Here is a 72,089-nt window from a genome sequence, read left to right as displayed (position 1 = left end):
GCAGAATGTGTCGATGATATGGATGGAAAGAAAAAAAATAACGAAAATTCCATCTACCAGAAGCAAAGAAATTAAATTGGAAAATATTATCAGTAATAAAGGTTAACCAAATATTCAAAACTACTCATAGTCAAATGCTCTTCGTTTTCAACTACTTGAAAAAAAAACTTGAAGCACTTAGATTGAATAATTCCATGAATATCTAATTGCAAATTGTAAAATTCAAATGAAATATAAGAGTGGTACATCAATGTCACATCACGATTTTTTTTATTTCTTCAATAAACAAGCAAGAAGTGATGGCATTTTATATTTTACAACTCAAGGACGAATATCCACTGACAAGACATAAAAATACGATACCATAAAGATTGCGATAAAATACTTCTCCTTCTGAATGCTCTTAACGTTGTAGTTTAAATCATATTGCATATGTATCTGAAAATGACAAAAAGATATTTTGAATGTTCTTAAAAGCAAAGCAATCGTAACAACACAAGGAATACATATTAAAGTAATTTTAACCATAGAAGACTATAAAAAAGAGTTACTTCTAGAAAAAACTTCAATAATGTTCACGGCTGAAAATTTAATACTTAGTATTTTCTCCCCCAAACAGCAATTTATTCAACATTGACACTCTGAATACATAAAATTATAAAAATACTAGAATGCCATGTATTCTCAATAATGAAGTCCTTTTGTTGAGTTATGAGAAGATTAATTGATTGATTGTATATTGTTTAACGTCCCTCCCGAGAATTTTTCACTCATGGAAACGCCACCACTTGCCGATGGAGAGCTGCAAAATTTGTCCTATACTCGGCACTAAGGGCCATTGAGCAGTGAGGGATCTTTTTCGTGCCAGCACCTACTGCGACACGAGACCTTGGTTTATACGGTCTCATCCGAAGGACCGGTCTCCATCTCCCACAGTGGGATTCATACCAGCGACGTAAGGATTGACTCTCTTACTCCGCGACTCTAGAGCAGACGACTTAACCACTGCGCCACGTGGGCGACAGTTATGAGTAGAAGATCATCCTTCATACACCGTACCTCTAACCGAGAGATTCTATGTGGTGTAGTTTTCCATATGATACCCATTACAATACTGGACATACAGATGTTTCATTCAGATATTTTCTGACCATTATATGTCTTGAAGATGCCTTTAAATATGAAACTTCAGAAGTTTTAATTGATCAAATTCTGCTCAATGGTTTATATAACAGTTGATAAGAGTTTCCATGTTATTTTAATTGAACCGATTATTTTGGCTCCCCGACACCTTGTACCTTGTATTTATAAAGAAATCGACCAATATAAAAATATAAACAAATCCATGTATACTATTAGAACATATATACAAAGTCATGTATATTTTTAATTAAAAATATTTCGGCTTTTCAGTTTGTATTTACGAAGATTTTTTCCCCCTAAGAAGTATAATATTTACAAAGCCCGAGATAAATATTGTACTTCGAAGTTGGGGTCGCCCTCGTGGCGCAGTGGTTAGAGCGTCTACAGTCGCGGAGGAGTTGATCCTTACGTCGTGGGTTCGAATCCCACTGTGGGACGTGGAGACCTGTCCTCCGGATGGGACCATGTAAACCGATGTCCCGTGTCGCAGTAGGTGCTGGCACGAATAAGATCTCTCAGTGCTCAATGGCCCTAAGTGCCAATTATAGGACAACATTTGTAGCTCTCCATCGGCAAGTTGTGGTGTTTCCATACGAGTAAAAAATTATTGTGAGGGACTTTAAACACCATACAATCAATCAATCGATGACAAAGTACTATCGTTTTGTGAAAACAGCAATGATCGTATTAGTATAGGATTTTTTAAAGATGTAATGACACAATGTGTTCCATAGGCACCTAATTACGTTTTACTTCTGCTGAGGTCCAATCCAAATGCAATGAGAGAAACTATATTATGTTTTATTCATCGTCGAAACCATAATCAAAATGTACGTTACTTTCCCAGGAGAAAGCTATCAGTGGGTTCCGAACCGTAGCTTGAGACCAAAGTGACTTGTTTCGTGTACGGGCAAATAAGTAGGGCTACCCCGTAATTGAAATATCCCTGTGCCTGAGACGATGAATTAAAAAAATCAAGCATACCAGTTTTATTATATGATTGAAACATTCTTATAGCCGCCCGTCTGGCGCAGTGGTTAGAGCGTCTGCTTTATAGTCCCCAAATAGGGAGTTGATCTTTACGCCGCGGGTTCGAATATCACTGTGCGACATGAAGACCGGTGCTTAGGATGAGACTGTGTAAAATGAGATCCTCAGTCGCAGAAGGTACTGGCACAAATAAGATCCCTTATTGCTCAGTGGCCCCAAATGTCGAGCATTTGGACAAACTTTGCAGCTCTCCATCGGCAAAAAGTGGCGTGTCCATATGAGTGAAAAAATTCTCGAGAGGAACGTTAACAACACACAAACTTTTAAAAAAAACCCCGAAACATTCTTATTTTTAAGAGATCAACCAATGTAAGAAACATAATGTTATCTCATTTTTTTCAACTTCCTGAAAATTAATATTTCCTACATTGGACTAAAAATAGATAGCCTGGTCCTGATTTTTAAAAAGAAGGCTAGAAATAAGTTCTAACGGCAAATAGTTATTATTTGGTCCAGCATAGTTTTTTAACCTATTTCGAGTATGCTGAATCCGAAAAAAATATGCTGGCCTTCATGAAAATGGCGTTAAGAAGGTCAAAATGGCGATTCAAAATGGCGAACACCAAATTTTTCCAAATTCTCCGTTAAAGCTGTTCAATCGAGAAAATGATGCCGGAATAGCCATGTATATACTAATTTTATATAACAACATTACTAACATCTAGAAATGAAGCACTTAAGTTAAAAAAAAATCAGCCGTTTCCTCCAAAAATTCGAATTTTCTCTGTTTTTTTCATCTTTCATTTTTCTGCTATACTTTGTTAAGGATGTTTGCATGCATGCATGTTCATACACTTAGATTTGTTCTTTTGCGTGAATTCGTACTTCAAAGAACAAAATATATATTTGAATTCAATTTTTAGGCGGAAGCCGCCTATTGCATTTACTTTGATGACCTTTTTACCTCTCAAGATGTCAAAGGTCAATTTTGCCCTCTGACATGGTACTCCAAACGGATGTATCTTAAACTAAGGGCATACAACCGCTACTCATATTCAACACCCTTCCCAATCTTTATCGTTATTATCATATCAAAAGCGTGTGTTATGGCTGAATTTATTTGAACAATTTATTTTGATTAATATAAAACAAAGTCCAATAAAATAATAGCCTAATAATAAAACTAATAGTTACTTTAGTACTCCTGATACGTTTCACGTTTGAGAGAGCTCTGTATGTTTAAAACAAAAACAAATGGGGTTCAACATCAAGGGGTCCTGAAGCGATGTTTAGAAACATTACGAGAGACAAAATAGTTCAAGTAGGTATTATTGTATCTAAGAATTAATGACAGGTACATGTATACAGCTACTAATGAACTAATCTTTTAAATAATCTATTGGAAAATAGAAGAAAAGAGGTATGTAGTTCATTTTATCAATTGTTTATTTATACTTAAGTACTACTTCCGCGTAATAATCTAACATGAGACGATTCAGCGTGAAATTATTGTAAACAAACCCACATGGAGTACAAATGATTTACAATGGAAGTGACAGGCTTCTCTTCAACATAGCAAGGTAACGCACGTTGTCTGATTAGCTTATCTTTCATTGTAACCTTTATCTTTATTGTTTTAACTTGAAAATGTCGCCTCCCTATGCAGACATGCTTTAATTAGATATCGTAACATGATACCTGTTTTGGTCGGTCTTGATCGAACGAACTGATACTGTATCTGCATATGATTTCATGCATGCCTGGGAGAAATTATTTGAGGAATTATCATGCCGAGTCTATGTATACATTTATATATCCTGCATTTAATGTAAATATGTTGAAGGATGGACCAAAGCTATGAAAATTGGACAGTTTCAAAAACACAATTTTAGTCAGTATAGATGTGTCCCTACGGAGGCAGCTAACAAAGAGCGGGATAATTAACATTGCATGGTGAATATGTAGAAATTTTGCTCTGTGTCATCTCTATAAATAAGAAAAACTCAACTCAGCACAACCGCAGTCAGATACACTATTCTAATGATTCTGAAGCTGAGTACATGTATATTTAAATCAATTTAATATATTTCAAGTGGGATAAGTGTCATAAGTTATGATACATATATGTTTGATAGCATAACGAATGTTCTTGTTATAATGACAAAAATGAACCGAATATTTTTTGAAAGTATGATTTGACAGTTTGTATTTTTGTTAAATTGACTTATTTTCTTTTCAATTTTTCAAATACACTAAAGTAATTTTTATCAGTCCATATATATCATATATATCTTATATACATTTAATCTGTTTTCTTGCAAATGCATGATTACGAACAATAGTAGGCTTTTGAGAGAGAGAGAGAGAGAGGAGATAGAGAGAAATACAGGAAAATTTTAGGGAAGTCAAATCGGTAAAATCATTTGATAATTAATAATCGCTTAATCGGACTTTTCCCCGATTGAATACTCGGTTTCTAACGGTAAAATATAGATAAAAGTTTGTTCTTGAGCCTAGTTAATCTCTATTAACCCACAAAAATATACAAATAAACAATAATTAATAATAATAAATAAAAAGCAAAAAAAATTATGCACAATTAATACACCCAAAATTACAAAAGGTTGTTTTCTACTGTAAACCAAGTATTATACGCGTGCGATAAATATCCGCGAGTTCCGCGAGTAACCTCTCTCGCAAATTTAGGCGAACCAGTTGACAAATTCCCATATCATGTTTATTCAGAGTTATTTGCCCGTTTTTCAGATCCCGTTTGTTTACTGTTAGTGTAAAAAGCAGTTGAAATTTAATTACACACATTCAGAAAAAATAAAAACGAATGGCAAATCTAAAACTATTTGTCTAAAAGTGATTAAAATGTCATGTTGTGTTATTATTGTTCATTTATTGTTAGAGACGAGTCAGAGATAGCCTGGTTAATTACGGCTAATTATGGCCCAGTCCTGCTCTGTCCCAACCATTTATAATAATTGCCCCTTGGCCGTGTATAGAAAGCGTCGATAATTACTTTATTTATTGAGAGTTTTAAATCAATTTTAATCTCCTAGTTTTTCCATTTTCGTTTGAGTTTATACACATGGTAAACATTTTAACCGGATATAAGATTTTAAATGGACGCAATGCACAGAATGTTTTGAATAATGCATAAGCAGACCTCACGCTACCATTTTACCTAGTTTTGAATCTTTATTTGATTTCTAAATATATGTGACCACTTTTCTAAATCGTGTTGAAGTGGGTAAAAAATGCTATAATAATTGGTTTACATTTCTAGGTTTGTTTATTAAAAAAGCTCGTCATGGATGTTCATGCTCATAGTCTTATAATACTTTATTTATTGGTGTTTCCAGTTTATACACTAAACCTAATTAGCAAATTGACTCTCATCAATCATTATTTCTAAATATATTTTTCCTTACTGAAGTGTATACTGAAAACAATTATTAAAGTCACTCATGCAAAAATTAAGGACCACGTACAATAGTTGTGCCTGCTAATTGTCAGTAATTACTGTATATTCACAGCTACATGTAGGGGCGATAACGGGTGTTTTACAGCTAGGTGTAGATGAAAACATGCTAATTACCGTTTGCATATTTAAGTAAATATTGATAAAAATATTTACTTTGAAAAAAGAAATTATTTAATATACATCCGAGTAACCGAGTATCTATTTTTAGTATTCAGTACTTGGCCGTTGGATCGAGTACTCAGTTAAGTTGACGTCCCTAGAAAATATATTAAATATATCATAAAGGGCTATTTGAAGTCCTTGATTTCATTTATTGAAAGTCGGATAAATTGTAAAATATAATTATGAGATATTCTTAATTTTTTTCACTTATTCACTTTGTAGAAAATTCTAACAAGAGACAGTTGTCAGGAGAATCAGGCGCGGATCCAGGATTTGGAGTTAGGGGGGGGCGCCAAAATTAGGCAAGGGGTCTGGGGGCCGCCGTGAGGCCCCCAGTGGGTCCAGGGCAAAGCCCTGGTGGGGGCCCAGGGGGCGAAGCCCCCGGAAGCTCCTGGGTTCTAGAGATTTTGAAGGGTTAAAATGAGGTCTACCAAAGCCATGGTGGGGGCCCAGGGGGCGAAGCCCCCGGAAGCTCCTGGATTCTAGAGATTTTGAAGGGTAAAAATGGACCCGGACCACAATTAGCTTACATATAGACTTATATAGTAAAAACATGTGTTTTATTTTCTTTGTAACTTTTTTAAAAATCTTTACTTCCAAAATATCTTTGACCATATGATAGAACAATGTGTCAGATAAATATTCACATCCAGAAATAGGGGTGTTGAATGTGGAATTCCCTGGTTATTAATAAATTTCTGACGTCATGACCTCAGGATAGCTCTCGCTTGGCAAAAAAAGTGTAAACAAAGCAAACGAATGCTCTTTTTAATTCTAGGCATAATTTTTGCTTGAAATGCACCTTGCTGCATATCATTGTAAACTTTAGACAATATACTTTTATTCTATACCCAAAAAGTATCTAAAACATGTGAGCTATTTTTATTTTTATCATTGAAAGGGAGGCATATGAATTTCTTACATGTGCTACATTTTAGGCATTTGACCTTCACCCTTTAATTGTGGCCCGGATCCTATATGGAGGCATAAAATTCATTAAAAAATTTTAAGGCCATATTTGAAATCCTTAGATACTACTTAACTAATATACCAAGTTTGATTGAAATTGGTTGATATCTACATGTAAAATTACATATTATGTATACTAAGGCAATACAGGAAAGAAAATGGCAAAAAATGGCAAGTATGAAATTTTAAAATTGAAATATGTAAAAACTGTTAGACAATAAAAGGAACTAATTATTACAAGTAAGTTGTTGATACCTCTTAAACACACACACTCTTAAATATGTAAAATACAAGATTTTTAGATTTCTAGGTAATTTGATGATCTGTACCCTGTATTTTCATAAAATTTTCTTAAATTAAGAAATATAAAATCTATCATGAAAATCTGAGAGTGACAATAGGGGTAAACATTTAAAGTACATTTATTCATAAATCAAATGATGTATCACATTACTGATAAAAGTGTACATAACATTCAAAATAAACAGATTTCTAAGCCCACCCCCCACATCCTTTTTCCTGACTGTCAAGAGGGGCCATGTGCAGCTGATTGGCTAAGAGTCTTTGTATAGGTAATCTTAATACCCTATGGGAGTCTGTTTTGACTGGTGATTGTCAAAGTAATATATTGCAGTAAATACCACTAAAAAAGTGTCCAAATAAACATTGTCATAATTCAATCTTGCTTTCAAATCCACTCTTCACTACACATGAAAACAATGAAAGGTGACCGTAAAAGAAGAAAAAATCTTAATTTTGGATTTAAAAAAGGGAACACTCATTATATTAAGGCTCATCAGGCTACGTCAAATGCCGCAGGTTCTTCAAGTTCAGCGTCAAACATCCAGGGTTCCTCAGAGACCGAGACAGCACATCCCCTTGCTGAAGGCCAGGAAAACATCTCAAGGACACCTATCCTTCGTCCCAGACCTGAGCCATGCCAGGAGCTAAAAAATGAAGAGACGTCTTATGAGTTTGAGGGAAACCGCATTGTTGACATAACATTGGTCTTGGAAATGTTTAATGATGCAGCCAAATGCCACTTTGACCAGGCCAAGCACTGTAATTTTCCAGTGTGGGAATACTCAGGACAGAGGAAATGGGGGTTTGGATGGCAGAAGAGACTACTGTGTACGGTATGTAATTTTCAGACAAATTACTATAAATTATACACTGAAATTCCTACCTTTAACAAACCAGGCCCTAATCCTGCCAGTATCAACTGGAACTTTCAATTAGCCCTGCAGAACACCTCCATGGGGAATCGACGCAGTCGGGAAATGGTAGCTGCCTTGGACATTCCACCTCCTAACCGCAGTTCCATGCAAAGGGCCAGCAACCAGGTCAACACAGCCACTCTAGCCCTGAATAAAAAAGACATGGGTGAGAAGAGACAACTGGTTAAGGCCATCAACCAGGTCAAAGGTCAAGAACATCCAGAGGAATTGGACATTGCCATAGATGGACGCTACAACTCCATAACCTTCGGTAGCAGCAAAAAGCCAGGCTACAATGCATCACAAGCTTACGCCATTGCATGCGAGACCAACACCGACAAACAGTATATTATTGGCTCAGCAATGCAGAACAAACTTTGCTGGACTGGAACCTGGCTTCGAGGTAATGGTTATGATGTTCATTGTCCAGGGGGTCATGAAGACTGCACAGCTAACATTGAAATGTTCTCACCTCTTTCAGAGTACGAGATGGCTAAATCCATAGGCGAAGATCTGGCAGCGGACGGGTTCAAGGTGAAGCACGCCACAACAGACGGTGATGCCCGGTCAGCCCAGGGATTCCAAGATGCCATGCGAATTTTTCATCCAAACTGGCAAGTCACTCGACTCGCCGACCCAACCCATGTCAGCAGAGCCCAGTTCCGGCAGTGTCGCAGTGCCCACTTCAGCCCCGAGATGTTTCCCTGCAAAACAAGAAGGAGGTTAGACGACATGAGAAAAGTTTTTGCACAAGATGTAAAGGCCCGGTGCAGCTTAGTCTATAAGAAACTCATGGATACTTACACTGGAGACATCAACACCATCTGTAGTAAACTTCCTCTTGTCGTAGAAAGTACCATCCTCTGCTACTCAGGAGACTGTTCAAAATGTCGAAGGAATTCAGTGGTGTGTGAAGGTGGAGACAGACACAACTGGTGGAATCAGTCTTATATCCTCGCCCCGAACAAACTGACATCCCTGCACCTGAATGAAAATGACAAGCACTTGTTAAAAGTCATTCTTGAGATGCGACTTAGCCAAAGTGCCATTGAGGAAATGAAACTCAACACGTCAACTCAGAAATGTGAGGGTCTTAACAGAGCAGTCAGCGAAGTTTTACCTAAGCACACCAACTATTCAAGAAATGCTGAAGGAATCCTCTCAGCTGAGATTTTAAGACAAAACAACAGTCCGGGACTAGCAACATCAATGAAAGCAGCAGAGATTACATTACCACTGTCTGACCACACACATCAGTACCTAAAAAGCATTGACCAGGAATATGCCTATCGCAGAGAATACAGAAAGAGAAAAGCAGTTAAAAGGCGAGAAATGCAGAGAAAAGCTACGCTAATAAAACAACATGCGGCGGCTAGAAAAGGAAAGACCAAACCCGGATGCACCTACAACAAAGGGCAACTTGATCCCAAACCCACCTACCTACAGTCCAAGGGAGACAATCCAGAGGATCACACCTACTACCAGACATGAGTTGGCAAGACGAAGACAAAACGGCCCTTCTCAGGGCCAAACAAATTATTCGAAAAGATACCTACTATACAAAGTCGTATAAGAAACGTGCAAAAATTAACACCAGGCCACAACCCTAAAACTTCCACATAAATACATAAGACACATCATACACATACGCACACATGTACATACATACATCCATACATACTTACTTACTGATCAATATTTTTGTCAAAAACTACAAACTATACCACCCCCCCCCCCCCCATCTTCCTTGAAATGACAAACCCATCAACCCCCATTTCTATTTTAGTGAAAAGTACATATTTTTACACAACATAATTTCCACTTACCTGAAATTATAAACTCCAATACACAACCTCTGCCTGCATGTGCAATTATGAGTCGGGCAAAGCCTGAATCCCATTTCCATGTGCTTTCCTGCAAAATAAATCCATGCACATGTTATTGTAAATATTGGCCCAATCACCACCTTCTTATTGCGCCTTATTTTGCGTGGGGGGAAATCAATGGATAGCTTGTCTGTCATTTCCAATAAACACCTCGTCTTTCATCTATGACTTCAAAGGGACCCCTTATTAAGAATACACATGCAAATACACATTACAAAACAGTTTTTCTATTTTTAAAAAGGAACTATCTTCGTGGTCAATGGATGCACTAATGTGACCTCTTTCACCGACATATCAATTCCCCTGAAATATTGCATTCTGGGATGCATAATTTAATTTTTTTTTCAATCACTCAAAAAATTTTAATTTTTATGAAAATTAATTTTAAAATGTTTAAATATTTTTAAAAATTTTTTATGAAACTATTTCAAAATGCATAACCCACCTCTTGTCAAAATTTCATTGTCATATCTTTAAAAATAAATTCAGGGGAAACCCTCAAACACCCCATCATAAGGACCCGGACCACAATTAGCTTACATATAGACTTATATAGTAAAAACATGTGTTTTATTTTCTTTGTAACTTTTTTAAAAATCTTTACTTCCAAAATATCTTTGACCATATGATAGAACAATGTGTCAGATAAATATTCACATCCAGAAATAGGGGTGTTGAATGTGGAATTCCCTGGTTATTAATAAATTTCTGACGTCATGACCTCAGGATAGCTCTCGCTTGGCAAAAAAAGTGTAAACAAAGCAAACGAATGCTCTTTTCAATTCATATTTCTAGGCATAATTTTTGCTTGAAATGCACCTTGCTGCATATCATTGTAAACTTTAGACAATATACTTTTATTCTATACCCAAAAAGTATCTAAAACATGTGAGCTATTTTTATTTTTATCATTGAAAGGGAGGCATATGAATTTCCTACATGTGCTACATTTTAGGCATTTGACCTTCACCCTTTAATTGTGGCCCGGATCCTATATGAGTTCTACCAAGTAGACATATTTGATTTACGCTAACTTTGACAATTTTAGGGGGGGGGCGCGCGCCGGGTGCGCCCCCCCCCTTAAATCCGCCACTGAGAATGGTGGAGACAATCTCCAGAAAAGAAAACACTACTGATATTAGGATGCATGTACCAATATTTTATGATCCCGAAAAACAAGTTTACCACAGAAATAAAAAAAAATATTGTCTGGCGTTCAAGGGTCTGCCATGGTAGGAGCTCTCCTGAAAAATATCCATTTATTGTGGACATCATGACACAGGGCTCACCTGTCATCAGCATTAAAGACTTGTGATTTGTTCTACCTGGGCCATACGTGTATTGAATCAAGACATTTTATAGAATCACAAGCACATTGTAAATCTATTTAAGGTCTTCTATGTATGTTGCATCCTTATTTGATTTGCAACTTAACAAAACTTTGTTTCATTGGTACTATGTCAACTTAATATACAGACAAAATCAAAAGCAGTTGTGATGTTTATTGTTTTCTATTACTCATTAGTACTCATTTTTGTGTGAAATTTAATAATTATTTATTTCTTGCTCCCAAAACCCATATCTTACAAATTTCATGTATAATTGCAACTTGCATTTCAATTTTATCTTGTTATACTTTACAAAAATAAATGTTAAAATGATCATATTGCTATTGACTTCACCTATTCTCATCTGTCCACTTCAAAAGGGAGACATATTGTTAATTCTTGTTCTTTAGATTCAATCCTTCAAAATATTTATTAACACCCCCCCCCCCCCCTTAAGATAGATATTATACTTCAAATATGTGTCTTTAAAGTTTTGCACATGAGGACTTGTAATCATGCTTCCGCCTATCAGTACTTTCAGTACTTTGATTGAAATAGAAATTAGCATAATAAAAACCAAAGTAATATGCATTTAACACTAACAGTCCGAACACTGAATGCATGTTCGAATTAACAAATTTTATTAGACGCAATACATTACGTCATGAATAAAAGTTAAACGTAATACATTACGTCATGAATAAAAGTTACACGTAGCTTACAGGTAAATGATACTGTTTAACCAGTGTTTAAAACAATTCATGGATGGGGCTTCAATATGACTGAATCATTAGGATGTAAACAAAAACATCAATACAATACCGATTTGTGTGTGATATGTCAGGACAGAAAACCAGATGTTTTAGAGTTAAAATGCAGAAAATCGATAGAAGCATTAATGGAGAGAGCATCTCGTCGTAAAAAAGTTAAAGATGCTAAAACTGATGATGCTATTGATAGAATTGAGCAGCTGGGTTCAACTGAAAGAGTACTATGTCACAGGAAATGTCACATTGAATTTATACATCCAAAATCTATAAAAGAAATAGAAACAAAAACTAGTGTCCTTGAAGATATTCCAAGGTCGAATACAGAGTCAAAGAAATTACCGTCTACTTCTACGTCCTCCAATCTCTCTTCTTGAACGGGTCGTTCATCGAGAAAGTCATTTTCTCCTGTAGATTGGGAGTTATGTATGTTTTGTCAAGAACAGAATAGAGAAAAATTCAACATTACAACCTTTTCTGTTAGTGACATGGTCTTACAGAATGCCAAATATGACGAGGCATTGTGAGTTAAATTAGGGAATGTAAGCGATTTGATTGCTGCAGAGGGTAAATACCATTTAAAATGTATGAATGCATTCAAGTATGAAACGTAGAAAACGGAGAAAGAGACCCAAGGTGAGGATCTAGCCATGTTTTTTCTTGTTCGTGAGCTTGAATACGCAGGGAATAAGCACCAAATTTTGCAGCTTTCTGATATCTGGAATAGAAACTGTAGACTGATCGAAGAGATTGGGTTTGAGATCCCTCAGTCTTACATTACTCGGAGATCGACATTCAAAGATAACCTACAAATAAAGGTGAAAAGTATCTTTCAGTTTATCCGTCCTATGGATAGAACAATCTCTGAACGCGAAACGCTTCTAATGCCACATACTTGGTCTGCATCTAGAAATATTCAATGAGGTACAAGATATCACAGATGACAAATTTCTCACCATGCCATGTTATAAGCCTACACATAACTCTTTTCACGAACTTGTACATGTTGTATTGAAATTAAGATCAGATCTGCAAGATAGAAGTGGGCATAAAGGTTTAAACGTGAGTGAGGACGATGCCATTGACTGTGTTCCAGAAAGTGTTTTCATGTTTTTAAATCTTCTTTATGGCGGGCAAGAACTTTTTGAAATTGCTTCCAGCGAAGAGCGTCCGGTATGCACTAGACAAAAGAAAGTATAAAGTGTCGCTCAAGATATTGTCTATGGGGTAAGTGATGGAAAAAAGTGGACTCCAAAGCATATTGGCCTTGCTTGTACATTACACCAAATGACAAGATCAAAACAGCTCTTGAATTTATTCAATGGTGCCGGTCATACGCTTAGTAATAAGGATGTCCTGAGAATAGACACAGGTCTAGCAGAATGAAGCCTCCATTCTATGGACGAGAGAAGTGTCCTTTTTTACCATTAAATTTAAAACCTAATGTTTTCACTCACTTCACGGCCAATAATATAGACATTAGTGACTCGACACTAGATGGCAAGGACACATTTCATGCAACGCAGATTGCTTGTTGGCAACGTGGATCAGGAAATGACCTTGACCTAAAACATATATTTCCATCTACAAATGAGACTTTACAGGTACCTTCTCAGATTGATTGATTGTATACTGTTTAACGTCCCTCTCCAGAATATTTCACTGATATGGAGACGTCAACATTGCCGGTGAAGGGCTGCAAATTTAGGCTTATGCTCGGCATTTACATGCACGGCCTTTGAGCAGGGAGGGATCTTTATCGTGCCACTCCTGCTGTGACACGGGGCCTCGGTTTATACGGTCTCATCCGAAGAACCGCCCCATTTAGTCGCCTTTTACGATAAGGAAGGGGGTACTGAGGACCTATTCTTATCCGGATCCCCACGGGAAGTACCTTCTCAGATAGACAGGATTGCAGAAACCACGGTAATAGAAGGAAAATCACAGCCGTTCTATCCAAAAGAAGTTACTCTAGATGTTTATAAAGCCCCTGATATAGCAGATCAATCATCCTGTGATGCGTTTGCAAAAGTATAGCAGCAGCATAAACCCCGATCTCTCTATCGTTGGTTACACGCCTATAGTACAAGCACCTGCTCATGAAATAGATACGCTTAACACAGTTGTCCAGAAATGCATGTACATATCTGACCGTCTTGGCCAACTGTATTAACAGTTGATCAAGCTCTATACTTTAAGTAGATGGATTTAAAATGGTCAGTTCCAGAATACAGAGAGAGAGACTTATGCCACGAATGAGTGGCTAACATATTGCCATGAACTTCATGAAATGTATTGGAAATCATATGAGTGGTTCATGTTTGTATGAACTCTGGATGGAATGTGAATTGCTCGGGCCTGTTGCTGCTCAAAATGTTCTAGCAGGAAAGCACTATAATCGCAGCGTGAGAGCCTATAAAATCAGTGCCCAAGCTCTTTGGAAGATTCTGCTTCCCAGCTTTTTGTTATTCGTAGCTAACAAGGACGTAAATCATTCACAAATGCAGGGTTCGACATTAACGGTAGCCCGCTGGCCCGGGAGAACTGAATATTGAGGTCGGGCTACCAAACATGCCTTTTAACTTGCCCTGCAGGGCTACTAAGAATTTTTCTAAATATTCACTCAGAGCAACAAAATAATTATCACTTACACACAATGTATCTAATAATTAAATCTATTTTCAAACATGTTTTATCATCATAATTATTATTTTTGTATGTCAAAATTGTAAAATTTAAAGGTGATTCGAAATACCCTAAATGATTATATATGTGGACTTTTTCGAATAGAAAAATGTCTAAGGTACAATCATAGAGTGACATATAATTTTTACCCAAAATACAGCCAGAATGCAGGATTTGGCATCTGTGTTTTCAAAATTTCCCGGGGGAGGCCCCCCGTACCCCCACCAGCAGGAGGGGGAAGCCCCCTCCTGCACCTACCCCCCTCGTCGCTTCGCGACTCGGCCACCAGCCTTCGGCTGCTGGACAACTAGAAATTAGAAATGGCTAGCCCTGCTGACAATTATGGTTTAAAAGTTAGTGTCGATCCCTGAAATGTTGAATGATGTTATGAATGAACAGAAAGACTTAGGGTCTAGTTTAGAGCTACTGCAGAATACTGTATTTAGGGAATATTTTTTTAAATTTCAGAGAGGAAATTACTAATCCAAATGTACTCTTTTGGTGGTCATACATGGAATTAGTTTCTATTCTCCTGGAATTTACAAAATCAGAAAGAGAAGGTTTGTGGGGTTTGTATTCATTCAGGCCAATCTCCCATGGTTCTTTCGATATGACCATATTAATTATGCAAGGTGGGGTAGTGTTTATCTGACTGATTGTAATCAACTGCCGCGTGAGGCTCTTGAAGAGTTCAAACAGGGCAACTTTGTTGACAAAAGAAGCCAAGGAACATTCAATCAAGTGGATCCAGATCAAAGTCAATAATGGCTTAACGCTACAGGTAAAAAGGGTGGTGGCATAGTGGGAATCAGGAGGACTCCCTCTGCACACAGTAGGTGGTCTCTTTCCTATAACTTAAGGTCACATGTAAGTTTTCTTACAAGAACCATGTACGACGTGAATCCAGATGACATACTCACTCACAAGGATACATCAAAGAGTCGACAGGTCCTTGAATGAGAGTTTGAGGAATCACTAGTTAACGCAATGAAAAGGTTTAAACTGCTTGACCCCTCCTACGAAAGATATGAATTAATGAACGTGATCACAAAAGACAAGGCTACTGTTCTTATCAGAGATTCGTTACTATCTTCAGCACATTTGGGTCAAGTACAGTTGGAGGGTTTTGCTTCAGATCGTATAATTCTAAACAAAGAGACGGGTACATTAAACGTTCCATTGCACCATACTTTGAAAAAAAATAATCCTTTAACATTTGAATCCTTATACAAGGTACGGGTTGGTTCTAAAGCTGTTGAAAAAAGAAACATTCTAAAGGCTGACCTTGTCATTGCATACAAAGCAGGAAGGGAGGTTGATTTGGGGCTTATACTGAAGCATGAACTCCTACCAGTGCCTATTTCAATTGCTGATACTAGTGGTTCCTTGAAATCAGGAAACAAATCAATTATATAGAATGAAATTCTGAAGGATGTCGAAGTTGGGGCGCGAGTTCAACATGAAAGTGATTCATCAGCTCTAATTATAGATGGGCAAGCATTGGTTCAGAGCCTTAGAACACATGGAATGAAAACATTTGGACACTTTGCTGACGAGTTTGTTTCAACTGTTTTTAGAAAAGAAAACAATTTCTCTAGGATCGATGTTCTGTTTGATCGCTACAGGGACCAATCAATAAAATCCGAAACTCGTTATCGCAGAGCAAAACGGCACCAACCAGTCAGAAGGATTGTTGAAAATCGAGACGTTCCTCTTCCAACTAACTTCGCTACCTTCTTGTCTTTGAACGAAAACAAGAAAGATCTTGCTGCCATGCTGTCTGAAGAAATAATTCTCCAAGCGCCTATTGGGAAAATCGTTGTTACTGCCGGGGGATTGGTAGAAGAAATTGGTGTGAAATGCAATGATGATCTGTTAGAATTGTCTACGCTAGAAGCCATGCATGAAGAGGCAGACACTAGAATAGTGCTTCATGCCATACACTGTTCAAAAGTATCAGCTTGCACCTCTATTGTCATTTTAGCATGCGATACTGATGTCTTATTGCTACTTATATCATTCTTTTCAGAAATAGATAGATATTTGTGGATGATTGCAGGAACCTTTTTAAAGCCAAAAACATTCCTGTTCATGTTGTTGTTGAGAAAAAACTTCTCTTCTCCAGAGTTACGCAAACATTTGGTAGCATTTCATGCACTGACAGGGTGTGACACAACATCTTGTTTCTATGTAATATCAAAAAAATCTTCCCTGCGGGTATTCAGAGATAATTATAAGCCACTCGAGGGCTTAGGTGAGGGAGATTTAACTGATCAGAAAATCAAAGAGTGTGAAAAGTTTATCTGTAAGTTGTATATTAACCAAGAAGCGGAGCCTACTGATACGGTAAGGAATGTATTATTTGGGAAATCAAAAAGCCCTGAAAATATGCCTCCAACTAGTGATGCCTTATGCATGCATGTAAAGCGAGTACACTACCAAGCCTTGATATGGAGACAGGCAAACATTTGTAAGTCCTTATTACCATGTCCAACTGAAATGGGGTGGAAGCTGGATAGTGGTTGTTTGGTGCCGATACTTATGAATTTAGATCCAATTCCAGAGGCTTGTCTAGATTTTATAGCTTGCAACTGCACAAAAGGTTGTAAAACAGAGAGATGTGGATGCACACGAGCCAATCTGCGATGTATGGACCTCTGTAAATGCAAAATCTTAAACAAAGATGAATGTACAAATAATAACTAAAAACAGAGGAAATTCGAATTTCGCGAGAAAACGGCGTAATTTATTTAAATTAAAGTGGTTAAATATTAGTTACTACTGATTGTATTAATTGATTGTACTTTGTTTATTTTTTTCACTCATATTGAGACTCCACCACTTCCTGGTTGAGAGCTGCAAATTTTGTCCATCTTGGCACTGGGGCCATGGAGCAGCGAGGGATCTTTTTCGTGCCAGCACCTCCTGCGACACGGAACCTTAGTTTGGTATGCATTTCCCTAGTGTATTTTTTTTTTTTGCATTGCGCAAGATTCTAAGGTATCCAACGCTCTTTGTACTGCGTCAGAAAATGTAAACGAGGTTAAACCGGGTGTTATGGGTAAATGTCAGTGTACGCATGCACGAGAATACGAGAGAGTTCGCTCTTAAGACAACTTGCCCGTAGAATAATTCGCCATATTTGAATTAGAATATGCCATTCATTGACGCATCTCGCTCTTAAATCTGCATGTCGTATATTTAAGAAATGAATTTAATTTTTGAAAATTCATGAGGTTATGAACTACGACGCTTCACGCCGGCATATTTCATGAAGCACGTTAGCGCTTCATGATAAATATGCCGGCGTAAAGCGTTGCAGTTCATATACCTCATCAATCTTCAAAAATTAAATTCATTTCTAATATTTACATTATTTTTCTGTTGACTTGCCATAAATTTACGCAATTCAACTTTCATTTTGAAAGCAAAACAGTGTGCACTTTATTTTTGTGATGTCAAGTGCGGTATTATGACGTAACAATGGAGATATTCACGCTTATTCGTGGTACATATGAAATGTAGTTCATGAGAAAATGAACTGCATTTTATTTTGTAAACAATCATAGGGAAATTTATTGGAAATGTAAATATATACATGTATATTCATTGGTGGCTCAAAATTTCTCTCTTATATACTCGATTCTCATTATATCGCGGGTTTCATTGTATCGCGGTATATTCCAAAAAATCAGATACGTAGCTCATATGCTTTTTCTTGAAAACAATATCAGTCTGTCATCTAAATGTAAATTTTTGTGATGATTAAAAAGGTATGGAAAATGCGTCGGGAAAAAAATTATTCAAATAAAACGTAATTTTACAGAAATCGATCTCCGTTTTTATTATTTTTAGCCCGATGAGTTTATAATATAGTAAAATCCATATAAAGTTCATGTTTTGAAAGACTTTAGTTTGTATAATTGTTTATTTTCTTATGTGAAATTACATGGTAAAATAAAAAATAAGAATTGAAGTCCATGTCAACCTCAAGTTTCCATGTTTTCCCATACCGCGATACTATGAGAATCTCCAATTTAGGAGGTAAATGAGACTTCCTGTTTCAAAAATAGACTACAACTTAGACGATGCAAGCTTGGGAAATAATTTGATACTAAAAAGTTAGGCCATAGTTTGCTTTATTAATATCATTTGATGAAAGTTAAATTTAAAAAATCAAATTACACTTTTTTATGCAAAAGATTTAAGTACCGCGATATAATGAGACACCTGTATACATATACTTTTATACACAAACTAAGCATTGATTCCATGGCACGAGCATTTCAAAAGGTAGGAAGAACTTGCAGTACATAGAGAACTCAACAACTTGAATTGAAAAAGTCATTTAACGACTTGTTTCATCTTTTAAACACACAAGTCTTCAGTGGTATTAGTTTTGTGTACCAAGGCATGCAAAAGAATTTGATATACAGCAATCCAAATACAGATTGATAGAAGCCTATAGTGACGTTTTCCATGTTGGGGAGAGGGGCATCTCCGAAAACAAAAATATGCGTACTACAGAGCTGTGCCACACGTGTACCATCAGATCTATTTTATTCCGTATAAATCCAGAACAGATGTCAGGTTCCATGCATGCAGCCGTTATGGGTTACATCCGATTTCTAAAAATGACAAAACTCTATGCTAATCGGAGATAAAATTTAAAAATTTTGCTTTGAAAGTACTATCAGTCAAAGTAGGCAAATCATTGTAGAAATATGAACGATCCTACATGAATATTCACTAACCTAGAAATGTTCTGCTCTGATTGAATTTCGGTTAGAAACACGTGCATATTGGTTCACGTATTGCAGTCCTTTTTTTAAAGCAACTTGTTCCTATCATTTTCGTTCATTGGCCATCTTTCTGGACTAGTTTAAAATAAACAGCATGAAAACGTGTAGTTAGGTATTATTCAGTATCCTTGACAAACCGTCATGCAATCAAATCGCATGTATTACTTCCAGTTATGGTCATATGCAACTTAGTTTAAACATTATTGGGTTCTTCCCTGGAGTTGAAGAGTTCCACTAAATGAAGGTCCTGTGTGCAATACTTTTAATGTCTATGTATGGATTTGTACACCTCTTCTAAAACAAATTTTGATGGGGAAAAAAAACTGGAATTGATGTGTTGTAATTTTTGTATATTTTTCTTTGAATGATGCAAAAATGTTCATATGATATCTTCCAAAAACCCCTGGTAATGCATGCTGATTTTTTGTCTGTGAACATCTGATAGCACTATAATGTTAAATTAAGAATATCTTGAAAAATTATCGGTAGGTTAGGTACCTTGCGTATGTCCTTAACTGAAATCTGTCATTATAATATGCGGTCTCATACATAGGACCTGTCTCCACGTCTCACAGTGGTACATGTATTTCAACCCGAGACCTAAGGATCAACTCCTTTCTTTGCAACTCTCGAGCATACGCTCTTGCCACTGCGCAACGCGGACCACTAAATAAATATTATTAGTGTTATATGTATAATTTATTTTCTGTAAAATATACAATGTAGTAATGCAGTGTATCAACTTTGTCAACTGGCTGCACTTGACCCTATTAATAATAAATGTTGGACGATATAACTTTCAAATATTGTAATATTTAAGAAATACACAACGTTATTTAGTGAACATGGCGTTGTGAATAGCAATTGCTCTGCTGGCATATTTCATGATGCGCTAGCGCGCATCATGGAAAATATGCCAGCAGAACTATTGCTATTCATATTGCCATGTTCACTGAATAATCATTGTTACTTACTTATATATGCATTCCTTTATGTTGTCAAGAATATCAGAGGAAATCCTGGCTTCTATAAGGACGTAGCTTCTTGTCTTCAGTAAAGAAAAACATACGGCTATAAAATCAGTAGACCTGATCATTGCACCTTTTCTCTAATAAATCACAAACTATTCATAAAATATTTGCCTCTCAATCACAGTTATCTGGATACAAGCTGCACCCATCTCCTAATTTTTGTTTTGATTCAGTTGTGACGTCATCGATCAACGTTATTGAAACCCTCTGACAAAAATCAATAATTTAACCTTATGTTAAAAAAAAAGAGATTGCTTTAATAATGATTATAACTCCAGAATGCTTTTCCATGATTTTTAAAGTTTTTTCTATTTATTTTTAAGAGCTGAAATCGTTCTTGAAATAGACATATAGGCTGCTCTTTCTGAATGTTTCATAACCCACGTGTGAAGAGTTATCGTTCTTTGTACAAATATGCAAAAATATGATAAGAAAAAATAAAAACATGGAGTTGTCTTCAATTTTTAAAAAGTTTTATATTACAATTAAATACATTCACCAAAATTAAATTTTTAAAGATATCAATAAGCAATTTTAATTTGTTATTAATTTCTTTTTTTTCCAAAAAATATTATTAAAAACTTATATTTATTTCTTTTACAAAACATTTCATATATATACTTCTCAACACTTTTTTATTACGTAAAGGAGAGGTTGTTTTACACGAGTGTAATAAGCCATTTGCGTCTATAGTGCTATGAACGCAGTTGATGGCTACATGTTCATAGTGGGAGAGAGCAGTGGATATGCAAATATTGATACTTAAATACATGTATATAGCGGTTATACATGTACATACTATGTAGTATGTACCGTGTATCTGAAGTCGAGTGAAAGTAAGGTCAATGAATTTTAGTATTTTGTGTTAATAGGCTACTAAGGTAAATTAATATTTTTTTTAATGTTTGTATTATATGAAAGAGCAAACAAAAAGGCAACGTTTTCCATAGAATTTCTGAACAGACACATGAATGTATGTTACGGTGTTAGTTTGATCCAAAACAAAGAGAGTTACTCTGCCATGCAGGCAGAAGCAAAGGTAAAATTTTAGAGTTATTCCTCTTCGAACTAATTAGCTGCAGTTTCAACACTAGAGATATCGATGTTTTTCTGAGGTATGTGTTTTAAGGACTTTTCTGAAAAATAAAAAGAAAAGGGAAAATTAATGTATTTAAACAAGATAAGAAGAAGATTAGGTTTCTTTATATTAATTGTTGAAATGTTTTGAACAAAATTATTTTATGGATTGCAAACAAGATCTTTCATCAGCTAGTCTGAAAATATCCAATGTTTTCCAGAAACTTTTACGATTTTTTGCTAGGAAAACAGTTTTCCTGGCACGTTAAATATCAAAATCGTATTAACAAATCCTGGAAAACATCAGAATTATTCGGACTATCATCTAATTAGTTCCTTGGTGTTTTATTTATCTTACACATGTAAATAAAACGATTCAATTTTTTAAAAAGATATTTGTACACATTTCTCAGACATATTTATCTGGGGAAGAATATCCCCACCCCTCAAAAAAAAAAACAAAAAACAAAAAAAAAAATAGTGCCCATCTTTAGCCAGTGTGCATATGGAAGATGTCACTCCCGATTATGTCCCTGGTTTGTCAGGGATAAAGGAATTTGAATTTCCTTTTCACTTAAATATTAAATAAGTAATCAAACGTAATAAGTAATTTGCAGATATTGCATGCCATGTCCTCTGAAGCATAAAAATATTGATAAATATCATTAAAATGAGGATTTCTTTTCTTTTGCCACTTGTTTTCACAGCATGTGTGGCCATAGTGCATCAGGATCAGTGCAAACTTTTAACCGAAGATAATCATTATTTAATTATAAGGTTTAATCTTAAGTTGCATTGATGATTTATCAAATAAATAAAAATGAAAACTTCTATTTGGTACATTGGTTATACATGTATATTGGTTAATGATAATTCAGACAAAATACGCGGACCAGTAAAGTAGAAGTGCAAAAACATTTTAATACAATACAAATACACGTAAGATACATGTCTTGAACTATTTTTTGATCTTGTAACATCATTTTGATTTTTTTTTGCGTCGAAATAAGTGAAACTAAAATAATATTAACATTTTGAAGGTACAAGTACTCATTGTACTGTACGTACCGGTTTGTACATATTTTTTTCTAGCAACACAGCCTCACACACCTACATGCATGTACATGTGCTTTATGTATGTATTCCTTCTGATTAACCTATACGTATTTAATTATTCAATACACTATGTGCATTAAATATACATTTAGTTTCTTTGTGTTTAAGGGTATACTCTAATATGTCACACCTTTTGATTTTGGTTCAATAGAATTCTTGAATTAAAATTTATACTTCCTTATTGGCTGGCTGGGTTAAAGTCAATAAGAGAAACTTATACAAAGTACAGGTTTATACACTGTACATCACGAAATATAATCACAAGACTCCCTTCTTTTAATTCCCAAATCCCGGAAGTCTTGTGTGAAGACGGACGGGTTATTAATTAAACCCTTTAATTAACCCTAAGTAATGCATGTAGATTCTGATCAACAATAAAGATATTTGAAGTCTACCTTAAACGCGATATACCTAGTATCTTCACACATTAAAGCATTTTACTTTTATTTGATGAAATCATTTCACCATGCAATGTTTACATCCTATTCCATTGGTTAAATTTACTTTGGATTACAAACTGGTTTTCGAGTAATTTTCTATAAAAAGAAATTCTTTGTCAGAACTCAATTACTGCAAGTGCCGTTTACGGGGCATTTAATTCTGCAGAAATGGGTGTGCGTTTAGAACCAAACAATTGTCCAAGGATAAACCGAAACTTAAAGAGTCTTTATTAATTTTTTCAATCGCCTGAGATTAAATTTAAAGTGTCGGACCTTAAGTTAACTTGTTGACGGAAAAGTCTTTCATCCCAAGAACCACTTTGTCAGCGCGGTCAGTATGACGAATGGCGGGTATGTCCCATTCTTTAATCGGCGGACGACAGACATGATTTTTTGTATGTTTTGGATCCTGTTTACTTTCCTAGGTAAGATTGTGATTTTGTGTTAATTATTTTTAATATTTTTCTTCTGAATTTGAGATACATGTATGAATTAAACTACCGGGTCTCCTCAACTGTAATCATGTACCTGCATTACCAACTTGAATGATTTTCAAAGATGTGATGATAAAGCTGTTTTGTATTCAAATATGCTGACAATTTGTTCTTAGATGGATTTGTTTTAACAACCAATCTTTTAGAGTGCCAAGTATTTCAAAATCCAAAATGACAAAATTTTAAATAGTTTATAGATTTTATAGATGAATCATAAAGAAGTTGATAGTACAGAACAATAACATAAAATAAGCTTAATTTAAAAAAAATGAAGACGCTAATGAATTTCAAAGTCACTTCATTGAATAAAGCATATTTATTTTCAACTTGACAAAAATGTTAACTTTTTTATACATGTATATGACCTTTACATGTGGCCTAGGGTGTTTTCAGCACATTAACAAGAATTTCTGACTACGGCTGGGTGATTGGAAATAAAGCCATCAATGACTTGACGCCTCCTGTATCAGATAAATCGGAAATTACCTGACTTAACAAATAGCCCGTGTATAATAAATTTCAGACGGGGAAAGGGTCTTTATAGAAATAGGTTAAACATGACATCTTCCTCCATTTGCCATTTTTACTATGATGGAGCAATCTTAAATCATAGAGTAGGACGTGTGAATCTTGCTTTAATTAATAATTACAATATCAGATATCAGTCATTGACTACAGCATTCATAATAGACCTGAAAGCAAGCAGTATTGTATACATCAGCTGATCTCTAACGAAGAATGAAAGGAAGGAGGAATGCATCAACACATGATGTCATCTGGAATAGCACATGTAATAAAAAAAAGTGACCATAAATAAAGCTACTAATAATCATAACTTTAAAAAAAAAATATTCGAAAACTTGCGTACCCCATTTGTATATTATTAATAAACAAATATAAAACCATTAATCTAACATCACTACAAACGCAGTCAATCAATGTCTTTGATTTGAGTAAATGGGCCGAATGGCATTGATTTGAGGAAACTGCTACATGTATATGCTTACCCTTACCAATGCAGTCATGTTTGGTACAATATTTAGAGATTAATCATCTTTGAAGGAAGTCATGTATTCAATAATTATTTATTAAATTTGCAGGCCCTGTTAAAGGTGAGACAGCATGCCAGATGGCCATGACACAGTATTCTTTACCTGGTAATTAATCTAAACCATAATAGAATTGTTTGTCTTACAGGGTTTATAAATAAATCTAATACAGATATGTTAACTTTGTATATATTAATGTTCCAATGTAGCTTTTTTATATCACTAAGTATTTTTTTAATTTTGATATACAGGAGCATCCCTTTGTTACAGTACATCAGGAACTGGAAATAGAGTTGTACTGAACGCCTTCGATGCACATCACTCCTCCGTATCAGTTTGTAAATGTACTGTTACTACGACACACAGTACAAAAGTCAACTTTGCACCATTAAATCAACTACAACCCACTTCACAGTTCTGTTCCAGCAGTATTGTTGTCAGAACTTCTACGGAGTCCGGAATTTCTATGAATTGTTTTATTGGTGGAGGTCTCAGCATAACTCCTCAAGAAACAATGTCATTCTCCTTTGAAAAACCACCCTATTCATACGATGCCAACTATTGTATAATGTTATCGCCAGGTAAAAACAAATTTTCTTTTCTTTTTTTTTTACTGATTACATTTGTATTTTTTTCATAGAATATTGAATTTAATTTTATGGACATTGATATTGAATACTGATCATTGTTATCTCCATATCCTTCACTGCGATTCTTGATTAGAAAAAAAAAACCATTTATCTTTGCACTTAAAAAATGCATGAACAATACTGTATTAGATTTAAGAATGCACGTCTTCCAAATTATACAATGGTAAAAAGGTATTCAAAAATTATTTTACCTGATTTCAATGAAGACAACGCAGACGCAACACTTAGTTTGAACTGTGAGGGAGACATTCCCGGCATGTCGTCATCAACTTCTACAACACAAAGCACAACAACTACGACCTTATCGAGGACAACAACCACAACAACAACACAGAGCACAACATCAACAACTACTGCCAGACCTACAACGACAACATTAGCTACAACAACAACAACATTAGCTCCAACAACAACTACAGCGACTACATCATCAACCTCGACAACAAAACCAACGTCAACGACAACGAAACCAACGTCAACGACAACAAAACCAACGTCAACTTCAACAGTAACAACAACAAGTAGTACAACCACATCTCCACAAGTATCAACACAATCTACGACCACACAGAAACAGACTACAGCAGAGAAAACAACACAGTCCACAACTAAGCGTACATCTGGTTTAACAACGACGAAAGAAGCTAATACAGGAGAGTCAGTTGCCTCGACTTCTGAATGTAAGACAACAATGCATGATCTTCTATGGTATGCCTCTCGCCAAACTGATTCTTTTCACATTGCGTAAGATTTTGAGCTATCCTTCGTTTTTTTTTTCATCAGTTGTGTTCGTTGACCATATTCCTGGATACTGATAAGCTGAAAATTAACAAAATGTACATGACAACGGGTAACTGCGTATTCGCTAGTAATAGGCAGGAGACTTGACAAACCGCCGTGCAATCAAATTACAGTACACTTATTTACAACTTTTACATATTATTAATACCTTTTTAACCACTAATCTTTATATATATATACGGTAGGTATTCAACTCTATGCAAACCCTTATATAGATTTAAACAAAGAAATATATTTAGTCGTTGGTGTTAACATTTAATTTCAGTAGAGACACATTTACTACTGGTTTATAAGTCGCATACTGTAGGTGTGAAGTTTTGCCCATCAACCAGTCGGGAAAAGGTTGTCCAATATGCAAGGGCTTTGCTAAACGCCGATTGAATAAAGATAAAAAAAAGAGTCATTTTGGTGAGATGCATACTGATTAGTTAAGATTTATTTTTTGAAATTATTTATTTAATAGTTATTCAAAATGAAATTATGCTCAACTTATACTGTTTATAGATGTACCGTATGGTCTTAGATCTACGGAAAAGAAACTGAAATGTTATCAATTAATTACATATAATTATACAGCTAGAGCATAATAATAAAGCCGAACATGTAATGTAAGCTTTGTATACTAACAAACTCAAAACTGCCTATGAGAAGGAAAATTAAAAACTTGCAATTGATATACATGTATACATGTACTTAAGGTTTCGTCAAAGGTCAACATGCTCAAAAATTTATTTTTACAATAGCCCCAAAACTATATGAGGTATAAAGTTAAAATTTTACAGTTTATCAATTTTTCATTGATTAACAGATAGAAAGTATCACTTGATAAAAAAAATACTTGGAAAAAATAATAATTGAGAAAAATTCTTCTTAAAAATGCATATATTTTCAAAAAATACACCATATTAATTCCTCTGAATGAAAACCATCATTGCAGAAACAAAATATGTTTATTAATGAAGGGCAAGTTGGACTCTGGAAAGTTGTTTTCCCTGTTTATTTTGTCCAAATGTTAAGACTTGAAAGTGAAAGTACATTGCAAATGGCGGATTCTATAGGGGTCTTGACTTTATACATGTCATGCTTTCAATAACAGCCTTTCAGAGACCATTCACGTCCTACTTGCCCTTCAATGATAAACATATATTATTTCTGCAATGATGGTTTTCACAAAAAGGCCAGAATGAATTAAGCAGGTGCATTTTTTAAAAATATGCACATTTTCTGATACAATTTTTCTCCAAAAAATCTTTTTTAAAACATTTGTTATCAAGTGATACTTTCTATCTATTGATCAATGATATATTTATAAACTGTAAACGTTTTGACTTTATACCACACATAGTTTTGGAGCTATTGTAAAAATAATTTTTTAGACATGTTGACCTTTGACGAAACCTTAATTAATTTTCTCTTTTCTTTATTTACAGGGAGTTACATCATTCCGGTGATCGGAGCTGGTGTAATCGTTGTTGTTGCCATAATTTTAGCAATCTGTTACAGCCAAAGGTACTGATAATGAAATCTCGTAATTCTACAATTTGTATTTTATGTATTATATACATGTACATTTTAACATGGAAATAATAATATAGTTTGTTTCTTTATTAAGAACTCCTAAGCTTTTGGTGGGGCCAAAATAACACCCTTAGTTTAACAGTGTTTTTTTAAGATGTTACCATTGCAAATATCATTTGAGAAAGGGAACACAACTTCTCAAACTATACAATTGCATAATAATATCATAGACTGAATTTTTTGTATTCCACAGGAAAAAACGCAATAACACGTATACTCATGGGAATGATTCATATGCATTTAAAAACAAAGCAAATTCACCATACTCTCCTGACTATTATGCTGGCCCAGGAATGACCAGTAAAATCTCAACGTCCACTAAATCGACGGAAATAAACACGATCGTGATTGATGACGTCAGAGATAATGTGTCTGTATCAACCAATCTAAGTGAAGGAACTTATATACGTCATAATGTACGACAACCAATCAACAATGATGCTCCAATGTACGCCATGGTTGATAAATCTGCAAAAGAAAACATACCAGTCACTGACGTATTGTATTCTCAGGTAGATAAATCAGCAAACCAGATTAATCAGCCATTATCGTCAGATGCCGTGTATTCACAAGTAGATAAATCAGCAAACCAGAACCTTCAAACCACAGAGGCAGACGTAGTGTATTGAGTAAATGGTGGAACAATTTGTTTGTCTTTTCTTTGAAGCAAGTGAAGTTGATGTTTTATTTTGAACCAGGCCATTAAGTGTTCATGCAACCATTAATTTTTTTCATAAGGATGTAATTATATTTTTACATTTGAAAATGTTTATTCTACAATTTATAATGAAAACCGATTTGTATCAAGTTTAATTTTATATATAGGTATATTTGTTTCTGAAGTGTAAAATGCTCTCAACAAGTAAACAGAATTATATAAGCATTGCTTAATATTTAATTTCGGATGTTGTCGGCCCTAAAATAGCGCCTCATCGTGTTGACAAATATGATACAGAGGTTTAGTTTAATCGAAAATTAATATATTTATTTACATGTAGTTTGTATTGTGTATTTTGCCTAGCAGTGTCAAAGTAAAGTGTAAAAACTGACTACAGTGTAGGTTTCAAAATAGATATTATAAAGAAATTTCATATCATACTGAATGTTATTATATGTTTTATCCATTTTAATTTTAATAAGACCACATTAATGTGAGTTTTTCTTTCATTCATTTCAATTTAGGATTTATAGCATGTAAGATCTAATAGTAAAATCATTATCTTTTTGAATTGTTTATAGATTTAAATGATTTTGATTCATTTATTAAAACAATTACATGTATATGCAAGTTTACTTAAGAAGTGAATTTAATTTCCGAAGATTCATGAGGACATGTGCATGTAATGTATCTTTAAAAAAAATAATGAAACAAGATGTGTTTGTGAAACACTATGCGCCCGGCGGCAACAATTTTTTTTTTAAAAAGCTATTTTTAGCAAATATGTCACAGTCAAGGTCATTGACCTTGGTATCATTTAAAAGAAATTGATTAGTAAAGTATGGATACCAAATATGAAGTCTCTATATCTCTTGTGGTTAAAAAGTTATGGCAAAGTTACGAAAAAAACTATTTTAGCATAAAGGTCACAGTCAAGGTCACAAGGTCATTGACCTTGGTGTCATTTGAAAGAGATTAATTAGTGGAGTATGCATACTAAATATGCAGTCTCTATCTTCTATGGTTCGAAAGTTATGGCAAAGGTACGAAAAAACTATTTTTAGGATAAAGGTCAAAGTAAAGGTCACAAGGTCATTGACTTTCATGTCATTTGAAAGGGCTTAATTAGTGGAGTATGCAGACCAATTACGAAGTCTCTTTCTTTCATGGTTCAAAAGTTATGGCGAAGGTTAAAGTTTGCAGATAAAAAGCTATTTTTAGCATAAAGGTCACAGTCAAGGTCAAAATTCCATTGACCTTGATGTCATTTAAAAGACCTTACTTAGTGGCGTATGTATACCAAATATGAAGTTTCTATCTTTCATGGTTCGAAAGTTATGGCAAAGGTTAAAGTTTACAGACAAACAAACAAACAAACAAACAGACAGACAGGACAAAAACAATATACGCACCGGATCTATCGATTCGGGCGCATAATTTACAATTTCCATCGATCTCAAATGCATAACCTCCCTACAACCTTGGGACATGTTTGATGTGCATGGTAAGATCAGGAATCGTTATTATTTAATTTTCTGGGACTTCTTTGTAATTAATGATTCCATCAACCAATAAATGTCATACAGTTCATGTGATTGTTAGTCAGGATAAAAATTATCAGTAAAATGTAACCTGGAATTGAGTTCTTACATTTCCGAGATATCTGGATCAATATTTCCCGTGAATGTCTCAATAAAGATTGGAAATCACGTCCAAGAAAGATAACTCGAAGAAATTTTTTCTGCCTCAATCTTGAGTTCGTTAGATTATACATGTAGTTCATTTTAGCATGTAGGACTATAAAAACTTTTAAACTTGTCAAAGTTAATTGGTTTTTTTTTCTTGATTATGATCAGCTAATTTATTGCTAGTATCTTTTTATGTATATAATTTTTTTTTGAAAATTAAGTTAAATTTAGAAGTTGAATAAAAGGCATGTGACATTTTCTTTTTATAAGCGAGAAAAAATTGAACATGTTGAAACTTAGACTAACTTTATAGGAGGAAATTGTTGCAATAACGGTAAATAGGGACATAATTCTCGTTTTATGTTTGTAAACTCTTTTTGTTGCAATAACGGTAAATAGGGACATAATTCTCGTTTTATGTTTGTAAACTCTTTTATTGTGGGGGTAGGGCGACGCCCTTTCTTTATGTACATATACACTGTAATGGGTTTAGAGCGACATAAAAGTTAATTTATTATCTCTTCGATTTTTCTGTGTTCACTCATTCGTTAAAGTAACATGCTGCCATTGTTAAAAAATGACATGGCCGGCTTCCCTCCGATCTGTTGCCTGTCTGATATCAGTTATACACCATACTTCTCCCTTAATGTCTAATGACCTTACATTTAACTTACTAATAAAACCACGGTCACGGGTTGTTTTAAATTTCTCTGTATAGAAACTTTTAAATGTGTAATGAGATGAGAATTTAGTACCAAAATTTTATTTACGGAAGAAGTTTATTGTTTTCATCTCCGTATCAAAAGGAAATGAAATAACTGAAATACCGAAAACTTAGGAGCGGTGTGGCCGAGAAACGATTAAGTTTCAAAAAGAACGTAAAATTTGTGATGACACGACACAGGGCGGCTACCCTACTAAACTATCTTATCCACGGACCATGGCGCAACGAGGAAACCAGGAATTATGGATCATAAGTACTGTATTAATATTTGCAGGTTTGTTGTATTTTTAATTTCGTTAACCACTTGATCAACTTACACATATCGTCCCATAAGGAAAAAATAGCCAATATCAAATATCAGAAAAAAAGTGAAAACTTGTCTCTTATTTTGTATACATAATATTTTGGGTTTTTTGCTGCGTGTGTATGTGCGTGTACTCATGAAACAAAACGTACTCAATTTAGCGTTTTTAATATAATTCAATTTCGATTCGTCTAAAGTGTCATTTTATAGATAATACATGTACATCCCCAGTGATATATTTAAATTATCATTTTTGAGGTATATTTCAATAATGCTTTTTTCAGAAAAAAAAAGAAGAGCGTACTAATCGGCTTGATGACATTTACAATAATTTCAAATAATTTTTGCTGCTATTTGGGTTTAAGATGTAATGTTTTTGGACTTAAAATGTAAATAGAGATAAACAAACGACAATGCAGAGAAGGACGAGCCTAAAATCGATGTAATCCTTATTCAAGATTACCGTACCATCTGTTGTAATTATTGACTATCAGCTGGGTATAAAATTTAATGTCGGCCAAACACAGGTATAAATAAGGATCCTGTATAAAGCATAGGAATAATATTTATCGACGGACAAAAAAACGTACTTCCTTATTTATTGCTTTTTATAAAACATTCAATCCTTTGTATTAAGTATCTCTGAAAATAAGGTTTATAGACGAATACTGAATAAATTAAAGATATGAGTAACATATTTTTTATGTCTGTGTCAAGGATTTCAATAAATTTTGTGGGTTTATATTACAGTTTTGTGTGAATAAACTGACGATCCATTTACTCTCATGTTACCCATGCATTAAATTTTCTTGTCTTTCAAGCAGGAATTTCTACATTATATTTACAAATCCATCACTCTTTTTATATACACATACATGTATTTATCAAAACAATCCATTCCTTTAAAAACATCAATGAAGTAAAAAAATTAAACACATCGTACATAAATAATGTCCATTTGGATAAGGAGAGTCGTGTTTCCTAAGGATATTTAAGAAAAGAAAGAAAAACAATCTATTTACATGTACGTATACCTATCTATCTTCACCCTAAAAATTCTGTTTTCTTCTTCTCAACCGTCTCTTGCCCATCCCGTTGTTAGCTTAAAATGAAGCCCGTATTATTTTGGTGTCCACATTCGGCAAATGAGTGAGATGGTGTACATACATGTACTCGTATAAGATATCTCAGAAGGATACAAATTATGAAAAGCCGTTACAATTTTTTTCAAATAAAATTTGTACATTCTACATATATACTATATCAAGAAAGATGACATAGCTAATAAAGTATACGTAGAACAAGTCATTTGAGGAAATATTTTCATCATTCACTGCAAAAAAAAAAAAATCTAAATTTCAAGACTAAAACATTAATTGATCTAGGCCTAAAATGTTTAGAATCGAAGTTACTAGCATGCGTCACTTTAATAGATTTGTGCATACAGATTGAATTACATTGTTCATGTACCATTAATATTTGCAAAGTAATCTAAATAATTATTGTTTAATAATATTCATCTGTACACGGATGTTCTGATGTGCTTTTTTAAAAAAAAAATCAAATAAAAGTTATGCAATTAATAATTTCATAACCATCCTCTCTGCAAATCATAGAAATATAACAACAAATGCATTACTAAAAGAAAACTGCACATGTAGAAATGAATAAAGCACACTGTAAACAAGATCTTAAAATAACATCAAAATTTCTAATTTTAGGCTTTGCGAGGAGTTACTCCCCCTGTTATAATATGGCAAAGACAAACTCAATTCCAGGTAAAATGCAAACTTTTATTTTGATTTGATGGAGCTTCCAAACATTTAAGGAATGAAGCTTATTTGAACCTATACCTAACTAGGATCAGTTTACGCTTTATAAACCGCTTCGCCGCATGAACTGGCCTAAGTTATATTGTATCGTACAACATAGGTACAAATAAGCCTCATTCTCATATATATATATAATTTAATTTCAGTGTAGACAATAACACAATTTTTCCTCTAAAATTGGCTTCAAATTGATTGAGCATATTTTAAAAGACCTAAATATGTGGCTAACCAACTTGTTACACGATATTACATAATTTTTTTTATTCATTCAAATGACTTGTTATAACTAAAATTAAATTAACTACTGATAAAACAAATATTTTCCCCATTGATTTTGACATAAATGTTTACGTATTTTCCAGTTGCCCTTTTATGTTACAACAACCAGATATTAGGGCGTCACGTCGTCATAGACGCTTACAGAGCCAAAGAATCTAGTACCACAACCTGTCTATGTACAGTGTCCAGTGATAAACCTAATACACTGAACTTCACAAACTACAACGGCGTCCATCCTGAGAAAGGGTGTGGGAGTTCTGTAATAGTTCAAGCTGATGGTACAAGTTTTTCAATGAACTGTTTTGTGACTGACAAGCAGCTTCAAATTAATGGGTCAGATGTTAAAATTAATCTAGAGGATCCACGGCTAACCTCCGACACAAGTTACTGTATATCTGTTGAATCAGGTAAACATTAGAATTCCACAAAATCTTTTCAATGAAACGGCTAAAACATTTGTATGAGACCTGTGCTTCATTTATTAAAGTTATAACATAAAATACAATATGAAAACACGTCTATATGCTTCACTTCTCAAATCTATATACTTCACTTTAAATAATGATAAGGCTTTAATACATATTGACAAGTTATGGTAATATATATACTTGTGAACTGCACTGAAGATATTTTTTATGTTTTTAAAGCTGATTCATCTGCCATGCTAAACATCTCTTGTGAAGGAGACACTTTACCTTCTTCAACAACAACACTATTTCCTCCAACAACCGAGCAGGAAGAGACTTCTTCATCTTCCCTGACAACTGGAAGTCAGACAACCACGGACACAAGTCTGTCATCACCTATAACAACAGCACAAATTACAACCACAACATCAACCGCCTCACAAAGTCTATCAACATCAACTCAATCGTCAGTTCCAACAGAAGAAAGCACCTCATCACTCTCAACAACAGCTTCTCAAACCTTACCCGCGTCATCCCAGGCAGCAACAACTGGAGCTTTAATGACAACGGCAGCTACTTCAATAGACACTGTGACAACTTCATCTTCATTCCAGACAGTGACCACATCTGAAATTTTAACCACTACATCAAATATTGTCACTAGTGGTCTTACCACAGAAATAGATACAACCACTGAAGACAAGACCACTGACAATGACGTAACTAAGGATAGGCCAGAGTCCACCACTGGAAATAACGTCATAGAATCATCAACTGCTCCCACTCAAACCCCAGCTCTCACAACAACGAAAGACGTGGCAGACTCGACAACAGCTCGATCTCAAACTTCAAAGTCTGTAACAACGCAAAACTTGACCTCAACAACTACTGAGCAGGTGTCAAAACAACCAGTGACGTCAACGTCATCATCAGCAATATTGACATCTACCGACGGTATCCAGAGTACCACTACAAAGAGAACGACGCCATTTGTAACAACTAGTAAACCCCTTCCGGAGCGGGGGACTCCATGTACGTATGGATATAATATTAACATTTCAAAAATTCTTCTATGTAAATGAAGACATTGACTGATATAATCTCAATTATTAATCACAGATTTACAGACAACCAAACATTTCAGAGAAGTTAAAGAGTATGCTAAACAATTGATAAAAGTGTGAAAATAAAAGGATAACGACAGGAGATAAAACATTTCACTGCATTTTGTGCTTGCAGTTCTCTCGAAACCTTTCATTACGTAATAGGGTAAATAATAGAGAGAGCCATAATTGTACAAATATTTAAAAATATCTTTGTTATCTTATGAACGTTTTAAATTTTTAGGGAGTGGAATAATTCCAGCAATATTACTTGGAATAATACTTCTCGTTGTATTGGTTTTTGCCTTCATCAAATGCCAAAGGTAGGTATAAATGTTTCAGAAATTTCAAATACGCCGAATATTAAAAATTTACACACCTGACACGATGAGTTTTCGTCGAAGTCTTGATTATCTATATTTAACTTATTAAGAACTCCAAACATTTGCCTCAGATTGTATTTTCTTTGTATTCCAGAAGCCGAGAGATAAAGTATCCTAAAGATAATGAGAACATCTCCATTGATAAATATCCATCCATGGGAGAAACAAACTTTGGTTATGATGCTTATGACGAGGGACCTGACATTAATGCAGAGTTTACGAAAATTCCCGAGGAAATTGAAATAGATGGTATTGTTTTATCAAACACTACCTTAGATGATGTAGAATCCCACGTACAACCCCACAACTTAACAGAAGGACCATTTGTTAGATATAATGTGAAAGATTACCGGGCGAGTGGAAATATTCCAAAGTACGCTGTTGTCAATAAAGGCACTCAAAACGGACCTGATATTTATTTCTAGCAAGTAGTAATTGCGAAAGTTAATAGAACTGAGTTGTTGAATTTGTTCTGAACCCCAGAACCTTAGCAGCTTCAATAGTAATGTACTCTGTTCAGTGATATATAAGATGCTAGTAGTACATTGACTCCATTTGAATTAACAGTACGCATTTACATCATGATCAAAGGTGTTTGCCTTGGAAAATATTCTCATTCAACCAGTATATCATACTGATGGAGAAAATATTTCACGTCACAAAACTCGATTGAATGAAGAATTAAATAGAATTTATCTTAATGGCAACTATTGTTATTATCAGCATTACAATACATATGGTGCTCTCATTTTATTTGTACACATCATTCATGCGTTTGCAAGGGAAAGTCAGGGTAAAATTTTCATTTGAAGATTCAAAAAATCATGACATCATAAGTTATTTGTTTATCTGATTGTGCAATTTTTGCAGTTAAGCAATTTTTATGATTTTTTTGTAATCACATGTGTAATTAAATGAGAGAAAATTAAATGCATACATTTGGAACAAATATGTCCGAATTTATATGCTTTTTACTGTTATTGTAGAATTTTCAGACGTGTGTTGTGGATTTATTTGTATATGGGATTCTTTAAATTACAAGACATGAATGTATATTTTCATTATTCACCTAAAGTTATTACCATAAAGCATTATTGTATAATTTTTTTTTTTTACTTTATATTAACAATTAATATGTAAACTCTGTACATGTATACTCATATTATGAGTAATCGAACAAATTTTATAAATGAAAATATATTGATTTTCCTTCTGTTTATTTCCTTCACCTGACGAACGCCCGCAGGTGACCAGGTCGTCGTTCTCTGTTCATTTACTGATAACTGTGCAAGGTTCAGCTTTACAATTTTACACGTCCCAAAGTCGACCGAAAACTAAAAAAACTTATAAAAGGAAACAAACTTTATCAGAAAGATTGCTTTATATTGCCGAAGCTGTTCTGTAAATTAATAACATCGCAAGAGCGAAAGGTTATGCAAATTGATTTTATCGTCTGAAATGTAGCAAAAAAATAAGTTTTTTTTTTGTTTTTTCTTTATTTTAAAACTAAAGCGACCCTTATCAGATCAATATCTGAAATAGAACTCTGAAAAGAACTGAAATGGACACTTAACCTTTCTTATTTTCCATAAAACCGATTTCATCAGGTATCACTGCACACACAGGCATAAAATGGAAAGGGGCTTTAAATCCTGAATTATGCATGCATGATAGAATGTATCAATACTCAGCCTTATATATCAAATTTTCGTCAAAGTGAAATAAACTACCCATTGTCAACCCTACTTAGAATATGCAGTCGATGTGTCAAATTCTTTGATAGATTTAGGCATGTTAAGAGGCAGGTAGTATCGACCATGGCTACCAAAGTCAGAGGGTGGACAGTAATCTGCCTTCTCCTCACTTACGGTAAGTACATCAGTACTTATTGGGATTCTCGTTTCAATATTCTTTAGACTACCATTTTTTACATATCTTGTCCTATAGAAAAAATGTTTTTAAATCGTGTTATATTTAACAAGAAGATTTAAAATTGGTGAATAATTGAAAAGAAATAGTTGGCATCCAAATGTTTAAACCTGTAGAAGATATGACTGTTACATGTATCATAATTACTTGTTCATATTTCGGTGTGAATCATGTCATTACATATGATAACACTTACGCACTTTTTACATGTATGTCGGTTGTTTGACACAATTTCTTGATTATTTAAATCTTGTGTCTAATTGGAAAGAGATATTGATACCACTGACTACGTTATTTTACTTCGTTTCCATAGGTAAATTAGGGAATACAAATGAAAACAGATGCCAGGGACTTGCACAGGAGAGGTCTTTACCAGGTAAGGTAATTGTCACGAACCAGGAAGGCATTTAATATAAATTCAATGCCAATTAACTATGACCTAAAGTCGATAAACATGTATGCTTCTAAGTCATGGTGGCAGATGTATAAATATTTTTCTTTAATTACATTTTTTACCTTCTTTGCAGTTCTATCATTTTGCACAGACAACATGAAAGAATCAAATACCTTTTTAATTCTTGATGCATACCTTCCCCGTGATGAGAGCGTATCAAGTCATTGCATGTGTGAGATCAAGGTATTGAGTACATACAATACCTCCGTACTCTACATGAAGCAGGAGACCTCTCTATTACCGACAGCCAACTGTGGACTGAAAGTAAAACTGTCAAACAATAATCAGGAAGAGATCCGTGACATCCATTGTCACCACGTCGTGGATACGGAGTATCACTTACCCAGGCACTCTAGTATCACTCTAACGCTAAGCAATATATCACAGACCTGGTCCACTGGGTTCTGTTTCCTTTTCTCATTGAGATTCGGTAAGCACACCAGGAAAGGATCAGGCAATAAAATAATTTCTTTTGTTAATACAGGAATGAATTTTGCGTTTATGTTAAATGTTTTTGAATCAAATCATACATAGTAAAATAAAGTGCATTATTAATACCTACGTCATTTTATATCTAATTGTTGTAAGAGCCATGCTCTGTTCAAGATTCCTATGTACTGAATAGGAAATGGTTATTATAAACAATCCTAGTTTAAAAAAAGATAAATATTGAGTTGATCGACTGTAGTATTTTCTTTAAGAATTCAAGAGAGTTGCTATTGGTTTCTCTCTTTCCCCTCTTTCTATTTTGACATTTATTATATTATTTAATGTGTTTCATATACATGATTTATACAACAATTACAACTTTAATACAGAATAACAATAGAATATATCCATGAAATATTCTTCATGCTTTAATTACAGAGCAAGCAACACTCAGTGCTCAATGCTTCAGTCCTGGAGAATTCAGAGTTCCCTCAACTTCTACTTCATCTCTAACAGAACTCTCAACAAATTTTCAAGACACTAAACAATGGAGCACATCAAACAATGCTTTATCAACCATATTCACAACAGCACCAACATCCATGTCAACAGTATCAGGGTCAACAACTTTAATTGCGTCTTCATCGAACGAGCCTGTAATATCAACAGACAACCCAACAGCAAGCAAGTCCACAGATTATTTTCTTGCTAGTACAACAATTGATATCAAGAACCGATCAGAAACGACGGAAACTGTTGAAAAACAGAAAATTACTACAACTATAAACTATGATAGTACTTCAGAAATACACCAAACAACAAAATCTGTCGATGTGCAGAATTTTACTACAACTGAAAAGTTTACTTTAGTGACATCAGAAACATACCAAACAACGGCGAAAGACAGAGCTTCCACTACGAACCAATACTCCTCCACGACAGAAATAAATCAGTCTTCATCATCAGATTCCATATCGATGACTCCAGTGATGTCGACGGAGACTGTAACTACGCCACCATTGACATTGGAAGTTGTTCATTCTACAGATTTTAATGGTACTCTCAAAAACTTAATCATCTATTTTCCCCCAGCATAATATCATTTAATCATTTTTAACTTAAAATTAAGATTCTCAATAAGTAAACATGAAAAAAAAAATAAATTCAGAAATCTTTAGCTTATTGTACTCGTATTAGAAAATACATTTGTATGACTCTATTATTATCAAGCGTTAAGAAAGGTCCATATCTTTATCTCCTTTTTCACTCATAATAGACAATCCCTATGATAATATTCGTAAAATACCTTTCTGAATATTTTTCAGGAATCATATTGACTGTATGTTTAAAATTGATCAGTTGGATATCCAACTCTGCTGATATTATATATTTAAGAAATAAGGTCCGCGTTTTCATGAATGCTGCAGGATAACATCCTCGTTAGCCCAGACTTATATATTTAAAACAACATTTCGAGACCGAGGAGGTTATCTTGCATCATTCACGACAACAAGGACTTTATTTCTATTCTACAAAGATCGCTTAACATGCTAAAATACGGCTGATCGGTTCCTCTATAGAGAAATGAATTAGGTCACCATGTCTCGATAACGCTGTTCCATTTAACACCAGAGCGAAATTTTGTTTACTTACCTATGTATGGAAATCAGACGATTTGAGCTTTCGTTGCATTAAATATAGCCTTTTTGAATTACAAATTTGTTCGTAATATGTATTGATAAGTTTTAATGAATAGATGCGGAAACAAAATCATGTTTCGGTTTTACTAAAATCACGTTGTTTAAATGTGTAGGGAGGTCCGTGGAATAGCCCGCTTAGCTATAAAAACCGACCTTCATCAGCAACTTGATGCAATTTACAGTGTTTATACTGCAAATGACGACACATCGGTGCGGTCTAAACAAGTATTTCATTCTACAGCCAAACATGCAATTGAATTGTTCAAGGTTGATACGTGTTTCTGATCTGATAATTTTTTGATGACGTTCGTGATTTATTGGAGAATAATGTCCGGCAGTTTCATTTGATGTTTACAATAATCGTTGTAGAATGCCACATCTTCACGGTTTTGTGAACTGTTTTTACTACCCCTTTTCTTAACAGTTTTGTACACGGTTTAAACTACACAGGAATCTTCAGATAGCTAACACAATTAGAATAATTCTCATAATATAGAGATTTATTTTCTATTTGTAGAGGATTATATGTAATAAAAACTATTCCTGGTAGTTTTTTATATCAGTTTTTCAACCATCCTAGTATCTTCTTTATGTTACCTATCCCTGTTTGTTAACATATTTGTAGGGTGTAATAACTTTCTTTCATCGTTGTACAATGTGTTAGCACTGCATGTATCGTTACATTTCTGTTTGCTCTGGCATCTTATCCCTTTTTTAATATTATAGTTTGCAGCTAACTGTAAAGTTTCACGTTACGTCACGATCTAGTTGACAGCTGCGCTCAAGGTAAATTGTACACGTCCCCTAACCGCAAGCTTTCCGACTGGAACTTTCTTCTTATCCTTGATTGGTTGCTCGTGCAATAGAATATTTCCGTGTCAATGTTGATAATTTGAATTGACCAATCACGTGAATTGTTTACGCTGGATGCATCTGCCGAAAAGATCGTTACGTTAGGTAAAACTTTACAGTTAGCTGCAAACTATAATATTTAAACAGCTTTCTACGTTTTCTCACTTTTGTATGCTGTATAAATCATCCCAATATCCCTGCAGCTTTGCTCAATGGCCGTAAATGCCGAGTATAGAACAAAATGTGCAGCTCTACACCGGCAAGTGGTGGCGTCTCCATATGAGTAAAAATAATTTTTAAGAGTGAAGATAAAGAAAATACACCATGTAAATTATCTCTGTTTCTTTACATTACTGACGCTGTGTTTTTTATCCAAATTATTTTTACACTTTATATGCTGTGAAACGTACCCCTTTATCTTTACAGTTTTGAAGGCTATGTATATCTTTACAGTATTGTACGCTGTGTAAAGTATCTCTGTATCTTTACAGTATTGTACGCTGTGTAAAGTATCTCTGTATCTTTACAGTATTGTACGCTGTGTAAAGTATCTCTGTATCTTTGCAGTATTGTACGCTGTGTAAAGTATCTCTGTATCTTTACAGTATTGTACGCTGTGTAAAGGATCTCTGTATCTTTACAGTATTGTACGCTGTGTAAAGGATCTCTGTATCTTTACAGTATTGTACGCTGTGTAAAGGATCTCTGTATCTTTACAGTATTGTACGCTGTGTAAAGTATCTCTGTATCTTTACAGTATTGTACGCTGTGTAAAGTATCTCTGTATCTTTACAGTATTGTACGCTGTGTAAAGGATCTCTGTATCTTTACAGTATTGTACGCTGTGTAAAGTATCTCTGTATCTTTACAGTATTGTACGCTGTGTAAAGGATCTCTGTATCTTTACAGTATTGTACGCTGTGTAAAGGATCTCTGTATCTTTACAGTATCTGTGTAAAGTATCTCTGTATCTTTACAGTATTGTACGCTGTGTAAAGTATCTCTGTATCTTTACAGTATTGTACGCTGTGTAAAGGATCTCTGTATCTTTACAGTATTGTACGCTGTGTAAAGTATCTCTGTATCTTTACAGTATTGTACGCTGTGTAAAGGATCTCTGTATCTTTACAGTATTGTACGCTGTGTAAAGGATCTATGTTTATTTTCAGTTTTGTACGCTGTTTTACCAGTGAGTGGAGTTCTTCTGTTCGGGATTCTTGTCATCGCAGTTATTCTTTGCAAAAGGTATTAAACTTTAGAATTAACTTAAGGAATCAATTTTATCCATATTTTATCTATGAATTTATTTTTATTTTGATTTAATTATAGAAATCGGAGAGACTTGAAAGGAAGACAAGACTTTAATAGCTCCATGCAGAATGTTGGGATCCTGTCTTCATATGAAGCTGATACTCAACAATCTGTATATGATAATCGCTCTTTTGAAAAAATGAAAGAGGAACCTCAGTTTTTCTTTTATGAGGACCAACCAATCTCTAGAACTAATGCAAATAGTGCCGAAACACAGCGACTGAAAATGGATAGACATTATCCTAAGGCAGGGGTCAAACAAAATGGTGTACAGCAAAATAAAAAGCATAATTCCCAGACTGGTTTCAGATCAAAGAGAAGTAATCAAGATTCACCACAATCTCTTATAAAAGTGACGATTAATGGTAGTGAAAGTTTTATGTTATAGTTATTTAACGTTATTTCCAAGCACAATATATCAGCTTCTTTCATTAAAAATTTCATTAAAAATCTCTATAATGAATATGTTTCAGTACTTAATGATGCGTAAAGTATAATACGTGCTGAAATGGAAAAAAAAGTTTGACTACTAATGTCATCGAAATTCAAGCACGGTTTCTTATCAAATGTCTTGGAATATTACACTAAGAAATATGTGTAGACCATATTTAAATGTTTCTCTGTCCTCTACCATTTCAGAAAAAAAGACTTTGGTTGATGGTTAATGTCGATCTTTTAAAACTCAAAACAATTGCAAGATAAAGTTAAATAAGATATTAATGGGATGTAAAATATATGATAAATAAAAATAATTCTTTTCTGTAGTTTAACAAATTGAGTTGTTCTAGGGAGTCGTCGGAAGGAGGCAAATAAATAGTTTCTTAAAGATAATCTTAGTTGTTTTCACTTTCAAATTTAAAAAAAAAATATAAAATTGAACATTCATACTAATGCAACAAGCCGTTTTCCATTCAAATTTCAATACTTTATCTTACATAAAATAGAATGATACATATGGAGATAACGAACAATATTCATGATCAAAAGTCCATAAAACAATACGAAATAGAAGCAGAGCAAATACGGATCTCCAAACATAAGAGTTGGGATAAGGTGCTATAGAATAGTGAGCATCCCCTGCCGACCGGTCACACCCGCCATGTGCTCCTTATCATGATCAGGAAATAAAGAAATATCCTCGGATATTAGTAAAGAAATTTGTTTATGACTGGTATTTTTATCTGGAGATGAATTTTGGGAATCGCTGCAAAAAAGGAAAATTTGCAGAAGTTTAGATTATATGCATATTGTAATGTATCTGCCTATCTCTATTCAAAATCCCTTTTCCCACGAATATCTCCTAAAGAAATTTTTTAAAAATGCTTAGAGCTATATAGGTGCTTTAATATAACTCCTAGTACTGGTGTCAGCAAAGCATTTAAAACATTTTCACAATCTTCGCAAATTGCTGTCAATAGTTCTTGCAAGTTCAAAAGCATTTCTTCATTTAAATGTTTCAAGCTATACATAGCTTGAGTTTTATCCAAAAATTACCGTTTTAATTTGTGGTTGACTACTTGGGGTTCATTTCAAGTACTTATGCCACACAGTATCCATCTCAAGGTGTTATCTCAGTTCGTAGAGGTTTCTGATTATACATGTATTTACAATTTCAAAGAAGAAAATATACATTTATTCAGTTCCAAATTTAAAAATAACAAGAAAATATCTATTTGAAATGTAACACAGTGCACGTGGTATCATATTTAAGTGCATATAACGCAATGAAAGCGATATATTTCTTTTTAACTGCTATGTCATCTAGTCCATGAAGCATGGCGGACATAAGGAATGTTATCTTGTGGATTATTGGTAGTCTAATCTTTACGTCTGGTATGTACATAATCTATGTTTTCTTGTATCATCAATATAACTAAACAATGAAGTCCGTTGACAAGTCGAGGAATACAATGAGCGTAAGAGCTATGATATGCGCATATATTCTTGTTGGTTTCAAAAACATGTATTTTGTATACGAAAAGACTCGGTAAAAGACAATGTACACATGTATACAGAACCTTGGAAGTATTTAGTGTGAATAAACCTTTGTTTAACCAACCCTTAGATTCTGGTTATATCCAACATAGGTAATGTGTTAACTGTGTATATCGTCATTACTGTTTATTAATTAATCCTTATGGCCAAAATTATTTTTTTTTCTTTTATTAAGAAACAGAGAGGAGCAACAACTAAGGAAAATCATGAACATCATTGGAAATCTACAATATGAATCAATTAATATTTGAATAATTTTACATATTAAGTCCTTAATTCTTATCTAGGTCATGTATCCAACCATTTTCAGCTGGACTCATAGCTCTCCGTGTATTTAACCGGCTTTTGGCACGATTTAACCCAGATATGCTAACTGCTTCACACACACAAATTAACTATAAACTACTGAATATATTTTTTGTATTATTTCTGAAATAGCAAATTTATTAAACATAATATCAAACAAAGTTAATTGTGGATTTAGTGATTATGCACACTGCAATATTATTAAGATTCTATTGCTACTGCAAGTAGCATTAAACACCCAAACGATAATACACCGACATGAGATATTTCGAGTAATGCTTAGAAATTGTAAACTATTTTTTTTTACAATTGATTATCTGATAGGTTTTATTGTATTTTGATTTGTATAGTAATTGGCATGTATATTATACAATTATGGACTTCAGTGTAGGTCGATATGTGGTTATAAGGACTCATGGCAATTAATATTGACCGAAGAAACAGAGAGTGATATTGACCGAGCACGCGAGGTCGCGATCATGCATTTTCTGTGTCCTAGGTCAATATCAATGGACCTTTACGAAGAGCGCTTACTTTTACAGTTGACGGCTTACTTTTACACTAGGGCAATGTAAGGTAGCTCTTTCATGATAAACATATTAATTAAACGAAAAGAACAGGTTATTTTAATGCACATATAAGCTGTCTTTGAAGAAAACGACAACCACCCTACCCTCAACTCCCGGTCTTTACATGTTAGTGCCCCTAACCCCATACTTATGACCACTAGGAAGGTTTTCTTAGGCATTATCAATTCTGTACTTCCGTAAATGGTACAAGTTTAAATGTCCAAGTAAACCGTCAACTGTAAAAGTCAGTGCTTCTCGTAAAAGTCCAACATTAGCGCTTGCGCATCGACATTAAAAAAGAGGATTTATATCACGTGACTTCTTTCAGCAGCCAATTAAAAAATTACGAAAATAATCTTTTTATATAACATCAAAAGTTTTTGAATATTTACAGTGCTTTTCAGTAATTCATGTGATTGTTCTCAAACTCCAGAATTTGTTCACATGTTTTTAACTTATAAAAGTGGTAAACTATGTGCTTCCTTAAAATATAAAACATTATAATTATTTTTTCTACCAAAGAACTATATGCGGTATATTGCATATCTTTGCCCCCACAAAAGTCAAATTTTGAAAAATTCTTGATATGTGCTGAATTTTATAAATTGTATGAGAAATATAAATTAACAGATCATATTATAGTTTCAAAGTAGTTTATTGACAATTTTTGTTTTTATGACGTCATAAACTAGTTCGATTTTTTGTCATTTTTTAGAAAGAGGACAAAATGGACAAAATTTCAACAATTTTTTTAGCTTTAAGAGTTATAGAGCGCAAGTTTGTTCAGGAATAATATTTATACATTTTATTGATATTATCATTCTACACATAATATGAAAATATTAAGCCTGAACAAATCTGCGCTCGGTGATTTTTACTCAAAATATCGACGTAAAATATACATTTTTCTTTACAAATCATGGAAATTTTAAATTTACGTCATTTTCGTGATGTCATTACAAACATATGACGTCCTTGCTAATGAAAATATTCAGTGTTTTGAAGTCAGCATATATTCCCCTGTTTAAGAACAAAATTAAATATTTCTCCGTCAAAGTTTGATTTTGGGGGGCAAATATTGGTTATTACCGAATAAGGTTCTTTCAATTTTTAAAAGTCTAGCTAGGCATTCTTATCTTATTTCAAGTCATCACCTTTCACAAATAAATAACAAAAAATTATATATATGGCCATTTATTGGTACTAGTATCTAGGATTTATATGAATGTAATACTTATTTCACTAAGTTTATTAGAAAAGACTCAATCTACTGTATATTTAGAGAATATAATATTATTGCATAAAATATTTAAACTAATAACAGATTAAGTTTAAAATCAATTTCAGATCCAGTGAGTTGTTACTCTCCCTGTTACTTACTAGCCAAAGCGAACTCGGTTCCAGGTAAAATGACGAACATTTTAGAGTTTTATGTTAAGATTGGTCATCTCTACACAGGCAATGAAATACGAATACTCAATCGTTTCAGTAGCCCTGATGTGCTACAGTTACCAGATTGTTGGACATAATATCGTCATTGACGCATACAGAGCCAAAGACTCTAGTACCACATACTGTAAATGTAGACTCACCAGTGATAAACCTAGTACACTGAACCTTACCAACTATAACGGCGTCCATCCTGGGATAGGGTGTGGGAGTACTGTAATGGTTCTAGCTGGTGGTACTAGCATGTCAATGAACTGCTTTGTGACTGGCAGACAGCTTCCAATTAATGGATCAGATGTTGATATTCTTATCGAAAATCCACAACTAGCCTCCGACACAAGATACTGTTTATCTATTGAGTCAGGTACGTTAAATTAACATGAGTTAGGTATATATCTTTGTATAGTACTTGGTTGTATCACACTTCAGAAGTACGCTGAATGAGGAGAAATTATTAACCGTTGAATGTAAAGCATCGTGTTTTCAGGATAATTTCAATCAATATGTCGTACATTATTTCATTACTTTTGATTTAATTCATAATATAAACCTCATTTTAACTACTTTTTTCCTATCTTTTAGCTGATTTGTCAGCAGTACTAAGTGTATCTTGTGATGGAGATCTTTTACCATCTACAACAAGGAAAACTTCCTACACTTCAACAACTGAGGAGATAAATACAGCGACTCCATTGTTTACAACTGGTATTATGACTTCAATGTTCTTTGTAATAATTACAGTCGTTTTAATATTTAGAATTTTATCCTGAGATTTGTTAAATTTCTGTTTTTCTTTTGTGTTGCACTCGAAAACATGTTCAAGGAATTCATGTTATATTTGAATATCCTTTCAAATAATAAGTTTTCCACATAATTATATTGCGTTGAAAAAAAAAGTAGGAGGCCATTTTTGCATGTTATTTGATATTCATTTAAGAAGCAGGCTGAAGATTCATATACAATCCTGTTAATATTCCCCTATCACTGTAAGATTGCAATTAAAAAAAATAAATAATTTTTTAAAATCAATATAAATTGTCAGGATGGCGGCTGAGGAAGCATATAGAAAATGGCAGCTTATATGCACATGTTTATGCATGTAATGAAAAAAAAATACATATTGACGGACATATATGTTCTTAAAAAAGTAGAGTGAACAGTTGAACCGTCTTTTATGTAATTAATCAATTATGTGTTTTAATTAACACTGTTTTACAATTCCAGATAAAGTTTTGGTAAATAAATTTGGTAAATACGTGACTATTCTTCATGTAAAATCATCATCTCCAGGCCATGAATGCCAAAATATATATTTACAAGGTACTATAAAAATCCACATAATTATATTGCGAATTGAAAAAAAAAAATCGTAGTTTCATTCTCTCAAAATGAGACAAAGAATAACAACAGAAATATAATATAGAAGGGATATTTTAACATATGAATTATGATCTATTATGAATTTTGAAATGTTTTTGGACTAATTATTGGGAAAGATTAATTAATAAAGGCCATCATATTTGATATTCATTTAAGAAGCAGGCTGAAGATGAGCTCATATACATGTAAATTTTGAATAATTTAATGTAATACGGAGAAATTATAAATAAAATAATTAAATAAATAGATTTTTTAAAGAAATAAAAAAAATTATTATTTGCCTTTATCCCCTATCAAAAAGATCTAATAAACAGTAAGATTTTTTTTTAGCAATTAAAAAAAAACTAATAAATTAATTTTTTAAAATCTTAATGTGTAACCTGTTAAGCAAACTTGAAACTACGGCAAAACTTAAGGAATGCCTATATAAATCAAAAAGAATTATTTCTTTCGAGAAAATAAATCAATAAAACTTCATTGTGGTAAACCCTTTTTATCTATAATGTACAGTTGTATATCATAATATCACTGTTTACATGTCACTATTGTAAAACATGATCGATCCACAATACCATTACTGTATAATATACATTGCAAGATATATGTACATGTATATATTAAGTATAAACATTGTCTAAAATTGTCAGTTTTATTATTAAAATTTTGATTAAATTGGTAAATTGATAAGAAGCTTAAATTTTTACTTGTTGAGATAAAAATGTTTTTATCTTTAGATTTTAGAAAATCACTCATCATTCGTTTATGTATATTTATAATAAATAAATCTTCGATCACATCCCTCAGATTGGAAATTTTCATACATTCAACAGTAATTCTGTGAATTTTGAATAAATCTCATTTACCAACTGATATGTTTGCTGCAGGCCTGCAGCAAGTCTACTGCAAGCTTGCAGCAAACAAAATTGTTCGTAGGAAGAAAATTTTCTTATTCGCAGATGATTCCCAGTAGCTTCGATCTTGCGGCAAACATTGCAGCCCAACATGTTTGCAGGAACATAGTAAGAAACTTTCATGCCAATTTAATGTTCGCAGCAAGTTCACAGGACACATTTCATTATTCGAATGTTTACAGGAAGTTCGTAAGAATAGTAAACAAGTCAAATCAGCCAATGAAATGCAGATTGTACTGAGGTAAACACAGAACTTGCCAGCCCATTTTGAAATGTTTGAATTGAAGTTGTACACGTTTCAGTATTTTGTTAGGAATACACACCATTCTGAATGATTAAAAGTGCCAAACTTCGGATGTAGGTGTTCATTGGCATCCATGATATCTAACTGGTAAGAAATGGTTTTGTTTTATTTTGATATTTAAAAGAATATTACTTAAAAGCACGTTTGAGTTACTGGTGTAAATGCTAGGTCAAATCTAAATCTTAAATATTTATTATGAATTTCAGTCCTCTTTTTAATATCACATATGTATACTTCTTAAATGTATCAATGGACCTAAATCAGTTAAATGTTTTCAAATTAATTAGTAGCTGTGTAATTACGGTAATATTCAATTTAAAATTGTATGTAAAATTTTAAAAGTTCTGTTCATATACAATGCTATAATGCACTTTAATTTTCAAAAAGTATGAAAACTATGTCTAGGAACATAAAGAAGCCTATAAAAACTTCATACAATTGCATAATTTCAGAAATATGTGGTGGATTTTCTCTACACTTAACAGATTTAGGTTAGATCAAAATAAAGCTTTCCGCGAACTTGCTGCTTGTACACAAGAATGTGCCAAAATCATAAGGAAATTGTTTGCTGCAAGTTAGCAGCAATGTTTGCGGCAAGCTTGCAGCAATGTTTGCGGCAGGCTTGCAGCAATGTTTGCCGCAAGCTTGCAGCAAGGTTTCCATATTTGGAAAATTCAATGTTTGATGCAGACTTGCAGCAAACCTCATTTGCATGGTAAAATGTTTGCAGCAAGCTTGCTGCAGACTTGCCGCTAACTTGCTGCAAACACCAAAGTTTTGTATAGACTGTCATGCTCTCTTTCGCTACATTGCTGCAAGCTTGCAGCAAAGTTTGCTGCAGACTTGCAGCAAGTATTTGCAGGAAGACAATATTGTCGGTAAGGGCTTCCCAAAAAATTTTGCATCGGATTACATGTACTTTTCTTCAAGAAATGCTTTCTTTTTTTCAATACGAAAAGGTGTGAAATTAACATTTTAAAACTTTATTATATTTCCATGAAATTGTATTCTAGACAGAAACATAATTCCAATTGAAACATCTCGCAGATAAAGGGAAACAAAGCAAGGATATAGGATTATTTGCTAATTACATGTATAATTTGCTTTACTTGTTCGTACAGCAATAAATAATTGCAGAGCGAAAATTTACAATGGTTGCATTTATTAAACATATTCAGAAAACATATTAGAACAATATTTGGCTTATATCTACAATGCTTGAATAATTGAATGATGTAAGTTTAAAGAGAGTAAAATATAGCAATGATCTGAAGTAATACATGCATACCTCCATTGATTGGTGAAGGAGTGTGTGCTGTTTAAGAAAACCTTCCAACATACAGACTTTAAAACGCAGGTTTTTACTAGTTACGATGAAGGGAAGTGGCAATCTATAATAATATATTCCATGGCCGATATGTTTAAGAGAGAAATTGAGGGCATAATTTGTGATTACATAACTAAGTCCCTACATAATATATTTTGACATCGCTTAGGTTCTGCATTATATTACAGTTGTTATGTTGTGTTACAACAACAAGATATCTGGACGTCACGTCGTCATAGATGGAACCAGAGCTAAAGAATCTAGAAACACAAATTGTGGGTGTACAGTGTCCAGTGATAAACCTAGTACACTGAATTTCACAAACTACAACGGCGTCAATCCTGGGCCAGGATGTGGGAGTGTTGTAATGATTCAAGCTGATGGCACTAGTATGGCAATGAACTGCTTTGTGACTGGCAGACAGCTTCCAATTAATGGATCAGATGTTCATATTAATATAGAACATCCACAGCTAGCCTACGACACAAGTTACTGTATATCTATGGAGTCAGGTACAAAATTCAATTGCAGTTTAAGATAACATTTTTATTTTGTAACCAATAAAAATATTAGAATTTCTTTCATTTTTTTGTCCTGAAATCCTGTGTATATATTTTTTTGAAAACAAGATAATTTAATTATATTTTCAAATATAACTGAATAGTCCTTGGTACATTTGCTTTCATGGAGCTTTATTTAAGTGCAGAATTTAAGATAAAGATTCGCTGCTTACATTACGTTTTCCTCTTTAGTTGATTCTTCTGCGGTTCTTAATGTGTCCTGCGAGGGAGAAGATATATCATATACAACAATGACAACTCCGTTAACTTCAAAAGCAACCCATAATGCTGAAATTACATTCAATTCAATATCGGTCAGTGACAAGGAAAAAGAAATATTAACTACTGAGCCTTTACCGCCAATAGACGAAGTATGTTCTTTACTCAATCTTTAAGCATGATTTTTTCTGATCACATTTTCTCTCGAGTCCGTCTATTTGTATTCCAGTTGTTGTTTTTTGTGTTTGAGTTCCAATCAAACTTGCTGTGGTTAAAGGAATTAATTTTTATCCAAATAATGTGCCAAGCCATCTTTCAAAGAAAGATGACCAAGTTAAATTTAGATTAAATTTATTTGAGTCATTTCAAACTATTTTTATCTCTTAGTCACCGGGACAATAAAGAAATATCATCATAGGTACGGCTGAGTGACAAGGAGATCAGAGTTTGCATGGTCATTATCAAAAATCTTCCTGTTAAGGAGGACAAGGGTAAAATTATTATAGCGTTGTGAAAACACGCATATTAGAAGTTAGTTTGAATTTACAATATAAGCTTAAAGTTTATCTATTCTTCAAATGAAGATCTTCATTCGTGGTATTATAGGACCACACTATAATATCAAATTTTTAACATAGGAATATATACGGCAATTCATATGTTAAAGTCAATTAATTTGCAAGCATACTCAGAAAGTGAAAGGACCCTCTATAAGAATTCATGATAATTATACAGCAGGATGTCTTGTACTAAAATCTGACATATATCGATAAAAAAAGATCAGGTACAATGTAGCAACTGTTCCTTCATCAAGCTCATAGAATTTGAAGCAAAAGTTGCAGGGGTTTTGGGTGAGATCTTAAAATCCGAGGCCCCATGTCAAGGTAAATGTTGGTACGATATAGAATCATCACTACTCAATGGTTGAAGGTGCCGAGTAAAGGTCTTAATTAGACTGTATCACTGTATCTGTTGATATCTCGATATGAGTAAAAATTCTAAAAGGCGATAGAAAACAACATACAATCAATCAATCAGCTGATGTTCAATTTAACAGTCTGTGTTGACGACAGAGAATCAACCTATTTCTACTAAATCAAAGACAATGACAACTGATGCTGTTGTAAACATAACTGAAAAAAGAACAGCGAGCATTACAATGATTAACACTGTACCGTCCAAAACAACAAATAAAATTGCTACAGGTAACTTGTCAGATTCAGGTGAGATATTATGTACAGTTCTTGCATAAATATTCCAAATTGCTTTCTTCATAACATGCAGCTGCTTTAACCTATTTTTGAACTAGTATAAAAGTACCTTTAATTGTTATTTCAAGATTTTTATGCAAATGTGTATTTTTTTCTCCAAAGAATTAAATTTACATGTACATTTATAATTTAAAATTTTCAAATTCAGATGCTTACTTCTACATCATAACTCCATTGGCAGTCATCTTCGCCTTCTTAGCTTTGATATTTTTTATAATCGCATGTAAAAATAAAAGGTAAGAAGCGTACGTTACAAACAGATATTTTTCAGTATATTGATTGACCCTTGGACAAAATTGATTGTTTTTATTTCCCCATTTAAATTTACAGAAGACGATTTGAAAATTACTTTGATGTTAGAGGAAGGACAGCTCAAAGTGAATATGAAACTGTATCTGATTCGTCTACCAATACGTCTAACAGTCCTGAAGATGGATATGATTACATACTCGATGTTATTCGAAATCCAGGATAAATCATATACATGTATTCATTTTTTATCCTCAAAATAAAATCAGGACAGGCAGTTTATAGTGCATAGACAGTTATAAAAAGATATAAATATAGGCAAAGTTTTCAGTGGCTAAATATGTATTGCGAAGTAGCTTTTTACTGCATGCAGAATGTTACAAAATGTTTTCGGGAATGTTTAATGAATTATTGTGGTACAAGAAGACCAAGTCGACACAATAATGCAGTAAAATAAATCTAGTTTCAATTTAAGAAGACCAGGGTTTCTATATATTATCCCTTATTTTACAACAAGGAACAGAAAATGTATAGGTACATGTATTTGAATTTTTTGCTTTACAACTGAAAATGAATGCACTTTTTATGTATGTCATATATTCTGTTGTCTTGAAATAATTTAAAAATTGTATTATTTTATGCGAAATGTGGACAAAATTTTCAGCTTTGCACTGTTAAGAAATTATGATTTTTATTTAAGAACTTTTAAGCTTTTACAAAGCCTGATATAGCTAAAAAGGTACGGTAAATGGCACCATCTAATAACGCCATACGAATTTTGGAACAAGAAGTTACTAATTGTAAAAAGCCTGATTCAGGACAAGATGTCCAGTTAAGGCAGTAGTTATGAGAGGACTTCCTTTGTTTTTGTAACTTATGTCTAATCCCTTTAATACATTGTCAATTAAATGTGTTCAAAACAACAGCATTATGAAGAAAGACAAAGACTCCAACTGACATATAAATGAGTAGGGAATATGTACATGACTACAACAATAATTATTGATAAGAGTATTCAATTTGAATATAATAGGTATTAAACACTGAAATATGATTTCGAAGAATCCAAGTCTCTTTCTTGAACTGTGAGTATAAATAGAATTTACAGCTAACTTGATGGTGTCATTGGTCGTCATCACTTCGTATTTTTAGTATTCGTCTTTCTACTGAATATCTGAATAATGTACAACGATCTAATAGATTACTATATTCCAAAGTTTACTCTTAGGTCACCCTTGATGGAAAAACAGGTCTTTGTTGAGCAATTTTTTAGAGTTTTGGAGAGTAACAATGAACTGATTTTAATCATACCAAACAATCGTTTTAATATGATGTCAAACCTGATGTTTAACACCCGGTTTAACATCCTATTAAAATATACGTTAAGAATAGTTCACAAAAAAGCCCAAGATAGTAAACACAAATTCCATAAATTTTAAAAATTCTATAGATTGATAATTTGCTCGAGTTATGTAAAAATGTACATGTAGTACTTAATATTCTTATATTACATTTAGGAAATAGTCGATACTGCTTAACGTAAAGGTATTTGTGTAACAATGTTGAGGCGAGTAAAGAATTTGCATTTGATCGTGTATTTCACTTAAATAATACTATCTTTGCCATTGTACACATTATCAATATATATCTTTAAGGTTAGGAAATCTAGTTTCTTTAGTCCTCCGCAAGATCGAATTCTATAGAAAAGAGATCTATTGGGGGGTGGGGGGAGGGGGTTAAGTTAAATTTTTTGTTATATGCATGGTTAACTTTGCTCTTATATTTTTAATGTAATTTGCAATGTTAAAGTATACTACATGCAATGAATAATATTTTTTATTGCGTATTATTTATACAGGGAAATGACAACAAAATGTTTGTTTTAACCTTTATTTTGGCGAACATTGGCCGTGGCATAGTAATTTGTGGGATGCCAATTAATACACACAACTTTTGGGCAAACCCACACAAATTCAACAAAATTCATCAACACAAAAAAGTCATATGTTCAAAAACGACCACCCCGGGTAAACCGCGGGTGGTTACTTATTTAAGTGTAAGTGTAATTAGTTATATGCACAATTCAAGCACAAAACAAATTATATCAACATATCAGCAAATATTTTACATATAAAATGGTTCAACATTTCAACCCCCTTCACAGTTCAATGGTGAAAACTTCACAACAATACAAAGTTTCTGTAGGCCTCAGTTGCTTTGGTGTGCGCAAACGCCATTCCTGTACAGGTTATGCCACGACATATTTCACGAAGACGACATCCAATGCAACAGATTCTGTAAAATACAAAGAAAAAGCCAGCACCAAGAACCAAATATGCAATCATTTAAACTCCAAATTATGGGAATGGGTGGGTGGGATATTTAAGGCAGATGCAAAATTTTTCTTACAAATATTATGAAAAAACTTGACAAAGAAATATTCAACCTACTCTGTATCCAGCAAGTTGATGAAAAGAATGTTGATCCCGAGCTTTCCGACTTATATATACCCAAGGCCGCAGGCCGATCCCGACCAAAAAATTAATACCTTTTCCCGTAAAATAAAGTCATCTGATTTTATATGCATAAAATAGATGATATTATTTATACAGGGAAATGACAACAAAATGTTTGTTTTAACCTTTATTTTGGCGAACATTGGCCGTGGCATAGTAATTTGTGGGATGCCAATTAATACACACAACTTTTGGGCAAACCCACACAAATTCAACAAAATTCATCAACACAAACAAGTCATATGTGCAAAAAATGACCACCCCGGGTAAACCGCGGGTGGTTACTTATTTAAGGTTACTTATTTAAGTGTAATTAGTTATATGCACAATTCAAGCACAAAACAAATTATATCAACATATCAGCAAATATTTTACATATAAAATGGTTCAACATTTCAACCCCCTTCACAGTTCAATGGTGAAAACTTCACAACAATACAAAGTTTCTGTAGGCCTCAGTTGCTTTGGTGTGCGCAAACGCCACATGACAGCGAACAACCGAAGGAGAGTTCGCAGTCATCCCACACATGGGGGAGCACCCAAGCAACTGACAAAAAGCCCCCACGGACCAATGTTCTTGATGTTTTGTTTAAGGATACACATTTCCTTGCTTTGACAGGAAAAATTCTAACCCCCTTTGGATATTATTTAGAAAAAGTTTATTTCCTAGGTCATTGAGGTGTACTCCATCTGGCAACAGAAATTGCGATATGTTTTTCAATAAATCAGGGTACTTTATGTAACAACCCCCCAACTCTAACACTAATGAAGCAGCTACCCTATTGGCCTTAAGACGGGAACGCTCCATTGCTTTATTGTCCCCCGAATACCTCCATTTATTTCGTGGCAGCATCTGTGACCAAACAAGTGTAGAATGTGGAAAGCGAGTCTTGATAATCTTTAGATGGGATTTAATTTTCTCAATGAGAGTATACAGATCAATTGATCCTAAATCGTTTGCCCCACAGTGAATAACCAAAAAGTCTGGGGATTCCTCATATTCTGTCAGAAAAAAGAGCTTTCTTTTAAGTCCCAAAAAATTCAAACCTGAATATCCCTGCCACCAGATATTTATTTTCAATCTATCCAATCCAAGATTTGTTCCCCCCGGTCTGCATACTGATGCCATCATTGCATTCTTAATAATAGAGGAGCCCACACACCAGACTTTAACTTCAGAGACCTCTACAAATGTATGCAATAATTTGAATAATTCTTGTTATATTTACAAAATTACAACTTATTTGCCCCCAACATCTGCCCAACAGGACATCTTATGTACGATTTGTATGCCCTAGACTTCCAACGCCCTGCTTCCATTATGACATCTTGTGAACACCCCGCTTCAAATGCTGCAGTGGCTGCCCCGATACGAAATGAATGGGCCCTATAATGCCCCTGAACCCCCAAAACCTGAAGTGATTTTTTCAAAACCGAAGAGAACTGATATCTGGTAAGGGGATTTTTTCCACAGTGGATAAATAAAGGCCCTTTAATTTTTGGTCTTACTGCAAGATAATCTATCAAACTTGCTACTGGACACAGGATTCCCCCACTTTTATCAATGGCTAAAGAAACCCCCTTTCTATCCTGATCACATTTTGACATTCTTATGTGTACAAAAACCTTGGAGTAATTAGCTTCAAATTGAACATCAGTCACTTGTAAAATTGTATGAACACTATTACCAGCAGACAATGTGAATTCCCCTATTCTGAGAAAACCAAAGAAGGCTAATATATAAGCAGCTCTGAACAATTTTGTTTCATAACTATTGCTACAAATGCTCGATAAAACCCTAACAACTTCAGTAAGCAACTGCAAGGTTATAGGTAGCCTTGCATCTGCAGACCTACCAGTTCTTCTCATACCCTCAAGAACCTTTACAACCAGAAAGTTCTTTGTTTCATCAACCCAATTGTGAATTTTGCATTGAAAACTAATAGAAGATAGATAAGATTTTGCCGTAGCATAGGAACACTTCTTAAGTGACAGATAAGCAACAAAGTGAACAACATCTCTAAGAGGTGGGGGCCATGAAATTTCGTACCCAAATTCTTTCCGGAAATTATAAAATGAATTTTGTCCTGTTTCGTATGCTGTCTTAGTGTTTTCAGAGATTGAAGCATCTAGCAATTTATTCATTTGAATCTGTAAATCATGTTGACTAATTCTACTGGAAGAGGGTCTGGTCTGGTGCTTGCCTCTGGTGCTAACGTCTTGAAGCGGAACCACTGTTTGCGAGAAATAGAATCTGCAATTTTGTTATCCAAGCTACTAATGTGATTTGCCCTAAATATAACATTATTGATCATCAGTCTAAGAACCAAATGTCTTACCAATTCCATCACTCTTTTGGACTTGGAAGATTGGGTATTGATGACACTAACTAATGAAAGGTTATCAACATGAAACTGAACTTTTTTATGTAACAACCTAGGTCCCCATATCTCTATTGCTAAAACTACTGGTATGAGCTCAAGAAAAGTCATGTCTCTCAAAATTTCTTGGTTGTTCCAATGTTTTGGCCATTGGAGAAAAAACCAACTTCCACTAAAGTAACCACCACAACCTAAATGACCTGAACCTGCACTATCTGTAAATAACTGTAAAATGCTAGAATCTTCCCATACAGTATTAGGAAAATAAGCAACCCCATTGAAATGGTTCAAGAACACCAGCCACATTCTAAGGTCACTTTTAATTCCTACTGATAATCTTATATGATGATGTGGCTTGAAAACTCCACTAAATGCATCATACATTCTTCGAATAAAAGCTCTACTAGATCTGATTGCCTTTGAGAAAAAAATTGAGCATTCCAACTAAAGACTGCATTTCTTGCAGTGTAACTTTTTCCCTATCTAAAAAATTTTCAATCAGACTCTTCAGGATTTCTAACTTAGCTTCTGGGATCTTAATTGTCATCTCTAGTGTATCAATTTCAAAACCTAGAAATATTAATTTTGTTGTTGGACCAGAAGTTTTCTCATGGGCTAGAGGTACCCCTAAATCCCCAGCTAAGTTACTAAAAGTAGACATTAGAATTTCACATTCATCACTACCAGACCTACCTGCAAAAAGGAAATCGTCTAAATAATGATCTAATGTATTCAATCCAGACTTGAACTGAGCAAGCCAGTGTAGAAAAGTTGCAAATGTTTCCCAAATTCTGCAACTAATGGAACAACCCATGGGAAGGCATTTATCTATGTAATATAATCCATCTACAGAGAAACCTAACAAGTCAAAATCCCCTGGATTTATCGGAACTAAACGAAAAGCACTTTTAATATCCATCTTACCTATCAATGCGCCCCTTCCCAAATTTGCAATCATATTGACTACACCATCAAATGATGCATACTGCACTGTACATAAATCTGGGTCTATAAAGTCGTTGATCCCCTGGGAACTAGGATAGGATAAATGGGTAATCATTCGCCACCCTCCATCAGATTTAGGGACAATACCAACTGGTGAAATATGGAGGTTAGAAATTGGAAGTTGATCAAAAGGACCCATGATTCGGCCAAGCTTTATTTCCTTACTTATCTTTTCCATCAACTCATCATGGTGTTCACTTGCAGACTTAAGATTTTTTGAAAACACATGACACCTTGGGCCTGTATAATTTATTTCAAAACCCTTTGAAAACCCATTTTTTATATAATTAGCAGCATATTTGTCTGGATATGGCTGCAAATATTCATTTAACTTTTCCACATTAATAGGGGAATTTCCTAGGGCCCATATACCTTTGTGGTCTTGGGGTTTGGGTTGGGTGTGACAAAAGGGGTCTAACTTGAGGCTGTCCCTGCAGTGGTCCCCTTGGGTAACTTGTGGACTTCCCAACATAATTAGATTGAGGGCACAAATATTGTGGATGACTCCCAGAACATTTAATGCACTTGTGCATGTACTGGCAAGAATTTCTGTCACAATGACCCTTGAAGTTGAAATTATAGCACTTGTTGTAAGCTGGGCTGATCGGTTTAATTGTTAGTTTAGATTGTGGGGATGATGACATAAACATCAACCATAACTCATAGTCTACTTTAGACCAATCTATGGTGGGATCGATACTGCGGCGAAGTCGAAACTGCTCGTCATATTTCTTCCATCCCAAATCCCCCTCCCCACATCTTGATGCCCCGAGTCTTATGTCATATAAATATTTCAGCAAACCCTGGTAAGATTCTGGGTGGGCTGAAGCATAAATGCTAGAGTAAACTAAGAATGCATCTGTCCATTTACTGATATTTTGAATCTTATTGCTAGGTTTAACAACCTCTCTTGTGACCAACTCCCCTTTTTCATTAAAAAATATTTTTTTCTCTGAAGATTCTGTCAGGGAAGTGTTATCAAGCAACAAACTAATCTCTATGTATGCTGAACTAATGATTTTAGACTTCAATGAGTTAGAGACATTGCTAGCCAATAGTGAATGAATGCTATCTACATATTGATTCTCATAACCAATGCTTGTACCTGATTGAGATTCAATGGCCAAAGCAGGCACAGGTGCTGGGGCCAGTGGGGTAGAGTTTGACTTTCTGGCACCAACTACATTCTCTTGGGCGGCGATGCTTCCTGAAGGACCTGGTTCCTGAACTGTATGATTATCGTCAACCTCTATCGCTACCGCTGGTCGCTCTTGTCTTGACCTCTTTGACCTTGATGCTTTGCCCTCGTTGTCTCTCAGTCTGCAATTCCGCTTAGTCTTATTTTTGGGAGGCATTTCCGCTCGTTATAGTAAATAACAAACAAAAAATTACTAATTGTAATTCACCAGATACAAATTTTTTGATAAATTTGCTACGGGCAAAAATTTGCAACAATATATTCAAAATGGCTGTCGTGTCACATTTAATCGGGCTGTAAATCCAGCACAATCCAGAGAAAATATATACGTTGGATTAAAAAAGTATTAAGAACATTTATTATCCATTAACCAAAATTTAAATATATTTAAGGCAGATGCAAAATTTTTCTTACAAATATTATGAAAAAACTTGACAAAGAAATATTCAACCTACTCTGTATCCAGCAAGTTGATGAAAAGAATGTTGATCCCGAGCTTTCCGACTTATATATACCCAAGGCCGCAGGCCGATCCCGACCAAAAAATTAATACCTTTTCCCGTAAAATAAAGTCATCTGATTTTATATGCATAAAATAGATGATATTAATCATAAAAATGCTAAAATGATGTCGTAAAACGTGCTGAAAAAGCCTAAGAAAAAGGAGCAGAAAACTAAGTGGGAATGACTGAAATGCTAGACGAACAGAGAGGTAATGCAGAAAATATTGTTTAGATTCCTTATCATAATGGACAGGAAAGTATATAAAATCACGCATACAGAAGTCTTTATTTATGTAACCAATGTATTTATTTTTTTATGTTCGCGATGTCGCAGATCGTGCTCTTACTTCCTGGTTAAAATGAAAACCTTCATGGAGTTCTCATTATTTTCGTTCCTACTGTTAGGTGAGCTTTGCATTTAGTCAACACATCTTTGTTCAGATTGAGATTTTATGCATGTGCAACATAACGTAAACATAGTATTTCTTTAAGGTCTTACCATGAGCTGTTCAGTGAATGATATCAAACAGGAGATATATAATGCCCTTGTTTCCTGCCAAACAAAGTCCTGTACAACTTAGAAGTTTTGTTGAATGTGGAATGTTCTCAAACATGCACGATAAAAGTATCTAACAAGTTGCTGTCCTTTAAAAAAAAAGGACTACAATACGTGGACCATATGCATGTTTTTCTAACCAAATTCAATTAAGAAAATGTCTAGGTGTGGTGATTATACATGTAGGTTTGTTTACATTTTCTACAATGATCTGCCTACTTAAATGACTGATTGTAGTTTCAAAGCAAAATTGTTAAACTTTTTCTACGATAAGTTTTGTCAGTTTAAAAATCGGGCTATTTTGATACATGTAACCCATAATGGTTGGAACTTGACACCTGATTTGAATTTTACGGAAGAAATCTATCATGGGAAAAATAGAGATCTGATGGTTCACGTGTAGCACAGCTCTGTAATACGCAGATTTTTTTGTCGGAGCACCCCCCTCCCCTTCCACACACACACACACACACCCTCTCTCACACACACACTCACACTCACACCCACCCACACACACACACATTAAAAGCCGTTGCTGAAGACCACTATCAAACGGTATTTGGATTGCCGAAATATTAAATAATTTGGCAAGGCTTAATGCACAAAAGTAATGTCGGCGAAAACTTGTTTTATCTTTTAAAAGCTAGAACTAGTCGTTGAATGTTGCTTTTCATTCAAGTTGTTCATTTACGTGTTTCTATTCTTCCTACTTTTTAGAAATGCTTGTACCATAGAATCAATGTTTAGTTTGTATATAAAAGTATATGTATTAGAGAGAAATTCGGATCTGCCAATGAATTATGTAAATGCGATGTGCGGATTTAAAAGCGCGATTTGCCAATGAATGGCATATTCTAATGCAAATAGGGCGAATTATTCTAGGGGCAAGTTACCGAAGGTGCGAACTCTCTAGCATTTTCGCGCATGCGTAGCCTGTCGTTTGTCATCTGGTTTAACCTCGCTTACTGATAAGCTTTCTTGTTTTCGGATAAAAAGGTTCAAATCGATGAAAAATTAATGATATAGAAATAACCTCATTGACAATACAGGCAAGCATATACATACACATTTTCTTAATAAGAATGTTTTCGTATCACTAACATTTTAATAATATTCATTTTATTTATATAAGTAAAATGGAGTTACCTATGTTATGACCTATTCCAGGTATACCCGTCGTTGTCGTTCAATATTATACAGAATATAAATTAACGAACAGTCCAGTTTCCAGTTGTAAAAATATCCCACTGCATCTCAACAAATCGAGAGAAGACGTAGAAAACCAGTTCAACAGTATATGCAGTGCATTTGATCTTTTAATGACAACCAATTTTTCATTTACTTCATTTGTCTTTTCGGTAAGAAATAAATAAAACAAGCAAATAAAAAGAAATTTTGTCCCCCGCTTTTGGGGTGTATTTGTGGGTAAAATGTTATTTTTATGGCATATTGTGTCAAATATGAACGCCCTTTCATGTGTCATTAAGAAGTTATCACCGAAATTGAATTTGAGAAAAATGAATTTGAAAAAAACTAAGTCAATCGTGAAAGTCAAGGTCAAGCGATTAGAAATCGTAGCATGCTATGAAATATCTTGTCACAGGAAATGCTTACGTTGAATATGAAAGCCCTATCTCTATTCAATCAAAAGTTGTAAGGAAATTTTTTTTGAAAATTATATCAAACTTCAAAGACAAGGTCACAAGAATCATAGTGTATTTAGAAAGGATATGGCACAGGTACATGTAATATACAGGTTTAATATGAAAGCCCTATCTTTTCTCATTCAAAGGTTATAGCCAATTTGAAGTCTATTTTTTTTAAATTAGGTAAAAATACACGGTCACAGGATTAAAAATAAAAGTGTATATGGAAAGGCAATACACAGGTCCAATATGAAGGCCCAATCTCTTCTCATTAAAAAGTCATGAGAAAGGCTTAAGTTTTTGAAAGATGGTCAAACTTTAAGGTCAGGGTCACAAGGTCAAAAATTTATTTAGAAAGGACTTGTCAGAGGCAATACAGACGTTTAATATGAAAGCCCTACTAGAGGCTGTCTCTTCTCATTCAAAAGTTAAGGCCATTTCAAAGTAATGTTAATTTTGTTTTAAAGTTGGTCAAACTTCAAGGTCACGGGGTCAAAAATCATATTATATTTAGAAAGGTCTTGTCACGAGCAATATACATGTGTAATATGAAATCCCTATCTCTTCTCATTCAAAAGATATTACCAAGGTTAAAGTATTTGTGACGGACGGACGGACAGACGAATGAGATTTAATGTCCCCTCGCTTTAGCGAAAGCGGGGCACAACTAAAGAACTAATTTCGACAGGTGTCATGTCCAAATTTTTAGAGGATAAATAAAAATGATGCTTCGTTAATCCTTACAAAACGACTGAAAAGATGATACATGTTAAATTTTCTGTGTCTCTTGTCTCTTGCAATTACATGTAGGTACATTTATAAGCCTTATAGGATAATGTCCATATACTCTTTCTAAACAACGTTTGTCGGTTTTATAAACTACCTTGATCCCCACTATTGCATTAATTTATGTTGATTTTACCAAATTGGCTCATTAATTATGATGCAAAAGCCGACGAGAGCCATACACTTAATCGTGTGATTGCAACAGTTAACGTTTAAGGTAATTAAGGTAGCTAGGTCCATACCTTCAAAAGTTTCTGTCAAACTGATTTTTGTTTAATTTGAATACCTTGATTGTGTCATAAACTAGTCTAACTAAAACGCCCGTAAAAGACATATCTTTGCAGGTTAATTTTCATACATTCCTCTAAAAATTCAACAGCCAAAATCGAACATAAAGAAGCGTGATATCATATTTTATTTGGGTATATGTATGCTCCAAATCACAATAATTTTACGTTAAAACTTATAAAATTAAAAAGTATTCATTTGCAAAGAGAATATTTGATATCTTTAGTGGAAAACATTAACAAAGTGATGTTGAATCTGTCTACATCTTTCAGAAAAAAATCTCAAAATATATTTATTTTTAATAAATCTATCTGTTAATATGCCATATTTTTAAATTAAAATTATTTAGAGATATATCTAAGGTTAATAAAAACAAATACTTTATTATAGTTGAACAGATAAATTTAACAAACAGACTTTTTAAACACATATACCCCCATTCTTTGAATATCAATTTTTTTCAATCATTCTTTGCAAAATTTAAAAAAAGTAAAATTTAATGTGTACACTGTACTAAATGACAGAGGGCAAAATGTTAATTTCCATGAATAATATACATGTATATTAAATGCTTTGTATGCACAATGATACAATAATAATATGATAAAATACGAATATATGTTGAATTAGGTCATCCCAAGTTTTTTCTATGTTTAGCGTCCGCGTGCGCCTTAGTTATTGACAATCCCATATGAGAAAAAAACACACAACATCAGGAGTCCTGAAATTTTTGAATTATGTAAATTTCTCCAAATAATTCTGTACAGTAAGTTATCTTGGGTGTATTTTAAGCATTTAATCCCTTATTTTTGCTTAAGAATAGATATTTCTTCTATGAAAGCACTTTTGTTAGATCAAATCATTTGAAAGGCTTCATTTTTATGACTTTTAAGTCTGTGTTTTATGTTTTGGCTTGTGTGTTTTTTGCGAATAGGTAGGTAGGTTTTTGAAAGATGGGTGGACGCTAAACAGAGAAAAAGCTTGGAATGGCCTTATTAAAATTTAAACAATCTGAGGGTAATAATTATTTTCACTATTTTCAGTTGAATATTTCTTTTTCCACCACGTTCACCAATACCACAAGTATAGAAAATATAAATGTTTGCATAAAGTCAACACAAATAATTTTTTGGACCAAGCATATTTTTGCGAGCATTCTTGACAATATTACATGTGAAAACGTGAAATTGAATTATACATCTGATCCAATATTGCACACAAGAAGACATGAAAAATGTCATAATGAGTCAGTTATCATCCGTAATGCGACAGTTAGTAGTGGGGACAACAGGATAACAGGACTCTGCTGTGGTGAGTTGTTTATTTTCTGTCTTGGTCTTTGATCATACTACCATAGTAAAGAAAGACACTAGTATGTATTAGTAGTTAAAATGGCATAAAACTCAATATAACAAGAGCATATAAGGACAATAGATTTAAACTTTATATTTACATGTTAATTTGCTTAAATATTAAAGCGGGTGTACGAATATTTTTGAATACATTGAACTTATTTCATAAGACCCTCAGTCTTCTTTTACAAAATGTTGACATTGTTTATGCCAAACTCGTTAAATCAAATGATTATTTTATAATAGTATACTTTCATGCAAATACGTTTATTCTGATTGGTCGAGAAACATTTTTAAACAAAAACACTATTACCCGCTGAATAATGAAGCCACGCCTCCAGCGTAGCAACAGTCAACATTGCTTGACGACGGGTGATATTCCAAAAAATAGCGACTGCGCAGAATTTATGCGCGCTCGGTTCACTGTTATGTGCATTTGTATAAACATTCAGTATAATATAATAAATTTTTGCATGTAGTTGAGTGTAACGTTAAAAATTTCCGACCCTCGAAAACCATTATCAACCACGGCTGCGCCTCGGTTGACAATGGTTTTCTTGGGGTGATAATTTTCAATGTTACACTCGAATACATGCAATATTTATATAATAAATATTTCCTGGGCCTTCTTTAAAAAACAAAATATCGAAGAATTATTTTTTTCCAAACAATCTATGTGGAATTCCCATGGGACAATTGAGCCCCGTTATTAGCCGATCTGATTTTATATTCATATGAAGCAGAATTTGTGCAAAATCTAATGCATGAAAAAAAAGAAAACACTTGCAAAATAAGAAATGCATGATTTCTTCATAATAAGAAATGCATGATTTCTTCATAAGAATCGCCCCGTGGGGATCCGGGTTAGAATAGGTCCTCAGTACCCCCTTGCTTGTCGTATAAGGCGACTAAATGGGGCGGTCCTTCGGATGAGACCGTATAAACCGAGGCCCCGTGTCACAGCAGGTGTGCCACGATAAAGATCCATCCCTGCTCAAAGGCCGTAAGTGCCGAGCATAGGCTTAAATTTGCAGCCCTTCACCGGCAATGGTGACGTCTCCATATCAGTGAAATATTCTGGAGAGGGACGTTAAACAGTATACAATCAATCAATCAATCATAAGAATCGAACGGAAGAAAACTCTTTGAATATCATGAAGGTGATATATATATATCGTCATAATAGCATTAAAATAAATGTAAGATGTACACTGACAGGAAATATGTTTATTCAAAACCCATACATATATTCACTGAATTTGAATTTCAATAGATAACAAAAGCAATAAACAAATATCTTGAACTAAATATGACTTATATGGTTATATGTTGTGTCATAAAATTATATATGACAGAAAATCAATTAACTTTGACTTTTGCGTGCTCGACATGTACTAAGTAAATTACCCTTAGTTTTGAACTGAAAGTCATATGTATTACCTGTATCTGGTATTTTGGATAAGTTAAAGAATTTTTGCAAAGACACCATCAGATTGAATCCTTTTTCAATCCAGTGTATCGAGACTGGGACGAAAACCCATGTCAACAGGAAGGCTAAAGGTTGCCTAGACAATAATATTTATGAATTGAGAAAATTTGACTTCTTTATCCAATTACCGTTCACGGTAGCCTAATGGTAGAGCGTTCGCTTCGTGATCGGGAGGCCCGGGTTCGATTCTCGTTCTCGGCGCCGTGTCAAACCTAAGACGTAAAAATAGGTAGCGACTGTTCCTTCGCCAAGTGCTCGACATCAGAAGTGAAAGTCACGGGTCTTTCGGATATGACCTTAAAAACGTAGGTCCCGTGTCACGGTAGGCGCTGGCACGATAAAGAACCCTCATTGCTCAATGGCCCTGAGTGCCGAGTATAGGTCTAAATTTGAAGCCCTTCACCGGCATACGGTGACATCTCCATATGAGTGAAAAATTTTCAAGAGGGACGTTAAACAATATACAATCAATCAATCAATCTTTATCCAATTTAATCAATTAATATGAGTTACGGATTGAGAAGTGAAACTTCATTCCCATTTGAAGATTCATCCATCTGATCCATTACATGTTCAAAATGATACAATTATCAGCTGCTGTAAATACGGGGTTAGAATAAATACTATTTTGACTTTTGCAGTTTTGAATTTTTATATCTTTACTCCTTATAAATAATAACGGTAATGCCTAAATGTCGTTTGAGTCTATATATAATGCCTTAATTGATACATGTAGTTGAAACATTTGAAAATAAAATTCTTAATAAAATTCTTGTTTGTCATTCATATCAGCAGGATTTAAAAAGAATAAACTATTAGATATTGACATACAAGGTGAAAAACCTTCGATAAACTATGAAATATTTGTTATTGTGTTGTAGTACTAATGCAAGTAATTTGATTCTAAATTGATATTAATAAATTTCATTGTTTTTCCTCATATAATACAGAATAAAAAGTCATCTAGATATAGACATGTATTAATAAAATTTTGGTTGGGAAGTATATATCGCATAAATATATTATATGGTTTTATTATGGCTAACAGAATGTTTTTCATAAGTCTAAACAAATCAGATGCCCGGCCGTTTAATAATCCAATTTTCTCCGTAATGTATTGATATCATTAGAGAAAAATTAATTGTGATATTTCTGACTGAGATATTTTAGTTATGTATGCCAAACTCTATTTTGGTGATAAAAGACAAATTTTATTAAGAATGAAATATTAGAGTGAAAGTAATTTGTTAATACATCATATCATTTATCAGACACAACCATTAACACAGGAGAAGAGAATGAAGCGACTAGATCTTACGACTTCATCTCAAAATTTACTGAAAGGACAACCTCTTCAACTGATGAATCAGTGTCAGAATTGTCTTGTTCTTTAATTAGGAAGGAAGAAGGTAAGTCAAAAATATTAAAATAATCATCATGGCAGCAAATGAACGAAAAAAAAAAACTTGTGCCTTTCTGAAAATTCTTAAGGATGTTAAATACATCGCTTACCCCAATATATTTCACGAAGAGCGCAATTTATCTGACACTTATCACATTATGTAATTTGAGTTATTTTTTAATCATTGCATTATATTTTTGACGTCATGACAAATTCATGCTAAAATGTTTTGAAAGAACTAAATGCGGTATATTGCATATCTTTGCCCCCACAAAAGTCAAATTTTGAAAAATTCTTGAAATGTGCTGAATTCTATAAAGGCCGTAAGTGCCGAGCGTACGCCTAAATTCACAGCCCTTCACCGGCAATGGTGACGACCATTTCAGTGAAATATTCTGTAGAGGGACGTTAAACAGTATACAATCAATCAATCTATAAATTATATGAGAAATATAAATTAACAGAACATATCATAGTTCAAAGTGGTTAACCGACAATTTTTGTTATTATGACGTCACGAACAAGTCCGATTTTATATCATTTTTTAAAAAGTGGACAAAATGGACAAATTTTCTACAATTTTAGCTTTAACATTTATAGAGCGCAAGTTTGCTCTGGAACGATATTTACATATTTCATTGATATAATCATTTTACACATTATATTAAAAATATTGAGCCTGATCAGACCTGCGCTCGGTGATTTTTACTCAAAATATTGACGAAATATATACATTTTTCTGTAGAAAAGCATGGAAATTGTAAATTTACGTCATTTTCATGACGTCATTTCAAACATATGACGTCATTGCTGGTGAAATATTCAGTGTTTTGAAGTCAGTATATATTCCCCTGTTTCAGAACATAATTATATATTTCTCTGTCAAAGTTTGGTTTTTAGGGGGCAAATATTGGTTACAACCATACTATGGAATGCCATATACGGCAGCCAACTGCTTACTGCGAACTGCTGACTGCTTACTGCCAACTGTCAGCTGCTTACTGCCAACTGCCACACAAACATGAATAAATTTTATTTTTATATTGATATTTATGTGAATTTTCACAAAAAGAAGAAGGAAAAACCGGCGCGGATCCAGGTTATTTTTTCCAAGAGGGTCACCCTGGTAAGATTAAATTGATTAAATGACCAATATTTATTATCTTATGTTTTATAAAATGTATTCGATTGATAAAGTAATTTTTTTTCTTATTTGAAATAGGTAATAAAATGACTGTGTTCTGCTTCTAATCTTTTAAGAAGTAACACCCCCCCCCCGGAGACAACAAAACCTTTGAAGAGAGAGAGAAAAAAAAAATTGTCGTTTCGCAGAGAAAGATGTTTTGAAAATATATTATCATTTTTCTACTATATTCTAAAGTTAAAAAATTCCTCAAATGAAAGATATATATCTCTGTGTGTTATAATGTTTCACATGCATAGATTTTTTTAAGGGGGGGGGGGGCTTTTAAAATTTGTTCAGTCATGGGTTAATGTATGAACTAAACAAACTAAAACTGACCTTGGGCCCGGCCTCCAAGAAAACGCCGATCAAACTTTTATATCTCTTTGTTTTTACAAATAAGATATGTTTTACATGCATAGATCTAGAGAGAGGGGTCCAGGCCACAACTCTGAAATTTGTAAAGTTATTTAATACACAAACTAAACCAAATAAGAGTTATTTAATGTATTTAAAAAATCAAAAGGGACCTTAGACTTCCCCCCTCCCGAAATCGCGGAATCGTTAAGTTGGTATAAAAAATGTCATAGACATGAAGGTATGAAGCATAAGTAACCCACTCTCCCCGACCGAAATAAATTTCACATTTAGGGAAGGACTTTACGTTTTTTGTTTTGTTTTTTTTTTTGTCAAGAAATTTCTGGGTTGGATTTTTTTTTTACCAAAGTGACCCTTTTGGAAATAACGTCGTAGATCCGCGCCTTTTTTTGGAAAATTTACATTAATATCAATATTAAAATTAAATGTATTCATGTATGTGTGGCAGTTGGCAGTAAGCAGTCAGCAGTTGGCAGTAAGCAGTCAGCATATGGCATTACATAGTATGATAACCGAATAAAATTCTTTGCTATTTTTATCAAGTTTTTATGAGTTTAATTTTTTTTATGTAAGGAATGTTAAAAGCAGAAGATACATTCATATTATGCCGGTTTTCTCAAGAGTTAGTAAATTAAGGACCATATCTAAAAGATTTGAATAAACTGTTGATAGACTATAAACCTATAGGGTCTATGGATAGACTGAGTCTTTTGTTATCATACGTCATAAGGTCACTATCCATTGCCCCGCTTTCTAGATCATTGTCAGTTTTTTTGCTTTTTTTTTAATTTTATTTTATTTATTTAAGACTTTATTGCGGACATAGTTCAAGTAACTTGCGTTATTTAATGTTTCACTATAAAAATAAGACAAATGTGTAGATTTCAAGTTAGTTTTTGGCCATCAAATATGCAAACTTTTATAAGTTTCTTACAGAATGCCCTTTTGTGACTTAGCATAAGTGACAGTTACTGACTTTCGATGCCTTCTTTTTATAAATTCAGTTTGTTTTAAATTTTAGAGGCCTGCTTGTCTATATGTATACCAATATCAACTATACTTGGTTTGGTTGCCCTTTTGCTGGCTATATTACTGTGGTACCAAAGCAGGTAATTGTCAATTATATGATGCAAAGAAACTCTTGTATTCATAATCGTAATTAGTGTCTGTTTAAGAGTTAACTTTCGTTTCAATAGATGTATGAAATCCTTTAAAGAACTACGAGAGACATATGCTGATGTGATTGGGAGGCCTATAAGAATATAAGAATGAATACTGATTATGAGCAGATCACAAGAGAGAAGAGTAACAGGGAGGACAAACACAACCAATAATCAGGACAAACATATTAACTTCGCAGAATGTTTCCTTTGTTTTTGTTTCATGTACTTGAATACCATTTGGTACATAAATATCTCTTATAATTTTTTTATTTATCAAATTACTTTGCAGTCATAGACTATTTTCTCTAACAAAAAAACATAAGGGTAAGGAGATTATTAATCAGAATTTTTTGATATATATATTTATATATATAACGTTTGATTGAAAAAGAGATAGGACTTTCATATTTGACGTACATTACCTGCAACAAAATATTTTTGAGAATGCTATGACTTTTCCCCTTTGACCTAATTTTCATAAATTGACATATGATAGGGGTGCATACTTGACACACAATCTGCCATAAATTATGGCATCCCATTCACTAAAACACAGAAAGCAGAGACCACAATTCTTTGAATTTGCTTGTATAATCTTGATATGGAAGCATCCTCATATAATGTAGATTCAAGTTTTTTATGCCACGCCATGATTAGGAATACACGTATAGTTTTTGTCATGTTCGTCCTCCACCCTTCCATCTGTCTTTCCATCGAGCTTAAAGAAACTTTCTAGATATTTTTATCAAAGTTCATATGTTGATGCATATACTGATGTAAACTATCCAACTGTAGCAATATTTTTTGACCTTGACTTTTCCTTTGACCTTCACTTAACTTTTCTTTAAATTAGTGTTTAGCTTTATTTTAAAGAAACCATTCAAGTTGTGTAATGAAACTTCACATGATGATACATACTGATGTAAGCTTTACAATGCTTCAATCTTTTTTTCCTTGACATTTCCTGTGACCTTGACATCACTTTTCTAAAATTAATGTATAGATCAGTTTTGAATAAACAATTAAAGATATATTATTAAACTTCATATGCTAATACATACTGCTGAGAGCTATTAATGCATCAACTTATTCTGACCTTGAATTTTCTTTTGACCTTGACCTCACTTTTCAAAATATGTGTTTATCTAAGTTTTAAATAAACCATTAATTATATTTTTATTAAACTTCTTATGCTAATAGTAATTCATACTGACGTAAGCTTTTTAACTGCAACTACATTTTGACCCTTCATTTGACCTCTCTTTTTTAAAAAAAAATGTTAAGCTCAGTTTCATTTAATCATTCAAGATATTCTATCAAACACAATATGCTGACATGTATTAGTGAGAGCTATTCAACTGCATTAAACTTCACCTTGCACAATCCAGTGACCTTGATCCGAGTCCCTCCTCTTTAATTTACATTTTGCTTAGTTTTAAAGAAATTATTAAAGAAATTTTTATGTTTAGCATGCCTTTATACATAATTTGGTGAGAATTTATTATCTATATCCAATTTATTTAGATTCTAGTTTCAATTCTAAAGAAACTGTTCAAGATATTTTCATCAAACTTTATACACTAATACAAACTTTCATGTACAGTAGCATTAGTAATATACATCTGGCGGGACATTCATGTCCTATAGACTTATTTCTAGTTTTTCAAATCATTACCTCAAAGGCTAGGGTCAGGCCACACTTAGGGATCAAAGTTTTATTAAGGAATATTAAGAAATAAAAGGAAACAAATCTTCAAAACGTCTTTTCAAGAATCAGTCGGTAGAGCGCTCGCTCCGTGATCGGGAGGACGTGAGTTCGTATCTCGAGCGCGACTGACCTAGTCGTTAAAATTGGTAGCAACTGTTCCTTCGCCATGCGCTCGGCACTTTGAAGTGAAAGTTGCGGGTCCTTCGGATGAGACCTTAAAAACCGAGGCCCCGTGTCAGCGGCAGGCGTTGGCACGATAAAGAT

General features: G+C 33.8%; 6 protein-coding genes across 6 annotated transcripts; 5 read left to right on the top strand and 1 right to left on the bottom strand.

Moving 5' to 3' along the window:
- The first annotated feature begins 23,233 nt into the window (after positions 1 to 23,233).
- Positions 23,234 to 28,391, top strand: LOC134275249 (uncharacterized). The gene is made up of 6 exons (XM_062757520.1): positions 23,234 to 23,531; positions 24,701 to 24,757; positions 24,901 to 25,230; positions 25,506 to 25,979; positions 27,531 to 27,609; positions 27,872 to 28,391. Exons 1-6 carry the CDS (start codon positions 23,444 to 23,446, stop codon positions 28,305 to 28,307), a joined length of 1,464 nt encoding a protein of 487 aa, XP_062613504.1. The 5' UTR covers positions 23,234 to 23,443; the 3' UTR covers positions 28,308 to 28,391.
- A 2,245-nt stretch (positions 28,392 to 30,636) lies between these two features.
- On the top strand, positions 30,637 to 35,481 carry LOC134275248 (uncharacterized). The gene is made up of 6 exons (XM_062757519.1): positions 30,637 to 31,022; positions 32,774 to 32,830; positions 33,247 to 33,570; positions 33,811 to 34,602; positions 34,918 to 34,996; positions 35,151 to 35,481. The coding sequence occupies exons 1-6, from the start codon at positions 30,965 to 30,967 to the stop codon at positions 35,479 to 35,481; spliced, it is 1,641 nt and encodes a 546-aa protein (XP_062613503.1). The 5' UTR covers positions 30,637 to 30,964.
- Positions 35,482 to 36,790: 1,309 nt separating this feature from the next.
- Positions 36,791 to 42,151, top strand: LOC134275257 (uncharacterized). Its single transcript, XM_062757526.1, has 6 exons — positions 36,791 to 36,925; positions 37,299 to 37,361; positions 37,513 to 37,869; positions 38,307 to 38,924; positions 41,590 to 41,665; positions 41,750 to 42,151. The coding sequence occupies exons 1-6, from the start codon at positions 36,874 to 36,876 to the stop codon at positions 42,117 to 42,119; spliced, it is 1,536 nt and encodes a 511-aa protein (XP_062613510.1). The 5' UTR covers positions 36,791 to 36,873; the 3' UTR covers positions 42,120 to 42,151.
- A 9,663-nt stretch (positions 42,152 to 51,814) lies between these two features.
- Positions 51,815 to 52,530, top strand: LOC134275255 (uncharacterized). The gene is made up of 3 exons (XM_062757525.1): positions 51,815 to 51,974; positions 52,171 to 52,258; positions 52,353 to 52,530. Exons 1-3 carry the CDS (start codon positions 51,857 to 51,859, stop codon positions 52,495 to 52,497), a joined length of 351 nt encoding a protein of 116 aa, XP_062613509.1. The 5' UTR covers positions 51,815 to 51,856; the 3' UTR covers positions 52,498 to 52,530.
- A 2,831-nt stretch (positions 52,531 to 55,361) lies between these two features.
- Positions 55,362 to 59,709, bottom strand: LOC134275270 (uncharacterized). The gene is made up of 2 exons (XM_062757546.1): positions 59,279 to 59,709; positions 55,362 to 55,972 (listed from the first exon to the last, which is right to left on the bottom strand). The coding sequence occupies exons 1-2, from the start codon at positions 59,526 to 59,528 to the stop codon at positions 55,377 to 55,379; spliced, it is 846 nt and encodes a 281-aa protein (XP_062613530.1). The 5' UTR covers positions 59,529 to 59,709; the 3' UTR covers positions 55,362 to 55,376.
- Positions 59,710 to 60,055: 346 nt separating this feature from the next.
- Positions 60,056 to 70,269, top strand: LOC134275247 (uncharacterized). Its single transcript, XM_062757518.1, has 4 exons — positions 60,056 to 60,083; positions 67,263 to 67,400; positions 69,976 to 70,063; positions 70,151 to 70,269. The coding sequence occupies exons 1-4, from the start codon at positions 60,056 to 60,058 to the stop codon at positions 70,218 to 70,220; spliced, it is 324 nt and encodes a 107-aa protein (XP_062613502.1). The 3' UTR covers positions 70,221 to 70,269.
- Positions 70,270 to 72,089: the final 1,820 nt, after the last annotated feature.

Source organism: Saccostrea cucullata, unplaced genomic scaffold (genome assembly GCF_032062105.1).
Source record: "Saccostrea cucullata isolate Sc308-1 unplaced genomic scaffold, CSIRO_AGI_Scuc_v1 ctg2667, whole genome shotgun sequence".
NCBI lineage: Eukaryota > Metazoa > Mollusca > Bivalvia > Ostreida > Ostreidae > Saccostrea > Saccostrea cuccullata.
This window is presented reverse-complemented; position numbering and strand designations above follow the sequence as displayed.

Excerpts from the sequence above, each read along its gene's own strand:
- LOC134275257 (XM_062757526.1), top strand. The coding sequence starts at position 36,874 with ATGGCTACCAAAGTCAGAGGGTGGACAGTAATCTGCCTTCTCCTCACT. Across the intron at positions 38,925-41,589 it reads TCATTCTACAGATTTTAATG|TTTTGTACGCTGTTTTACCA; the intron begins GTACTCTCAAAA and ends GTTTATTTTCAG. Across the intron at positions 41,666-41,749 it reads GCAGTTATTCTTTGCAAAAG|AAATCGGAGAGACTTGAAAG; the intron begins GTATTAAACTTT and ends ATTTAATTATAG.
- LOC134275270 (XM_062757546.1), bottom strand. The coding sequence starts at position 59,528 with ATGCCTCCCAAAAATAAGACTAAGCGGAATTGCAGACTGAGAGACAAC. Across the intron at positions 55,973-59,278 it reads GGCCATTGAATCTCAATCAG|AGGTCTCTGAAGTTAAAGTC; the intron begins GTACAAGCATTG and ends ATACATTTGTAG.
- LOC134275248 (XM_062757519.1), top strand. The coding sequence starts at position 30,965 with ATGGCGCAACGAGGAAACCAGGAATTATGGATCATAAGTACTGTATTA. Across the intron at positions 31,023-32,773 it reads TACTGTATTAATATTTGCAG|GCTTTGCGAGGAGTTACTCC; the intron begins GTTTGTTGTATT and ends TTCTAATTTTAG. Across the intron at positions 32,831-33,246 it reads AAAGACAAACTCAATTCCAG|TTGCCCTTTTATGTTACAAC; the intron begins GTAAAATGCAAA and ends CGTATTTTCCAG.
- LOC134275255 (XM_062757525.1), top strand. The coding sequence starts at position 51,857 with ATGACAACTGATGCTGTTGTAAACATAACTGAAAAAAGAACAGCGAGC. Across the intron at positions 51,975-52,170 it reads AGGTAACTTGTCAGATTCAG|ATGCTTACTTCTACATCATA; the intron begins GTGAGATATTAT and ends TTTCAAATTCAG. Across the intron at positions 52,259-52,352 it reads ATCGCATGTAAAAATAAAAG|AAGACGATTTGAAAATTACT; the intron begins GTAAGAAGCGTA and ends TTAAATTTACAG.
- LOC134275247 (XM_062757518.1), top strand. The coding sequence starts at position 60,056 with ATGACTGAAATGCTAGACGAACAGAGAG. Across the intron at positions 60,084-67,262 it reads AATGCTAGACGAACAGAGAG|ACACAACCATTAACACAGGA; the intron begins GTAATGCAGAAA and ends ATCATTTATCAG. Across the intron at positions 70,064-70,150 it reads TTACTGTGGTACCAAAGCAG|ATGTATGAAATCCTTTAAAG; the intron begins GTAATTGTCAAT and ends TCGTTTCAATAG.
- LOC134275249 (XM_062757520.1), top strand. The coding sequence starts at position 23,444 with ATGACGAATGGCGGGTATGTCCCATTCTTTAATCGGCGGACGACAGAC. Across the intron at positions 23,532-24,700 it reads GATCCTGTTTACTTTCCTAG|GCCCTGTTAAAGGTGAGACA; the intron begins GTAAGATTGTGA and ends TTAAATTTGCAG. Across the intron at positions 27,610-27,871 it reads GCAATCTGTTACAGCCAAAG|GAAAAAACGCAATAACACGT; the intron begins GTACTGATAATG and ends TGTATTCCACAG.